A 72,089-nucleotide genomic window follows, 5' to 3' on the forward strand; every position below is an offset into this window, starting at 1 on the left:
TGCTAAAAATCCAGGCCCAGGGAAGCTTTGATTTTAGTGAGGCAGACAATAAAGGGAAATTTTTTAAGTAAATTATACAATATGTTAGACACTAAAAAGTTCTATGGGAAAAAATGAGAGCCGAGTACAGAAATCAAGAATTGGAGGTGAAGGTTTACAAATTCAGATAGACTAGTCAAGAAGGCCTCAGTGAAAAAGTGACTAGAACAGTCTCCAATCAATACAAAACCTCCTTTCTCTCTAGATCATAAGTCAATTCATATGTTGCTTCACCTTTTCCATCTGCATATTTCAATTTTTATTTCTACATGTTAATTCTGAAAAAGATCCATTTCAATTAAGATGAAGTTCCACATAGACATTGCAGTACACGGTTCCCGCTTTCCTCCCCCCAAAACTTTTCTGCATACTCACAAAAACAAATTAGAAATATGAGGGAGCAAGACAGAAGCAGAGCTGATACACATTTTTCTTTTAAATAAAGAAAAAAACAAGTAACACTGGCATAATCCTCATAAGAAATGTGCGGGATACGAACAAAGAAAAGGAGCAAAATTTTTGCTGAGAACTATAAAAGCAGCCATGGAACAATGGGAAATACATACTGTTAGCCAGTAAGAGAAGAATAAAGACTGCAAAAATGTTATTTCTCCCAAAATTAATTGCTAAGTTTAATGCAACTCCATTAAAACTATCAAGGTTGAGTAGAAGAATTCTAACGTCACTGAACAGTGCATCTTACATATGGACACGTATAAGAATCCACCACAGAGTTTTCTCGGAGTACACATGCTGTGTCCCTCCTTAGACTTACCAAATTGTAATTTGTAAAGACCATGCATATTCTACCACACCTTCCCAGATAATTCTGATACACAACACTGGGTAAGAATAGATGATCAGGAATAATAAATAAAAGGAAGCTAACTAGAAGAAAAAGGATATGAGTCTATTTTCAAGCTACAAAAATAAGATCAATGCAATAGCTAAAGTATAGATAAACGCATCAATGGGGAAGAATAAACTTCTAAACTTCCCAGGAATGCTTAGTACTCACATATGATAAAAGAGAAGTCATAAACTAACAGGGAAGAAATAGGCTGTTATCTAAATGGTTTTTTTTTCTTTTTCTTTTTAAAATTTATTTATTTTAATTGGAGGCTAATTACTTTACGCTATTGTATTGGTTTTGCCATACATTGACATGAATCCACCCCGGGGATGGATGTGTTCCCCATCTTGAACCCCCCTCCCACCTCCCTCCCCATCCCATCCCTCTGGGTCATCCCAGTACACTAGCCCCGAGCATCCTGTATCATGCATCGAACTTGGACTGGTGATTCATTTCACATATGATAATATACATGTTTCAATGCCATTCTCCCAAATCATCCCACCCTCGCCCTCCCACAGAGTCCCAAAGATTGTTCTATACATCTGTGTCTCTTTTGCTGTCTCATATACAGAGTTATTGTTACCAACTTTCTAAATTCCAAATATATGCACTAGTATACTGTATTGGTGTTTTTCTTTCTGGCTTACTTCACTCTGTATAATAGGCTTCAGTTTCATCCAGCTCATTAGAACTGATTCAAATGTGTTCTTTTTAATTGTTGAGTAATACTCCATTGTGTAAATGTATCACAGCTTTCTTATTCATTCGTCTGCTGATGGACATCTAGGTTGCTTCCATGTCCTGGCTATTATAAACAGTGCTGCAATGAACATTGGAGTACATGTGTCTCTTTCAATTCTGGTTTCCTCGGTGTGTATGCCCAGCAGTGTGATTGCTGGGTCGTATGGCAGTTCTATTTCCAGATTTTTAAGGAATCTCCACACTGTTCTCCATAGTGGCTGTACTAGTTTGCATTCCCACCAACAGTGTAAGAGGGTTCCCTTCTCTCCACATCCTCTCTGGCATTTATTGCATGTAGACTTTTGGATAGCAGCCATTCTGACTGGTGTGAAATGGTATCTCATTGTGGTTTTGATTTGCATCTCTCTGATTATGAGGGATGTTGAGCATCTTTTCATGTGTTTGTTAGCCATCTGTATGTCTTCTTTGGAGAAATGTCTGTTTAGTTCTTTGGCCCGTTTTTTGATTGGGTCATTTATTTTTCTGGAATTGAGCTGCAAGAGTTGCTTGTACATTTTTGAGATTAACCCTTTGTCAGTTGCTTCATTTGCTATTATTTTCTCCCATTCTGAAGGCTGTCTTTTCACCTTGCTTACAGTTTCCTTTGCTGTGCAGAAGCTTTTAATTTTAATCAGGTCCCATTTGTTTATTTTTGCTTTTATTTCCAATATTCTGGGAGGTGGGTCATGGAGGATCCTGCTGTGATTTATGTCAGAGAGTGTTTTGCCTATGTTCTCCTCTAGTTTTATAGTTTCTGGCCTTACATTTAGATCTTTAATCCATTTTGAGTTTATTTTTGTGTGTGGTGTTAGGGAGTGTTCTAGTTTCATTCTGTTACAAGTCGTTGACCAGTTTTCCCAGCACCACTTGTTAAAGAGATTGTCTTTTCTCTACTGAGTATTCTTTCCTCCTTTGTCAAAGGTAAGGTGTCCGTAGGTGCATGGATTTATCTCTGGGCTTTCTATTTTGTTCCATTGATCTGTATTTCTGTCTTTATGCCAGTACCATACTGTCTTGATGACTGTGGCTTTGTAGTAGAGCCTGAAGTCTGGCAGGTTGATTCCCCCAGTTCCATTCTTCTTTCTCAAGATTGATTTGGCTATTCGAGGTTTTTTGTATTTCCATACAAATTGTGAAATTATTTGTTCTAGCTCTGTGAAAAATACCATTGGTAGCTTGATAGGGATTGTACTGATCCTATAAATTACTTTGGGTAATATACTCATTTTCACAATATTTATTCTTCCAATCCACAAACACATTATATTTCTCCATCTATTAGTTTCCTCTCTGATTTCTTTCACCAGTGTTTTATAGTTTTCTATATATAGGTCTTTTGTTTCTTTAGGTAGATATATTCCTAAGTATTTTATTCTTTTTGTTGCAATGGTGAATGGAATTGTTTCCTTAATTTCTCTATTTTCTCATTATTAGTGTATAAGAATGCAAGGGATTTCTGTGTGTTGATTTTACATCCTGCAACTTTACTATATTCATTGATTAGCTCTAGTAATTTTCTGGTAGAATCTTTAGGGTTTTCTGTGTAGAGGATCATGTCATCTGCAAACAGTGAGAGTTTTACTTCTTCTTTTCCAATTTGGATTCCTTTTATGTCTTTTTCTGCTCTGATTGCTATAGCCAAAACTTCCAAAGCGATGTTGAATAGTAGTGGTGAGAGTGGGCACCCTTGTCTTGTTCCTGACTTTAGGGGAAACACTTTCAGTTTTTCACCATTGAGGATAATGTTTGCTGTGGGTTTGTCATACATAGCTTTTATTATGTTGAGGTATGTTCCTTCTAGTCCCACCTTCTGGAGGGTTTTGATCATAAATGGATGTTGAATTTGGTCAAAGGCTTTCTCTGCAGCTATTGAGATAATCACATGGTTTTTATTTTTCATTTTGTTAATGTGGTGTATTACGTTGATTGATTGGTGGATGTTGAAGAATCCTTGCATCCCTGGTGTAAAGCCCACTTGGTCATGATGTATGATCTTTATAATGTGCTGTTGGATTCTGATTGCTAGAATTTTGTTAAGGATTTTTGCATCTATGTTCATCAGTGATATTGGCCTATAGTTCTCTTTTTTTGTGGGATCTTTGTCAGGTTTTGGTATTAGGGTGATGGTGGCCTCACAGACTGAGTTTGGAAGTTTACCTTCCTCTGCAATTTTCTGGAAGAGTTTGAGTAGGATAGGTGTTAGCTCTTCTCTAAATTTTTGGTAGAATTCAGCTGTGAAGCCATCTGGACCTGGGCTTTTGTTTGCTGGAAGATTTCTGATTACAGCTTCTATTTCTGTGCTTGTGATGGGTCTGTTAAGATTTTCTAATTCTTCCTGGTTCAGTTTTGGAAAGTTGTACTTTTCTAAGAATTTGTCCATTTCTTCCAAGTTGTCCATTTTATTGCCATATAATTGCTCATAGTAGTCTCTTATGATCCTTTGTATTTCTGTGTTGTCTGTTGTGATCTCTCCATTTTCATTTCTAATTTTATTGATTTGGTTTTTCTCCTTTTGTTTCTTGATGAGTCTGGCTAGTGGTTTGTCAATTTTATTTACCCTCTCAAAGAACAAGCTTTTGGTTTTGTTGATTTTTGCTATGGTCTCTTTTGTTTCTTTTGCATTGATTTCTGCCCTAATTTTTAAGATTTCTTCCCTTCTACTAACCCCGGGCTTCTTCATTTCTTCCTTTTCTAGTTGCTGTAGGTGTAGAGTTAGGTTATTTTGTTGACTTTTTTCTTGTTTCTTGAGGTATGCCTGTATTGCTATGAACCTTCCCCTTAGCACTGCTTTTACAGTGTCCCACAGGTTTTGGGTTGTTGTGTTTTCATTTTCATTCGTTTCTATGCATATTTTGATTTCTTTTTTGATTTCTTCTATGATTTGTCCTTTATTCAGCAGTGTGTTTTTCAGCCTCCATATGTTGGAATTTTTAATAGTTTTTCTCCTGTAATTGAGATCTAGTCTTACTGCATTGTGGTCAGAAAAGATGCTTGGAATGATTTCAATTTTTTTGAATTTACCAAGGCTAAATTTATGGCCCAGGATGTGATCTATCCTGGAGAAGTTTCCATGTGCGCTTGAGAAGAAGGTGAAATTCATTGTTTTGGGGTGAAATGTCCTATAGATATCAAATAGGTCTAACTGGTCTATTGGATCATTTAACGTTTGTGTTTCCTTGTTAATTTTCTGTTTAGTTGATCTATCCGTAAGTGTGAGTGAGGTATTAAAGTCTCCCACTATTATTGTGTTATTGTTAATTTCCCCTTTCTTACTTGTTAGCATTTTTCTTACATATTGCGGTGCTCCTATGTTGGGTGCATGTATATTTATAATTGTTATATCTTCTTCTTGGATTGGTCCTTTGATATTATGTAGTGTCCTTCTTTGTCTCTTTTCACAGCCTTTGTTTTAAAGTCTATTTTATCTGATATGAGTATTGCTACTCCTGCTTTCTTTTGGTCTCTCTTTGCGTGGAATATCTTTTCCAGCCCTTCACTTTCAGTCTGTATGTGTCCCTCGTTTTGAGGTGGGTCTCTTGTAGACAACATATATGGGGGTCTTGTTTTTGTATCCATTCAGCCAGCCTTTGTCTTTTGGTTGGGGCATTAAACCCATTTACATTTAAGGTAATTATTGATAAGTATGATCCTGTTGCCATTTACTTTATTGTTTTTGGTTCGAGTTTATACACTCTTTCTGTGTTTTCTGTCTAGAGAAGGTCCTTTAGCATTTGTTGGAGAGCTGGTTTGGTGATGCTGAATTCTCTCAGCTTTTGCTTGTCTGTAAAGCTTTTGATTTCTCCTTCATATTTGAATGAGATCCTTGCTGGGTACAGTAATCTGGGCTGTAGGTTATTTTCTTTCAACACTTTAAGTATGTCCTGCCATTTCCTCCCGGCCTGAAGAGTTTCTATTGAAAGATCAGCTGTTATCCTTATGGGGACCCCCTTGTGTGTTATTTGTTGCTTTTCCCTTGCTGCTTTTAATATTTGTTCTTTGTGTTTGATCTTTGTTAATTTGATTAATATGTGTCTTGGGGTATTTCGCCTTGGGTTTATCCTGTTTGGGACTCTCTGGGATTCTTGGACTTGGGTGATTATTTCCTTCCCCATTTTAGGGAAATTTTCAACTATTATCTCCTCAAGTATTTCCTCATGGTCTTTCTTTTTGTCTTCTTCTTCTTGGACTCCTATGATTCGAATGTTGGGGTGTTTAACATTGTCCCAGAAGTCTCTGAGATTGTCCTCATTTCTTTTAATTCGTCTTTCTTCTTTCCTCTCTGTTTCATTTATTTCTACCATTCTAACTTCTAACTTACTTATCCTATCTTCTACCTCTGTTATTCTACTGTTGATTCCCTCGAGTGTTTTATCTATTGCATTATTCATTGTATACTGACTCTTTTTTATTTCTTCTAGATCCTTATTAAACCTTTCTTGCATCTTCTTGATCCTTGTCTCCAGGTTATTTATTTGTAACTCCAATTTGTTTTCAAGATTTTGGATCATTTTCACTATCATTATTTGGAATTCTTTATCAGGTTGGTTCCCTATCTCCTCCTCTTTTGTTTGGGTTGGTGGGCATTTATCCTGTTCCTTTATTTGCTGGGTATTTCTCTGCCTCTTCACTTGCTTATATTGCTGTGTTTGGGGTGGCCTTTCTGTCTTCTGGCAGTTTGTGGAGTTCTCTTTATTGTGGAGTTTCCTCGCTGTGTGTGAGGTTGGACGGGTGACTTGTCAAGGTTCCCTGGTTAGGGAAGCTTGTGTCGGTGTTCTGGTGGGTGGAGCTGGATTTCTTCTCTCTGGAGTGTAATGAAGTGTCCAATAATGAGTTATGAGATGTCAGTGGGTTTGGAGTGACTTTGGGCAGCCTGTATATTGAAGCTCAGGGCTATTTTCCTGTGTTGCTGGAGAATTTGCATGGTATGTCTTGCTATGGAACTTGTTGACCCTTGGGTGGTGCTTGCTTTCAGTGTAGGTATGGAGGCGTTTGATGAGTTCCTATTGATTAATGTTCCCTGGAGTCAGGAGTTCTCTGGTGTTCTCAGGATTTGGACTTAAGCCTCCTGCCTCTGGTTTTCAGTCTTATTCTTGCAGTAGCCTCTAGACTTCTCCATCTGTCACTTCCAAGGCGGTTCCCTCTGTTTTAGCTTCTGTTTGCTGGTCTCTTCAGTGTCTAATTTCTGCCCTGACACTAGGGGGCGGTGGTGGGCACTTTTTAAGGCTCATTTGTTCAGTCGTGCTGTGGGGAGGGAGGAACGCTGCAGACAAATATCTCTGGCGTCTGTGGGAAGTGCTTGCAGTGTCTCAGCCACACTGAGTTTGCCTCCGCTCATGGCGTGTGTGCTGTCCCAGTCTGCCCTGCACAGGCTCTAGGTCGCTCTGCCGGGAACTGTCTGAGGCTGGCGCTGGGTTGCATGCACATCCCAGGTCTAAGCCGCTCAGGTTCAGGTACTTGGGTACTCCACAAAGGCGCAGACTTGGTTGGGACTGCGTTTTGTGCCCTTCCCCGGTCTGAGCAGCTCAGATGACCAGGTGTTTGGCGAGCACGGTCGCTGTGACTTATCACCTCCCTGGTCCCTCCCGCTCGGTTTTCTGGGTGTACAGCCAGCGCACCTTCTCAGGAGGATGTTGACCTGTCAGAAACCCATGATGTCTTGGTTAGCAATGAAGCCTGCCTGCAGTTAGGTATCGGATGTCTCTCTGGGACCGTGGTTGCCCCCTTCTGGCTCTGGCTGCCCTCCCCTGCCTGTCTCCATGGGGGATGGACCATCTGCAGCCCGCTAGCTCTAGTCCCCCCTTTGTTCTGTGAGCAGGTCTGGCAGAGTCTTAGGTTAGGGCTTTTCACCTTTTTGCCAGGTAGCTATCCCACAGCCTGGTTTGCTATCTCAAGTTAGTTCCCTCAGATTGCCCTCGGGGCATTCAGGCCCGGTCCTGACTCTAAGCGATGCCGCCCATGCCTCCCTGCCCAGTCCCCGCTTGCTAGTGGGGGTGCGGGCATCTGCGCTGCTTCTCCACTCGGGAGTTACTGTTGGGTGCGTAATCTGTGTGTTTTGATTATTTATTTCTTTTTCCTCCCGGTTATGTGGCCCTCTGAGGTTCCAAGGCTCACCACAACTCGCCAGTGAGAGTGTTTCCTGGTGTTTCAAAACTTGTCTCTTTTTTAAGCCTCCCTTCCCAGGACAGAGCTCCGTCCCTACCTCTTTTGTCTCTCTTCTTATCTTTTATATTATTTCCTACCTCCTTTCGAAGACAATGTGCTGCTTTTCTGGGTGTCTGATGTCCTCTGCAGGCATTCAGAAGTTGTTTTGTGGGATTTACTCAACGTTCATGTTCTTTTGATGAATTTGTGTGGGAGAAAGTGGTCTCCCTGTCCTATTCCTCTGCCATCTTCCTCCCTCTCTCTCTCTAAATTGTTTTAAGAAAACAGAGGAGGAGCTTAAACTTCAGCTATACTTTGCACTACAACGACCTACACACACACACACACACACACACACACACAACCAGGTGTATTAAAAACTAAGTTAGGTGGAGGGTCAAAAAGATAAGAACTAAAGAAATTACTGAAAAAGAAAAAATAAGAAAGTTTAGTTATTTGTTACCAGATCACTTAAAGGGAAGAAAAAGGGAGAACAGACATGGACCCACAAATTAGATTAGAATACAGTGAATCAACAGATGACAGATTATAAAACAGTAAACAGAATATGATTCTATTCTATATTATCAGCTCACCTATTTGTTAGGATATGGACTCAAATGCTAACAGTAATTGACTCTGGTTATTTTTTTCCTTCTTAGTTTATGTTTAGTTTCTTAATGTTGTGCAGTAAATTTGTATCATATTTTAATTTTTTTAAATGATAACTTTTTCAAAGTTATTTAGTTAATTTGTTCACTGATTTTTTTTTCATATAATGGCAATTTTGGCATGTAATAGGGTAGGCTTAAACTCTTCATGTGTTTTTTAAGTATTTTGTTCATCTTAAAAAATGTTTTCTGGTAAATACTGCTTTGTTATTTCTTAAAATTTTCAGCCTGCAGAAAATCTCTGCTCTAATAGATTGCAGCTTTTTTAAACTGGAATAAATAACTGGTTTTTTTAAACTGGAATAAATAACTGTCTAACCATAGCAGTTGGAGAAGGAAATGGTAACCCACTCCAGTATTCTTGCCTGGAGAATCCCATGGACGGAGAAGCCCGGTAGGCTACCGTCCATGGGGTCGTAAAGAGTTGGACACGACTGAGTGACTGAACAGAATGGAACCATAGCAGTAAGTTATGGCAACTGAGTATTCAATAAAAAGGATATACTGGGGCAAACCAAATTTCTACAACAGAGGATAAACGAGTTTGGCAGAGAGAAAATGTAGTCGTTCAGTCATGTCTCTTTGCAATCCTATTGACTGTATATAGCTGCCAGGCTCCTCTGTCCATGGGACCTTCCAGGCAAGATTATTGGAGTGGGTTGTTGTTTCCTTCTCCAGGGAATCTTCCAGACCCAGGGAATCGAACTCAGGCCTCAGGGGACCTGGTAAATAACTGTTCAATAAATGAGTCAGAATAAGATTGTTCACCAGTTTAAGGGTCCTACCCTAAGATATCAGCAGGAGCAACCTCAATGTCCAACACAGAATTCTTTGCAGCACTGTTTTTTATTTTCTACAAAATGTATGCATGCTCTAAGATAAATCCAAAGGTACAAAACATAAAGAACATTCACAATCCCAACAGGTCAGACTAGATTTAAAACATTTCTATTTGATCCAGAATTAGCAAGACACGTAAAAAAGGAAAGCATGTCTGCAAAAAGTTCTAAGTGACATTATGTTAAGTGAAAGAAGCCACTTACGAAAAGACAAACAATGGCTAAGTCTATTTATATCAGGTGTGTAGTCAAATTCATAGAAACACAGAGTAGAATGGTGGTTACCCAGGCCAGGGGGAGGAGGAAGTGGGAACTGGTTGAGTGGGTAGAGTTTCTCAAGATAAAAAAGTTTTGGACATCTGTTATGACTACTGAACTTTACACTTGAAAATGGTTAAGATGGTAAACTTTGTGATGTGTGTTTTTTTTAACTACAATTAAAAAGTTGATAAAAATTCTTAAAGTAACATAAAATGCCTCACATTACACCAAATTACCAAGTCAAATGCCTGATGTTGCTTCTGTTCAGTTTTCAAGCTAAGAATGCATGGTTTTCATGTTTTTTAATTGTTGAAAAAAAATTTAGAGAGTGATATTTTGAGACACATGAAAACTGTATTAAGGTTAAATGTCAGCGTCCATCAGTAAAGTTTTATGTATTGCCTAAGAGTCGGACACGACTGAGTGCCTGAACTGAACTGAAGGCTGCTTTCCTGCTATTACAGCTGGGCTACATAGTTGCTTCAGAGACTCTATGTGTGCATGTGGTCAGCCAAACTTAAACTACTTACCCTAGTGGCGCTTCATGGGGAATGTTTTCTAATTCCTGATATGGGCTGTGGTAAACTGGGCTCTCTTCTGCACCCTGACTGTAAATGGCCATGAAATACAACACAAAGCAAGAACTTTGTTATCTTCATACTTTTTAACCCAGCAGTTTTAGTTTATCAGAAAGAAATGTAAAACTCACAGAAATGTTTATGTAAAACAAACTGCTGCAGCAAGATGAACCCCGGAAGTCTGATTCCAGACCCTAAGCTCAGAGCCAAGACTAAGGTGCAGTCTACACTTAAATTACTGACACCAAAGAGAATAAAACAGCTTCTCATGTTTTATCAAGTAACAACCATTAAAACTGGTATTCCTGAAGTTCTATTATTCTGAACTAACAAAGACTACCTTAAAGTGATTGCTGCTGCTGCTGCTAAGTCACTTCAGTTGTATCCGACTTTGTGTGACCCCATAGGCGGAAGCCCACCAGGCTCCCCCATCCCTGGGATTCTCCAGGCAAGAACACTGGAGTAGGTTGCCATTTCCTTCTCCAATGTGTGAAAGTGAAAAGTGAAAGTGAAGTCGCTCAGTCGTGTCCGACCCTTAGCGACCCCACGGACTACAGCCTACCAGGCTCCTCCATCCATGGGATTTTCCAGGCAAGAGTACTGGAGTGGCTTGCCATTGCCTTCTCCCCTTAAAGTGATTACTACCAAGTTATATATTTATTTTAAAAGACATTTTTTAGGTGGAACCATATGAAATTACAGATACTCAAAGGTTTACAATATGAGGAACAGCGCTTCCCTGGTGGCTCAGATGGTAAAGAATCTGCCTGTAATGTAGGCAACCTGGGTTGGATGCTTGGGTTGGGATGATCCCCTGGAGAAGGAAATGGAAGCCCACTCCAGTATTCTTTCCTGAGAAATCCCATGGACAGAGGAGCCTGGTGGGCTACTGTTCATAGGGTCACAAAGAGTCGGTCACCACTGAGTGACTAACACTTACTTAATATCATAAAATGAAAAGTAGACACAGATCAAACAAAATCCATCCTGAGAATGGATGAGCCCAAAATCAACAGCTTACTTTCAGCAAAACAGCACATCTGTCACATAAATTAATGTAATTACTTGAATTTTTATTGGTTGTATAGTTTTGTTGGCATTTAATTTGTAAATTTGTTTTCTCTTATAACTCCATAAGTGCTATAACCTGACATTTATTCTGCATTGGCATCAATGTATGTAGCATTATGACAGACACAGTTAAGTCAAACTAAGGATGTTTTCTTTGGAAAAGGAACTATTTCCAAAATTTGAGGACACTGTATGTATCACATGAACATCAAAAGCATCCTAGCACATAATTTTGAGAAAAAAAAAAAAAAAAACAGATCACAACCCACTTCCGCTGTTTCTCACAAACCAGATGTTAATGGCCAACAGCAGAGCACGAGCATCAGGGCGAGGGGGTGGCAACAGAAAGACCATTCTCACAAGCCTTCACCTTCAAAACAAAGCGGTCATCTCTGAGCCTCAATTTTCTCTTCTGTAAAACTGGGATAACGGTTTACACTGTGGGGTTATAGCAAGCATCAGAGGTACTCCAGGGAAAGTACATAACATATAATAAACACACCTAACAGTTACTGAGCTGCTGCTGCTGCTGCTAAGTCACTTCAGTCGTGTCCGACTCTGTGTGACCCCATAGACGGCAGCCCACCAGGCTCCCCCATCCCTGGGATTCTCCAGGCAAGAACACTGGAGTGGGTTGCCATTTCCTTCTCCAATGTGTGAAAGTGAAAAGTGAAAGTGAAGTCGCTCAGTTGTGTCGGACCCTTAGCGACCCCACGGACTGCAGCCTACCAGGCTCCTCCATCCATGGGATTTTCTAGGCAAGAGTACTGGAGTGGCTTGCCATTGCCTTCTCCAGTTACTGAGCAGTTAACCACAAACCAGACACGTACGCAATCTGTTGCAAGTTTGTATTCAGTTGCATACAGAATGGATGCATTTCTGATGCTGCTTTCATGCATCTTTAGGCATATAACATTGTGTAGACATCACTCAAAGAATAATTAGAGCCACCACACTCTCTGAAATAGGTCCCAGCATATCCCCAGTCTTAACGATGCTAAAGTTGAGGCCCTGGGATGCTCAGTCATTTGCCCAAAGGTCACGTAGCCAGTGATCGGCCAGGCCCAGACCTGCCCGTAATGTCTGACACTAGGAAGCTGTTTTTCTTCTCCACACGAAAGTACCTCAATCAATGGAAGCATTCATGATGATGTCGGTGACCCAGTTCACCAGAATGAGAACACACAAACGGTGCTTCTCTTAAATCCAGACACAGACCGTCCAGGGCACTGCAGCCTCTGAGGGGTCCTCCAGCCACTTGGATCAGAAATCTTTCTGGAATGTTATTTTTCAACGGGTGTGAGGCTTCTCTCTATAAAATTGGGGGCATACAGTGTACCTTTCTTTTCAAAACGCTTCAAAATCTAGCTGACAGCAGTGTCAACATCGATGTCCTCTTCTCGGGGTGCTAAATGGTCCCTCCCGAACCTCTCCTCCTCCGCGTCCCCCTGGGTGGAAACTCTAGACTAAGCCACGAGGCATCATGGGGCACACACACAGAGCTTGTGGAAGGAGACGGGGACATCGTCGCACCAAGCACGCCGCACGGAGGAAAACTGCTTGGCTAACTGGACACAGCTGGTGAGCCTCACCCCAGAAAGGCCACGCCTCAACAGTGAGCCTGCTCTCTCCTTTCCTTCTAGGTTCCTCCTGCTTGTGCGTGTTAGGTCTCTTCAGTCGTGTCCGACTCTTTGCAACCCCGTGGACTGTAGCCCGCCAGGCTCCTCTGTCCATGGGATTCTCCAGGCAAGAATACTGGAGTGGGTTGCCCTACCCTGCTCCAGGGGATCTTCCCGACCCCGGGATCAAACCTGAAATCTCTTAACGTCTCCTGCATTGGCAGGCTGGTTCTTTACCACTAGCACCACCTGGGAAGCCCTTCTCCTGCTCAGAATGGAGCAAAAATGACAAAGATTTTCAAGTTCATTCCCAACTGGCAAATCGGCTTATTTTCGTTTTTCAAATGAGTATTAGAATAATAAAAAAGATAATTTTCCAAAATGAGAAAAAATGTTATAAGGTGATAACAGTTCTCAACCACCCTCAAACCTTACACCCTAGAATCCATACAATGGACCAAAAATAAATGTTTTACATTGTAACAGGGCCTAACTTTCTTTGGAGAAAATCTAAATAGCTACCAGCAGTTTATAACTCCCCAAAAAGTATAACCAAAGCCCTACAATTTTGGTGCGTTTTTTTTTTTTGGCTCTGCATAGCTGCAACTTTGAAATGTTCCAAAATGCTTTATTATATGGCCCTACTAAAATGTTAGGTTTAAAAGCAAATATAAACCCCTTTGAGAACCAATATAAGCATGACTTCATTGGTAGAAAAAAACATGAGAGAGACACTATTAGTGCCATTTTTTCAGAGTCTGTAGAGAGTATTCAGGAAAATTATTAACTACTATTAAGACACGGTTAGGTATGAATCAGAGTAGACAATATTAAGAGCAGTAAATGATACAAATAAACGTACCTACAAAACAGAAATAGATTCACAGACACAGAAAACAAATTTACGGTTACCAAAGTGGAAAGGGAAAGGGGGGATAAATTAGGAGCTTGGGATTAACGTATACACACTAGTATATATAAAACAGACAAGGACCTACTGTACAGCACAGGGAACTACACTCAAGATCCTGTAAAACCCATAATGGAAAAGCGAAAGTGTCAGTCACTCAGTCATGTACGACTCTGCGACCCCATGGACTGCAGCCAGCCAAGCTCTGCTGTTCACGGAACTCTCCAGGCAAGAACACTGGCGTTGCCTTTCCCTTCTCCAGGGGATCTTCCCAACTCGAGGGGTCGAACCCAGGTCTCCTGCACGCCAGGCAGATTCTTTCTAGTCTGAGCCCCCAGGGAAGCTCAAGTGCAGGTCCGCTTGCCTCCACAGTGGCGAAGAATCTGAAAGAGAATCTATCGCCGTGCTGTACCCCTGAAACTAACATAACACTAACCAACTACGGGTGCTGTCCAGCCGCTCAGGCGGGCCCAGCTCTTGGCGACCCCGTGGACTGCACGGCAGTAAGAACAGGTGTGAGAGCAGCCATCCTAACAGGTGCAGCAGAGGTAGGGAAGGGTAGCTGTCCGAGTGCTTGCTCTGTGCCAGGCTCCGATCTAAGGGCATTACACGGTCATCTTGTCACTTTCCAGGTGACACAGGACCCTAAGGCAGAGTCTGCAGATTCTCTTGTCCCAGTACTCATCTCATTTTCCTTACTTGCAAGTGGAGATAACAGAAGTTACCTCACAGGGTTGCTGTGAGAATCGTCCATTAAGAATATGTGATATGCTTAGAACAGTGTCTGGTCCATAATAAACACCAAAGGGCCAGTTTACTGTTATTATGATGTGATTTCAGAGGTGACGACTTGAGGCGCAGACTGAGCCACTTCTCTAGAGCCACACAGCTGGTGACGCCACACCAGGGGCTTGGCCCCAAGGCTGACTCTTCAGTCCACACACTCAACCTCTTCCAAAAAGCCCCTGCAGCTTCCAAGTAGATTTTATCTGTAGATAGATATAGATACATACACTTATTTATAAGTATATAAGTAACTCAGTCCTGAGTGTTCACTGGAAGGACTGATGCTGAAGCTGAAACTCCAATACTCTGGTCACCTGATGCGGAGAACTGACTCATTAGAAAAGACCCTGATGCTGGGAAAGATTGAGGGGTCAACAGAGGATGAGATGGTTGGATGGCATCACCGACTCAATGGACATGAGTTTGAGTGAACCCCGGGAGTTGGTGATGGACAGGGAAGCCTGGCATGCTGCTGTCCATGGGGTCACAAAGAGTCGGACACGACTGAGTGACTGAACTGAACTGAACTGATATATATAAATATATGTATATATTTATATTTGTGTCTCAGGAAAATGTATAAGGAGTGCAGCAAGTAGGGTAAATGGTACCAGTGAGATGAATGACTGTGCTGAAGCCTACTGGCTAAGCATGCCCGGGTCAAACACTCCACTGGATGCTGAGATTACACAAAACACCAGATGGTTCCAGGTAAGGCCTGAAGGTCATGTTTTAGGGAGAAAGAACATACATATAAATATTTTAACTTGGAACAACTGTAAAACCAGAAACAGCAAAAAAAAAAAAAAAATTGAAACAGTCAGAAACAAGGTTTTTCCTGACTCCAGGAACAAATATACCTTTTAAAATATCCTGCCCTAACCCTCCCCACCCCCAGCACCACCATCTACCTCACTCCTCAAGCCATGAAATTTTCTGACACACTCTCTCTTCGTCATATTTTTGGTTGATCTTATCACTTCAGTAACTATTTTGACCTTCTGGCATTTACGTTTTCAAGGGAAAACATTTGTCAAAAACTTTATTCACTTACGAACAAGGAAGGGGGCTTCCCTGGTGGCTCTGGGGTAAAGAGTTGTCTGACCAGTGCAGGTGATACGGGCTTGACCCCTGATCCGGGAGGATCCCACACGCCTTGAAGCTACTAAGCCTGGGCACCACTGCTACTGAGCCTGTGCTCGAGAGACCGGGGGCCACACACACTGAGCCCAGGAACCTCAACTCCTGCAGCCGTGTGCCCGAGTACCCCTGCTCCACGCCAAGAAAAGCCACTGTGGTGACAAGGCTGTGCCCCGCAGCTAGAGAAGAGCCCACACAGCAAGGAAGACCCAGCACAGCCAAAAATACATGAACAGATAAAAGTACGTTTAAAAGAGGAACAGGGAAGAATCAAGATTTGCAGACAATGAAGACTAAGGTAGCGACAAATTTAATCTCCTTTTATTTTACCCTTTTCATATACTTTCACCCTTCTGTAGTTTCAGAAAGAAGGTATCCTCTTGCATGTGGAAGTGCAAGATCAAACTATCTTTTTCCTCCTACTTGATAATACACCAAGAGGGAATATATTTCTACATTCCATTGTCTTTGTCTTTAATTTTTTTTTCCATAAGCAGAATTAACAACTTATGGCTGTTTTTTCCTTTAGTGAAAATCTCAATGCAGCAATAAGAATGAAGCAAATTAATGGAAATGCAACAATTAAAAACTTTGCATGTCAGATTTTTTTTTAGAACATGGGAGCTATGTTCTTCCAGTTGACCAAAAAACAGCCACTTTTCTAGGTAAAAGTCAAGTATTCACCAAGGCTCACAGACTTACTAAGAAGCTTCTGCGCCAAACTGTTAGGAAATAAAAAATGGTTAAAGTTTTAAATTGGTCAGCCAAGTACAGGAAAATCCTACCACACCAGCTTCAGGAAGCTTCCTCAATGTTCCTAAGGTAAAGGCTGTCTTACATGCCAGAATAAGAAAGCCTATGAAGATGAACATGCTCACCAAATAAAATATAACACCGTAATGTCAAATCTGGTAAAACTCTAAGAGGGATGCACTTAAGTATCCTCCAATATCGACAGATAACAATGCATCAAACTGTCCCATGCACTATCAAAAAAAAAAAAAAAAACAGCAACGACAACAACAAAACTGATGATAAAAAATAATCCAAGGATATTTTTTAAGTCTAAGAGAGGAATGAGTTTTATCAACAAGGCTAGAGCACCTAATAAGAGAAAACCAGCAGACTCTTGTGGGTGTTTAGCAGAGGAGGGATCAGTTTGTCATAGGACCGCATGTGGCCTTCCAGAAAGTCAAAGAGAAGCAGGCTGAGCAAAAAAAAAAAAACAATCAACAGAAGCAATAAAATTTGCCACACAAAAAAGTTCACATAAAGATGATATGAATACACACAGGGACCCATAGTTTTTTCATGCACATCAGGACAACAGCTGATGTACTATTATAATTCAGAAGAAAAGTTACTGGGTTCTTTTGTTCCTTCTCTTGAACAAAAGAGAAGGGCCCTCTATGCTCTAAGTTGTACCAATTTGAAACGAACAGGACTTGCAGTACTCTAAAATAAGCATTTCACACCTGGTTTTTGCCAAGTATTTCATTTATTTCGCCCCGTATCATACAGGAAACGAGCTCTAACATACCTAATGCAGCTCCTCTATGAGTCATTCTAGTAATACAGAGCTAGCACAGCAAGTCTGTGACTTCCCTTTCTCATATGTGTATTGAATCATGTCAATGTGAATTGAATTGTAGCCCTAAAAAGATGTTCAAGTCTTAACATCTATTACCTGTGAACGTGACCTTATTTGGAAATAGGGTCTATGCGGGTGATCCAGCTACAATTAGGTCACAAGAGTGGGCTATCATCCAATGACTGTGTCCTTAATAAACACAGGAAACACAGACAGAATGATGCAGAAGAAAGGCCAGGAATGATGAAGAGAAAGGGAGAATTCTATCGACAAGCCAAGGGATGCCTGGACCTACCAGAGAGAAGAAGGTGGAGGGGTTCTCCCTCACACTCCTAGAGGAGAGCAGCCCTGCCAGTAGACTGATCTCAGAGCCTCTGGAACTCTGAGACAGTCAATTTCTGAGGTTTAAGCCATTAGTTGGTGGGGTTTTGTTAGAGCCGCCCCAGGAGATGAACACACAGGCCATGGACTGAGTTGTCCCCAGTTTGCAGGGTGTGGCTGGGCAGTCGAGACACCTTCCAGAACCCTTACAGCACACACGATTCCACCCTGGTGCGAACTGATGTGAAAAACGCTGAGACGAGGGTAGGAAATACGTCCTTCTGAAATGTTAAAGAGGTCCTGCATTTGTTTAAAACACATTTTCCATGTTTTCCTCCCCTTCCTCTGTATAGCCACGCTAGGGAAGAAATAGGTAAGCAGAGAAGGAAACTAAACCTCAGCCAGCTGAACGTTCTGGCCAGTGCTACATGAATACCAGAGCAGAGCCGGTGTTTGCGTCAATTTTTCTCTAGGGGGGAAGAACATAATCCTAAATATTTTCATTTGGAATGACGGTGGCACTTAAAAGAAGTGCCTTTTCAAGTGACCCCAGGAAGAAAAAGAATGACATCACACAGCCTGAGTAGGCTGAAGACCTCCGTGACCCAGGCCAGCTGGAGCAGATGAGAAGAAAATGGTAGAAAAGGTAACACATCACCTGTGAACTTGGCCTTGAAGGAGGAGATAGAGAGAGACTAATAGGAAAGAGGTACTGTGGGGGTTGCAAAGAGTCAGACGTGACTGAGTGACTACGTCCACGGTGCATGGGCTTCCCTGGTGGCTCAGCTGGTAAAGAACCTGCCTGCAATGCAGGAGACCTGGGTTCGATCCCTGAGTTGGGAAGATCCCCCGGAGGATGGCATGGGCACCCACTCCAGTATTCTTGCCTGGAGAATCCCATGGACAGAAGAGCCTGGCGGGCTACAGTCCATGGGGTCGCAAAGAGTTGGACATGACTGAGCGACTAAGCACAGCACAGCACCCTGGTGAACACACGAAACATCAAGGAGAAAAACAGTAAAGTGAGTGGAAAGTCTCAGCGAACACGAGGAAGGCCTGCAACTGATGAACTGAGAAGTCCAGGGAGAGCGGAAATGGGCTTAAGGTAAGAGACGGGCTCCTCCACTGAGCTCACAGACGGGTCACCACCGGGAGAATGGACATACAGACAGCACTGTCAGGTTTCTAGCAAGGTGTGAAGAAGGAAGCTGTCCCAGGAGCAGTGTTAAATTCAGGTGAGTGGCCAAGCAACCTGGGGTTGTGTGGTTTTGAAGAGCTGGTTATGACCAAAGAGAAGGTAATAAATCTACTTAGATGCTCTGCGTTTCAAGCATTGGCAAGGCATCCTTGACATCTTTCTTCTCTCTGCCTGTATTTCTACACACCCTGGCCTCCTTGGGTCCCCATGCCAACCTCAGGACCTTGTGCTTGCTCTTCCCTCTGCTTAGAAGAGGGTTTGTGCATCCTGAGTTCTCCCATTTCATCCGGGTCTTAGTTCAGAGGCCACATCTTCAAAGAGGTCCTTCTTGACTATCCTATATGAGGGGCCCTCCTCTGTCACTCTCAAGTTCCTTACACAGTTTCATTTTTCCTTACAGGACTTATCTGAAATTATACATAATAATGTATATATATATTTATATTTATAAAAAAGCAGAGACATTACTTTGCCAACAAAGGTCAGTCTAGTCAAAGCTATGGTTTTTCCAGTGGTCATGTATGGATGTGAGAGTTGGACTATAAAGAAAGCTGAGCGCCAAAGAATTGATGCTTTTGAACTGTGGTGTTGGAGAAGACTCTTGAGAGTCCCCTGGACTGCAAGGAGATCCAGCCAATCCATCCTAAAGGAGACCAGTCCTGAGTGTTCATTGGAAGGACTGATGTGAAGCTGAAACTCCAGTACTTGGAGCTTTGCCACCTGATGCGGAGAGCTGACTCATTTGAAAAGACCCTGATGCTGGGAAAGACTGAAGGCGGGAGGAGAAGGGGACGACAGGGGATGAGAGGGCTGGATGGCATCACTGACTTGATGGGATGAGTTTGAGTGAACTCTGGGAGTTGGTGATGGACAGGGAGGCCTGGCGTGCTGCGGTCCATGGGGTCGCAAAGAGTCGGACATGACTGAGCGACTGAACTGAACTGAATACTTACATATTTATTTTATTTATATATTTAATTTTATATTTATATATTTATTATATGTTATTTACATTTATATATATTTAAATTTACTGATTAGCCACCATGCCCATTAACATGCAAATGCCATGAGTACAGGGATCTTGTGTATCTTGGTCATAGTTATAGTCCCAGAGCTTGGCATAAAGTTTAAAACTCACGAAATACTTGTTGAATGAATAAAAGAACACCCCATCTTATTCCCAAGTATAGTTGATGCTATCCCCTGAAACACTTCTAATCCACCGTCACTGCCACTTCCCAGTACACACAGCAGGCTTAGCAACTCTTGTCAATGCACTGGGATTGGTGCAGAAGCCACCAACCACTCCCCACCGCCACCCTGGGCCCCCCTGCAACTCACTCCCCCACAGATGACCCTACCAAAACAAAAGTCTCACGGGGTCAGCAACCCCTGTTTCCACACTCTCCGTGGTCCTTGGGAAGAAGACCAAACTCTCAAGTGGCCCCAGCCTGAGTAGCCAGCCTCACCTCACTCCATCCTCCCACAAACCTAAGTCCTGCGTTCCTTGATGCCAGTCTGTCCCCTCCTGTTGCGGGGCCTCCGCGCTAACTTCCCTCTGCTGCGTGCAACACTTTCCCCCACTTTTCCTCACGCTGTCCTACTCACGCTTCTCTTATCACACAAGCATCACTTCCTCGGGTTCCTGTTATACGAACCCACAAAACCCACCGCTCTATTCAGAGCATTCACCTCTGTTTGCAGTCACGCTTGCTGTGCTTTTTAAAAAGTTAATTAATGACTGTCTTCATCTTGGACTCTACGCCCCACGACAGGCACGGATCATGAATGTTTTACTCCCTCTTGGATTTCTAGGGTCAAGAGTAGCCCTGGGAACGTGGCTGGCACAGAATAAGTGATGTTGAGTAAGTGATGTGTGCGTGTGTGCCAAATCGCTTCGGTCGGGTCCAACTCTTTGCAGCTCTAAGGACTGTAGCCCCACCAGGCTCCTCTGTCCGTGGGATTCTCCAGGCAAGAACACTGGAGTGGGCTGCCATGCCCTCCTCCGGGGATCTTCCCGACCCAGGGATGGACCCCGCGTCTCCTGCGGTTCCTGCATTGCAGGCAGGTTCTTTACCGCTGAGCCACTGGGGAAGCCTACCCTATCAGGAACAAAAAGCTAGAAGTTAAGATCGAATACACAGATGTAAGAACTTTCCACAAACACTGAGCAAAAGTCGAAGACAAAGAAATTAGTGGAAAACTCTAACAGGATGACAAGCTGCCGTTAAAACAGAAGGAAACAGGGCAAGCCCAGGGCAATGCAAACTTTGAAGTGGGGCTGACTGCAGACTAGAAAAGAATGGGAACAACACACTCTGTTTTATTAAGTAACTGGAACCAGTTCAAACAATTTGCTAAAACTACACAGTTATGACTTAGGTAATGGCAGTAACTAGGTGAAAGGTTACATTTCCATATCCTATTAACAGGCTCCTTGACTCATCAGTCTCTCTGGAGACATTTATCTTTGCAAAGAAACCCTTCAGACTCTCCTCCTCGGCACTTTCCCTTAGAAAAATTCTCCCCAAAGTCTTTAGTCCCCTGGAAAATGTTTTAAAGACATTTCACTGTGGTCGATTAGGCATGCAGTAATAGCTAAGTGAGGCAACTTGGCCATGGAGGAAATGGTTTATAATAGAACGAACCTACTTTGTTCCTGATTAAAATGACTGGTGTGCAACTTGACAAAATGCACACCCTCAAAAGTTCTGAGCATGACAGGAAGTCACGGTTAAAGGACGAAGCCGGATATGTGACCCTCAGGGTTACTGTTACAATCACCTAACGTCAGAACCCAGATCCCTCTAAATTCTCTGGAGGAAACGAAGAGCTGATCACTTTATTTTGATTTCCTTATTTCAGGCCGATTTTAAAATAAGATGTTAACAATGACGTGGGCAAAAACAATCTGGTATCATTTCCTTTCACGGGATCCCATCAGTGACTCATGCCATAAACAGCACGTCTCCTGGTTTGTTTCACTACTGGAGCTAGTTTTCCAAAGACAATTTACCACACCCGGCCTGAGAAAGGACAGCGTGAAACTGGTGAAATTCAGATCTTCAGAAATACAACAGACAACAATGCTTTCTAATGTCACGCTGTCTGTATGAAGAGAAGGGAGGCACGAGTCAGGGCAAGCCTGAAGCCTGGGTTAGGAACCCTGGCAAACAAGCCAGGAAGAGAACAATGAAAGCACACTGAACGACGGAGGTGGCCACATTTTGGGGGGCAGAGGAGGGGAGAACATGGCCGGGGAGTCACCAACCTTTCCCACTCCTACCAAAATAAAATTTTTTTAACTCACAATTAAAAAGAAAGAAAATAAAACATTTAGCAAGGTAGCATTAAAACGCTACATGGAGTAAAACCTCCCTAACTGAAACCTTTATGAAGGGACTCTACATTAGCACAAACCCTGATAGCGCCTGACCTTGACTCTCCCACAAGTTACTGAAACTGGAGAAGGATTATCTGTGGAAATTAGTAGGGCAAGCAAGAGGTAAATGTATAACTCATGTAAGTTTTCTTTAAACACTGTAGAAGCCTCCAGTTACATGTAAATGATCATCTTTCTACTTCAAAATTAACATTTCCTCTTTATGAAAGTTTTCTTCAAAACAGTTCTACAAGGGGGCATCCTTAGCAGATTCTGGGTCGTGAATAAAAGCACTCCATAAGCTCAATCTTTAAAACAGTCTAAAACTTCGATTTTTTAAAAACATGAGTTAGTCTTCGTATAAGTGAAATTTGACCGTGCTACAAATAACGACCATCGTGAAGCAAGTTTCTTCCAGCACAGGTATGTGAAATTCACAATATCTGAAGATTTTGAAAAGTCATTTTTACCCACAGAAATAGCAGATGGTAGCCTGATTCTTCCGTAAGGGTCTCCACCTGTACTCTTTAGATTCCGACCACTGTCCCTTGTTTTGCTTACGCTGTAACCACAGCGCCAGCAGTCAACGGCACCCTCAATACGGGTCAAAATGTGTCCCTAGTGGCTGCCACAGCTGTTCGCTAGACTGACAGAATTACAGAAAGACAAGAAGAAAGTTGTGCTCTCTTCCCAGCGCTTGTGGTCCGCGCCCTCCTCAACAAGAGCTGCCCGTATCTGATAGGAACGCGGATCTGCTGCTTTTCTTGGGTCCTGGCGTTCTCCCCCACCTCTGCTGTGTCATTTAAGGTTGTGATTTACACTTCTGTGTTTTTGTGGGTTGGGTTTTTTTTTTTTTTTTGGAGTCCAGTTTCTTCTTTTCCTGAGGCCATCCTCCTAAACTCCCTGGACAGGAGCCACGTGGAAATCTCCCCATCCCCCGATCCTCTACTTACCTGCAGGCGGCACAGCTGGGTGGCAGCAGGCGCTGTCTGGGTGCTGCTGGACCGGCTGGGTTCCGAAACCTCGCTGCCAATGTGCCACTCTTGTCCTTGCCCGTTAGGCACGGCTGGGAGATGGAGCTAAAGGCAGCATTCAGAGGCTCCAGCTCCTTTCAGCCCAGACCTCTAGCTCATGGTCACATGTGATTTTGAGGAATGCCACCTGTACGGAGAACTCACATAGCCACATGGCCACAATCTGCCCAGTCTCCAAGCTGACACTGAAGATAATTCTCTACGTTTTTCCCCCAGCAGGTATATACTAAATACTGTACTAATTATTCACACGGAAATATTTCCTTTGTACAAAGGAACCTCTATGAATCTAACACCATCTAACAGGCATCATTTGCATGCTGCCATAGTCAACAGCGTCTGCCTCTACTCATCCAAGAATACAGAAAGTCTGAAGCTTTAAACCAGCGACATCCAACAGACCTTTCTGCAACAATGGAAATGTTCTATTATCTGCTCTGCCTGCTACAGTAGCCACTCGCCAGGTGTGGCTATTAAGCATTTGCCATGTGGCTAGAGTGACTGAGGAAGTAACATTTTTTCATTTTAATTAATTGAAACAAGTCTAAACAATGTGGCCTGTGGCTAAGCTCCACGGCTAGTACTAACAAATAAGTGTGCCACCGTTTCATGGATGCTGGCACAAGGAATGAGATTACTAGGTCAGAGACAAAGGATTACATTACTCAAAAAACAAACCAACAAACAAACAAACCAGTAGCAGGAATATTAGCATAGTCATGCCAGTTCTATGAAACCCAATTCCCACACTATGACGGACAGAGGGCAGGCAATACCTATCTACCCAATGATTTGCACTAGAGAGGGGATTCGTGAGCTTAGAGTGTACCAAATCTTTTATAGCACACAGTAAACCAACCTATGCTTTGCTCCATAGAGAAAGACTACTTCTGTTTTTCATAGCTATATGCTGTACCAAAGTCCCTGAAAAGATAGTCTGGAATGAAAACAGTCAGTGCCTCTGCTCACAAGATGTGCGGACACCTGAGGGACTAAGGCAGAGCTATTTCCCAACAGTGGAAGTTCAAACACATCTCTGCAATCTACCCATCTCTCTCCAATCCTGCTTGAATATCTGCTTCTCGATGGATTTCTTAAATAACACCATGGTGACAGCTTTCGAAACAGTTATCACTACAGCCTCTTCCCAGGCATTTTTCCATTCAGTAGCTAGAATAGGGGTTTCCCAGGTGGCACAGCGATAAAAAAGAATCTGCCTGCCAATGCAGGAGACACAAGAGATGCAGGTTCGATCCCTCGGTCAGGAAAATTCCCTGGAGTAGGAAATGGCAACCCACTCCAGTCTTCTTGCTTAGGAAATCCCATGGACGGGCTATCGCTCGGGATTAAGCCAGCCCTCCTCAGCCAGCGCCACGAGGCCCTGAAGGAAGCAGGTCTGCCCCTACCTACGGGCTCTTCCATCACCTCTTCTTCTAAGATGCTTTCCTTTAGCTGCACTAAACTTCTCTCATTCCCTAAAAGGCAAGCCATACAGGGGTGGCCCCGCGTTGAATACCAACTACAAAATGTGTCTGTTTGGGCCCCCACGAGAAGTTCTAAAAACATTTGGGCCATTTCATGTTTATGAAATATCAATATTAAGCTCTTCTTTAAAAATCAGGGCATCTGGCAACACTTGACTGCTTCCCAACCTGACAACACTAGGCTGCAGTTGAGTTTCTACCGATCCCTTTAGATGAAGCCTGGGCTCTCCCGCTGCCACACCGCTCCAGCTCTCCCTTCTTTACACTTCCACATTATCCACCTGACTTCCATTCCAAGCATCAGGCTCCGTCCGCCTTGGTCTGGGATGCTCTTCAGTCCTCCAACTTCTTCAATCACGGACTATCATTCATTCTCCAGGTCGTAGTATGCTCACGGGAAGTCTTCCCTGACCACCACCAACCCCAGTTAGGATCAGGCAATCCACTGTATGACACCCACCCACTGAGGCCTCCACTATCATCCTGTCTGTTGTCTGTGGGTCTCTGCATTACTCCACAATCCAATCACCCAAGACTGTGATTTTCTGTTTACAATTCTGTACCCTGCCCCAGACTTTTAGGTCCTAAGAGAGTCACACTAACTGGCTTGTATCCCACTGCATGCCAGTGCCTACGAAGGCCCAACACATAGTAGGAGCTCAATAAACCCTCAATAAATAAATTTATTAAATTTATTTAATAAATAAATTAATAAAGCCATTGGGAATGGTTAATTCAAAATACTGAAGGTGGCGATGTATTCATATTTTTATGCGTTTATTTATTTTAAAACTTTGGACCTCTGAATTATCATTCTCCTCCCCCCAGAAAACGGAAATAACTACCTGTGTAATAGAGATGAAACAAGCAACAGACAATTGCTAATAAGCATTTCACATTGATCAGTTCATTTAACCCTTACAATAGCCCTTTGAGCTAAGTACTTCCTTTATTACTATTTGTCAGATGAGGAAACTGAGAACTTAGGAGATTAAGTAACTTACCCAGGGTTACAAGACTAGTAAATGCCTGGCGGGACTCAAACCCAGGCCCATCAAAACCCCAAAACCAAAATTCTTCAGTTCAGTTGCTCAGTTGTGTCCGACTCTTTGTGACCCCATGAATCACAGCACACCAGGCCTCCCTGTCCATCACCAACTCCTGGAGTTCACTCAAACTCACCTCCATCAAGTCGGTGATGCCACCCAGCCATCTCATTCTCTGTCTTCCCCTTCTCCTCCTGCCCCCAGTCCCTCCCAGCATCAGAGTCTTTTCCAGTGAGTCAACTCTTCGCATGAGGTGGCCAAAGTATTGGAGCTTCAACTTAAGCATCAGTCCTTCCAATGAACGCCTATGATTTATCTCCTTTAGAATGGACTAGAATGGACTGGTTGGATCTCCTTGCAGGCCAAAATTCTTAACCATACACAATTTATAAATGTGAGATTTCTGATGCGTCCTGGATGATAAGAGACCATGTGTGGTAAGGACAAACCAGAGAACTACCTTCAGGCAGTTGAAAGTATAGTTCTGCTCCTGCCATTAGCTGTTTAACCTTGGCTAAGAAGAAGATCTTATTCTCTACATCAGTACAGTAAACTGTAGATATAAGATGATGCCAACTCCTCTCTTGGAGGCAGGAGGAGAAGGGGACGACAGAGGATGAGATGGTTGGATGGCATCACCGACTCAATGGACACAAGTTTGGGTAAACTCCGGGAGTTGGTGATAGACAGGGAGGCCTGGTGTGCTCGGTCCATGGGGTCGCAAAGAGTCGGACACGACTAAGCGACTGAACTGAACTGAACTCTCAGGAGACTTGAGAGCACCGGCCACCAACTACCAACATAATGCAGAGAGCCCTTCTCTTCGGCTATTTGTATGTGCTTTTCACAATCAGCTTTTACTAGCTGAAGGAGTTAAAAGGCAAGAGAAAGTTCTTACATGCACAAGAAGCTTTCTGGCTCAACATTCATGACTATTACACCAAATCACACAGTTCCAGGGTAGTGACACAATCTTTAACCTCAGGTCACAAATAGGAAAACAAAGGTACTGAGCAAAAAGGCCAAGCAAAAAGTTAACTTCATATTCCTCAGGCTGCCCAGAAACCTGCCTTGCCTCCCTGTGTGAGCCTAATCCAAGCTCTCAAAGCCGAGTGGCAGTGGTGGTTTAGTCACTCAGTCACGTCCGACTCTGTGTGACCCCATGGACTGTAGCCCACCAGGCTCCTCTGTCCATAGGATTCTCCAGGCAAGAATATTGGAGTGGGTTGCCATTGCCTTCTCCACTCAAAGCCAAGTACTGGTAGGCCATGTCTATGAAATTCTACACATATCCTGCAGATGGATGAACTCTTCCAAGGAGCAGGAAAAGAATCAGAAATGTCACCAAGTCACACCAAATACAACCTGATGGTCCATCTGGTTTTTCCAAGTGGGATTCTTGCCCATTCTTTGCACCAAGTCAAACCTTTTTCAAATGGTTTCTTAAAAAATATCTCACTAAGAATCTTGCAACCTTTTTTTTCCCTAATCTTGTAAATGTTTAAGCCAAATTCCAGGGCCCACCAGGCCACAAAGTGTTCAAGTTTCAACTGATTTCAATCTCTGTCCTTTTTTCCTATGCATTATAATTTCCTTTCTCAAGGACTTGAGAAAAAATTGTATATGGACATCATAGATTCACTAACTGACTAAAGTTAGAACTGAAATGTCTTCAGTTTTTAATGGGCTTCCCCTGTAGCTCAGTGGGTAAAGAATCTGCCAGCATATGGGAGACCTGGGTTGGTAAGATCTCCTGGAGAAGGGAAAGGCTTTTTAAGAGTTTTTAACATTTATTACTATGTACACATACATGGATGCTTTTCTGAGTTTTCATTCTAAAAATATAGATTTCCAAGGATGGCTCCCATTTGATGATGTAGAGGCACTTGAAATTTTATTTCTGAAAACACCAGCTTAACTAAACTTATTGTTTCCAATCTATTGAGTATATTCACCAAAAAGTGGTCTTAAAGGGCCTTCAATAATGTGTTTTTGACTACACTGCCATATGTAGTTATTAGAATATATGATATTTATATAAAATATGAAATAAAAATATTAGTATTTAACTTAGATTGAATGTTTCTCTAGGGCAAGGAATATATTCTATCAGTTCAGTCACTAGCTGTGTACGACTCTTTGCGACCCCATGGACTGCAGCACGCCAGGCCTCCCTGTCCATCACCAACTCCCAAAGTTTACTCAGACTCATATCTATTGAGTCAGTGATGCCATCCAACCATCTCATCCTCTGTTGTCCCCTTCTCCTCCTGTCTTCGATCTTTCCCAGCATTAGGGTCTTTTCCAGTGAGTCAGTTCTTCGAATCAGGTGGCCAAAATATTGGAGTTTCAGCTTCAGCATCAGTCCTTCCAATGAACACCCAGGACTGGTCTCCTTTAGGATAGACTGGTTGGATCTCCTTGCAGTTCAAGGGACTCTCAAGAGTCTTCTCCAACACCACAGTTCAAAAGCATCAATTCTTCGGCACTCAGCTTTCTTTATAGTCCAACTCTCACATCTATATATGACTACTGGAAAAACCATAGCCTTGACTAGATGGACCTTTGATGGCAAAGTAATGTCTCTGCTTTTTAATATGCTGTCTAGGTTGGTCATAATTTTTCTTCCAAGAAGTAAGCATCTTTTAATTCCATGGCTACAGTCACCATGTGCAGTGATTTTGGAGCCTCCAAAAATAAAGTCAGCAACTGTTTCCACTGTTTCCCCATCTATTTGCCATGTAGCGATGGGACCAGATGCCAGGATCTTAGTTTTCTGAATGTTGAGCTTTAAGACAACTTTTTTACTCTCCTCTTTTACTTCCATCAAGAAGCTGTTCAGTTCTTCACTTTCTGCCATAAGGGTGGTGTCATCTGCGTATCTGAGGTTATTGATATTTCTCCCAGCAACCTTGATTCCAGCTTGTGCTTCATCCAGCCCAGCATTTTGCACGATGTACAATGCCTATAAGTTAAATAAGGAAGGTGACAATATACAGCCTTGACATACTCCATTTCCGATTTGGAACCAGTCTGTTGTTCCATGTCCAGCTCTAACTTTTGATTCTTGACCTGCATACAGATTTCTCAAGAGGCAGGTCAGGTGGTCTGATATTCCCATCTCTCTAAGAATTTTCCATAGTTTGTTATCATCCACACAATCAAAGGCTTTGGCATCAGTTCAGTTCAGTTCAGTCGCTCAGTAGTGTCCGACTCTCGGCGACCCCATGAATCACAGCATGCCAGGCCTCCCTGTCCATCACCAACTCCCGGAGTTCACTCAAACTCATGTCCACGGAGTCGGTGATGCCATCCAGCCATCTCATTCACTGTCGTCCCCTTCTCCTCCCACCCCCAACCTTTCCCAGCATCAGAGTCTTTTCCAGTGAGTCAACTCGTCGCACGAGGTGGCCAAAGTATTGTAGTTTCAGCTTCAGCGGCCTAGCTATACTTAAAAGCACAATGCACTGCACAATATAGGAACTCATAAAATGCCTATTAAATCAGGAATTCATGAACAACGGGCCATAGCTATTGAACCTCAAGTCTAAAGCTGACTTTTTAGGCCTTTTAACTGCTTTCTTCATAAATAAGAGTGGTGCTAACAATGCTTCCTGTGCCTGTGACTTTAAACTGAAAATTAAAAAAAAAAATTAAAAAAAAAACTGAAAATTTACAAATGATAGTGCACATGTAGTTTGTTTGAGCTAAATTCTTAACTTACTTTACTAAAATAAGTCTACTTCCTGAACTATTAAAAGCAAATTTAAATTTGCACCTAAACTGGAAAAAAAGAGGTTTTAAAGACATGAAACATCCTAAGCAAGCATACAGCTTATTTCCAAAGACGAGTACCAATAACGACCTTCTGCTATTTGAAATACTATGACCACAGAAGAAATATGTAAGATCCATAGCTCTGCACCTTTGGGTGAGGAAGAGATGATTTCAATTCGTAAACTAAATTTCAGACCCAGCTAAATATCAGACCCATAAACATGAGTTTTGACCCCAAAACGAGTTTTTACCCAAATCACTCAGGGACATAGAATCAATCATGTCTCAGCTGAAGGACCTGAACTCAGATGACTAGAACACAGGACGTTCAGAAGACCAGAGACCGTGGCTCAAAATCAAACACACCTAAATCATCCAACTGGATCCTCACACCGACCTCAGCGGTGGACAAAGCTGACCCACGTTTTACAGAGGAGAACACAGGAAGGAGACTTGGAAGCAGGCTTCACTGCCTAGTTTCCAAGTATCCGAGGGGTGGTTACTTTCCATCCCGCCTCTGCAATCGCCCTTCGCGGGCGTATTATCGGCTGGCAGAAAACGGGGCAGGAAGGCGTACGGAGCTGGGCAAGCACGCGAGACCAGAGCGCAGGGAATTTCCACCGCTTCCCGGCTCTCGCCGACACCCGGGCACCTCGGGCAGCCACTGGGCTGAGCCCCGCTCTTCCACCCGAAGCCAGTCCCGGGCCAGGGACGGGTGGGGGGCGGGTGGCGATCGGGGAACCGCGGAGCCTTTCTCACCCGCACGGAGAGCTCTCCAAGTTGGGCGGGCAGAAAAGGGCGAGAGAACAGTCCCACCCACGGAGGGGCGAGGGCGCCAGGCGAAGCGCGAAGGTGAGGAGCCCGGGACGGGAGGGTGACCCCTCGCCCACGGCCTCGGCTCCCAGGGGTGCCGAGGGCTGGTCGGAGAAGTAGGGGGGCTCGCGGGGGTTGCGAGGCGCGCTCGGTCCTCGAGACCCTCCCCGGGCGCGGCGCCAGGTCCCCCCCGCGACCCCCGGGAAGCCAGGGTGGAAACGCACGCCCGCGGGCAGCCGAGACAGCGGGCTCAGGGCGCCCGCGGGCATCCGCGCAACTTCCCGGGCCCCCTCCCGCGCCCCCTCCCGCGCCCGCGCCCCGCGCGCCCGGCGGCGGCCGCGGCACCCACCTGCGCGGCGGCGGGCGCAGCCCGGGACGGAAGCGCGCGCGGCGGGCGGAGCTCGTGGCGAGGCTCCGGCTCCCGGGGCGGGGACAGGCCGAGCGCGCGGCGGCGGCGGCGGGGGCCCCGGGTGACTCCGCCCGCCGCGCGCACTCCGCTCCGGGGAGCGGCTCCCGGGCCCGCCCGCGCCCCGTCCTCCCGCGCGCCAGGGGGTGCGGGGCGCGGTCCCGCGTTCCCGGGGCTCCTGCCCGGGGTTCGCACTCGCGCGCGGCCCGGAGGCGGCGGCCAGCCGGGGCTCCCGCCCGGGGCGGGGAGAGGGGTCGAGGCCGCGACCGAGAGGCCCGCGGAGCCGCCCGGCGAGCGGCCCGGAGCGAGGCCGCGGAAAATGTCCGGCTGGCTCCCTCCGCCCGGCGCCGGGCTGGGACGACTGTTCCGAGAGAGTCCGGGACCCACACACTCACACACCCTCCCTCCTGCTCCCGCCCGGGGTTCAGGGACTCCCGCCAGGAAAGTGCGCGGAACCGGCCAGCCGGGGCCACCGGGGGACCCTGCGGGAAAAGTGCAGCGTGCTTTCCCGTGCACGTGCCTGGCCCCTGGTTCGCGCTGCTCCCTCCCCGCACCCCTGGCCTTAGCGGGGAAGCCCTTGCGGAGCTTGGCTTCCCGCTTCTGTTCATCCTTGTGTGTGTTTTTTTTCCCCCAAAACCCTTTCCATCCCGCACGACGCCCAGCGTGCACTCACTCTATGACCACGTTCGCCCCTAAACTGCAGACACGGAACCCAGGAATCAACCCCTCCCCCCGCTCCAAAGCAGGACAAAACTGGGCCCCAGGGATCTGGAATGTTCCAGTCGGAAGGGTTTATACCCAAGTAGCCAGACGCTGAGCATTACTGACTTCCCACCCGCTAGACACACACACAAATTAATAGACGCCTGTAACTCAAGGGCCGTACTTTGCCAGTGCTTTACCTCCCGGGACTGTAAAGAAAGCTGAGCGCCGGAGAATCGATGCTTTTGAACTGTGGTGTTGGAGAAGACTCTTGAGAGTCCCTTGGACTGCAGGGAGATCCAACCAGTCCATCCCAAAGGAAATCATTCCTGAATATTCATTGGAGGGACTGATGCTGAAGCTCCAATACTTTGGCCAGCTGATTCGAAGAACTGACTCCTTGGAAAAGACCCTGATGCTGGGAAAGATTAAAGACAGGAGGAGAAGGGGACGACAGAGGATGAGATGGTTGGATGGCATCACCCACTCGATGGACATGAGTTTGAGTAAACTCTGGGAGTTGGTGATGGACAGGGAGGTCTGGCGTGCTGCAGTCCATGGGGTCGCAAAGAGTCAGACACTACTGAGCGACTGAACTGAACTGAAGACACTTATTCGTCTCGTCTGCCCTGGGTTATTAACTGAAGCAAGCAGTTGGGATCCCCCGCCCTTAAATAAGTCACTGTAGGTGAGAAAAGAAGGAAATGGGGAAGGACTGGAGTCCTAAGATTGTAGTGGTTGTTATTCTTAAGTTCAATTCAGTGCATTTGTAATGTCAAGGTCAATTTCCGGTCAATTTCCATTTTACCTTAAAATGTAGGAGGACGCTTGGGACAACACCAGCAATGTTACCTCTGGGCAGCCTTCTCTGACACCCTTGAGGTCCTGCTAGACCCTGCCACGGCTTCAGCTGCGCTCACAGGGAGCCAGTGTGCCCGAGGAAGCCACCAGCAAGTCTGGATGCCAGCGGGTTACAGCCTCAGGGCGTTGCTGGTTGTACACAGTCCAGCCACTGATCTCTGAAGCCTGGCATGTACTTAGTGAGCCAACCACCACCCCTACTTCGCAAGTGAGGAGAAGACTCCTTTGTCCCGGCCTCCGGGAACTGCTCGCCTGAGATCCGCTTCTGCACCCTAGAAGCATCATCGCAAAATCGGTCCTTAGTGTCTCAGTTTCTCTTTTGGAAAGACTGATTTCTACTTAATTGTAAAGTCTCCTTTCCTTCTCTTGTCTCCTGTAGTGCCCATTAGGCTAAGCTTTTGAAAGGTCAAGAGGCTCGAAGAGACCTGCTTCAAGTTGTTCTTTCTCTTCTCAGTAGAAGAAATATCACCTCTGAAATGGAACCTTATGCAACATACATCCTTTCTGAATATGGTAATCCCCCTGTATCTAGTAGTTATCTTAATTTTATATAAAGAATACATACAATCTTGTGAAAAATGTCCAGGCAGCTAGTGGGGATAAAGAATCCTGTTTTCCCCTGGGGAATATTCTGGTAGGGAAAGAAAAAAAAAAAAAAAAAGAAGCTGGGTGAGTCCATTTGTCTGAAGCAGAATTGGTCTCAGGCTGTGTTAAAGGTTGGTGCAGATGGACCTTTGTCCATAAACCTCCCGCTTCTTCACAGCAGTGTTGCCCACCGAACCCTGCCGGTCCTCCAAGGCAGACCACCTCACACCAAAGTGTCAGGGTCTTCAGATGCTGGTGCCTACAAGTGCTGGTCTTGGAAAAGACAGTGTCTTGGAATTTTGAGCATAAGTGACAGAGCAAATGATGATCCATGGAGAATCTTTCTCATACTCCTTATTTTTAGACTTTTCCGGGGGTCATTTCATTGTAAAGTTGGGTCCAATGGTCAACACTCAACCTGGGCAGTTGCAGAAATGTGCTGGCCTGTAGGGTTTCCTGAAAAGAAATAAAAATGCACCCTTCCTCATTACATAGCGCTTCCAATAAAATCTAAGAGTTTCCAACCTTTATTGAGAAAAGAAAGGTATATCCAAATGGTATAACAAGCTTCAAATTGGCTGTATCAAGCAGTCAACTTTGCTTTTGCACATTCAGAATGATAAGAGAAAAAATATTTATTTCAATTTGCAAATCGTCAAAAAGCACCTTGTGGGCCACATAATGAATAGCCCCATGTTAAATTAGTAATACATGTTTGTTCTTTCACAAATAAATTTTCCTCTAAAATACAGACATCTGTCATGGAGTCAATTATCTTGCACAGCATGTGCTATAAAAGCACATAAAAGAAATAATATACTGCGTTGCTTATTTGAAAGTAATCAGGCAATGGCAAGCCACTCCAGTACTCTTGCCTAGAAAATCCCATGGATGGAGGAGCCTGGTAGGCTGCAGTCTGTGGGGTCGCTAAGGGTCAGACGCGACTGACTGACCTCACTTTCACTTTTCACTTTCACACATTGGAGAAGGAAATGGCAACCCACTCCAGTGTTCTTGCCTGGAGAATCCCAGAGACGGGGGAGCCTGTTGGGCTTCCGTCTATAGGGTCACACAGAGTCGGACACGACTGAAGTGACTTAGCAGCAGCAGCAGCAGCAGCAGCAGCAGCAGGAATACCATGAACACTGGCATGTCTTTAATTTCATGGTGTTAAGAAAAAACTACAGGAGTATGAAGTAGCAAACCCTTTCCTCTCTGTGTACTAATTAAATTACCTATTGTGATCTATATAGGAGGAAACATTTTTTTCCCCCATTAACTGCCAGAAATACCAGGGGACTGTTTTCTTGTCTTCCTCTACTAACCCCTGTAGAGGGAATGTGAATATGTAGTTTCCTTCGAAAACGAAGGAGTCACCACACTGACCAGCTGTGAAGTATGCAGAGAAGACCAAGGCTAGAAATGGCAGTCTAAGCACATAAATTATGATTTGAATGAGGCTAGACTTTTAAGGGGCTTCCCTGGTGGCTCAGCAGTAAAAGAACTGACCTGAAATGCAGGAGACATAGGGTCCAGAAAATCCCTTGGAGGAGGGCATGGCAACCCACTCCAGTATTCTTACCAGGAGATTCCTGGACCGAGGAGCCTGCTGGACTACATACGTTTCATGGGGTCACAAAGAGTCAGACACAACGGAAGCAACTGACCACCACACACAGACTTTTAAGAAATTTATGCATCAAACAGATCTCAAGATGTAAAAAGTGCAAAAGAAGTAGTTTGTTGTTGTTTAGTCCCTAAATCATGTCTGACTCTTTGTGACCCCATGACCTGTGGCATGCCAGACATCCCTGTCCTTTACTATCTCAAGGAGTTTGCTCAAACTCGTGTCCATTGAGTAAGTGATGCCATCCAACCATCTCATCCTCTGTTGTCCCCTTCTCCTCCTGCCTTCAATCTTTCCCAGCATCAGGGTCTTTTCCAGTGAGTTAGCTCTTCGCATCAGGTGGCCAAAGTATTGGAGTTTCAGCTTCAGAATCAGTCCTTCCGGAAAATGAATATTCAGGATTGATTTCCTTTAGGATGGATTGGTTGGATCTCCTTGCAGTCCAAGGGACTCTCAAGAGTCTTCTCCAGCACCACAGTGCAAAAGCATGAATTCTTTGGCTCTCAGCCTTCTTTACAGTCCAACTTTTACATGCAACATTACACCTGGAAAAACCATGGCTTTGACTATCTGGGCCTTTGTCAGCAAAATGATGTCTCTGCTTTATAATACCCTGTGTAGGTTTGCCGTAGCTTTCCTTCCAAGGAGCAAGTGTCTTTTGATTTCATGGCTGCAGTCACTGTCTGCAGTGATTTTGGAGCCCAAGAAAATGTAAGGTTCTAACTGTTGCTTCTTGACCTGCATGAAGATTTCTCAGGAGACAAGCAAGGTGGTCTGGTATTCCAGTCTCAAAGAATTTTCCACAGTTTATTGTGATCCACACAGTCAAAGGCTTTGGCATAGTCAATGAAGCAGAAGGAGATGTTTTTCTGGGATTCTCTTGCTTTAGCTATAATCCAACGGATGTTGGCAATTTGATCTCTGGTTCCTCTGCCTTTTCTAAATCCAGCTTGAACATCTGGAAGTTCTCAGTTCACGTACTGCTGAAGTCTAGCTTGAAGGATTTTGAGCATAACCTTACTAGCCTGTGAAATGAGTGCAGTTGTGTAGTAGTTTGAATGTTCTTTGGCATTGCCCTTCTTTGGGATTGGAATGAAAACTGGCTTTTTCCAGGCCTGTGGCCACTGCTGAATTTTCCAAATTTGCTGACATATTGAGTGCAGCACTTTAACAGCATCACGTTTTAGAATTTGAAATGGCTCGGCTGGAATTCCATCACCTCCAGTAGCATAGTTTTTCGAAAAAATTAGTTATGGAATGCATATGTGAAACCCTTCTTGGTTTTTTCAGCCAAACTCCCACTCTGCCTTCTTTCACTGCCTTCTGCTGCTGCTGCTGCTAAGTCACTTCAGTCGTGTCCGACTCTGTGTGACCCCATAGACGGCAGCCCACCAGGCTCCCCCGTCCCTGGGATTCTTCAGGCAAGAACACTGGAGTGGGTTGCCATTTCCTTCTCCAATGTGTGCAAGTGAAAGCTGAAAGTGAAGTCGCTTAGTCATGTCTGACTCGTAGCGACCCCACGGACTGCAGCCTACCAGGCTCCTCCGTCCATGGGATTTTCTAGGCTGCACACATAAATAAAATGCCAAAATATTTTGCAGCAACTCTGCCAGGTTAGGTACACAGAGCCTTCTTGAATATCTCCCTCTATCTTGTGGCACTTTAAAATAGACTTGAAAAAAATTTTAAGAAGAATATTTTGATAGCTTCCCAGGGAGTAGAATGGATTATCATTATGGTATAAAGGGGCATCATTCATTTTTAATTCTTGACTCTACAGGTGTTCCCTGCCCAGGCTGTGGTTGACACTTAAAGGGCCTAATTATGATTCATATATGTACCACGTTCCCTAGGAACTGATCTGTCTAATTTCACACAATCCCTTTATTCATAGGACAAAAATAAATCTCATTGTCAGTGGCTAAGTATAGTGATTCCTTTTTGCTTTGGTTTGTTTTTGATTAATTTTTATTATAGCCTCTTTAAAATGTTGCATTAGTTTCTACTGTACAACAAGTGAACCCGCCACATGTATGCATATATCTCCCCTCTTTTGGATTTTCTTCCCATTTCGGTCACCCCAGAGCACTGAATAGCAGTCCCTGAGCCATAGAGTAGGTTCTCATTTTGTACAGGGTAGTGTTTGTTTATCAACCCCAATCTCCCCACTTGAATAAGCACAGTGATTCTTGATCCTGACTGCACAATGAAATTATCTGGGAAGCTTCAAATTCCGCTCAACTTTGCTTCAGACCAAATAATCAAGACTCTCTGGGAGTGGGGTGTGAGGATACGTGTTCACTTATTGCCCTAAGTAGTTTTGTGTGTAGTCAGGGCAGCCATTGGTAGAATGTAAACACCTTGCAAATAAAAATAAAGCATCCTTGTTTTATATGTTTAATGTGCTTTTTAGTATGAGCTCATCTACCTATTAGGTGCAGTTCTGGTTTTTGTTTTATTTTACTGCTTTTGAATAAAGAAAACTGTTCGTTTGTTTTGACATGCTAAGTTTTTCATACCAGATTATGTTCTCTTTCCCCAGCTTTCTGGCTAAGATAGCACGGCTGGCTCACAATGAAAACCCACGGCCTACTCTCATTTTAGTGGGTTTGTTACTAAAATCAAAGCCATCGATCACTGCAGAAAAACAAGACTTGTGGGAAATTGAATCGTATATGTCTTAAATTCCTACAAGTAATACCCTTAGCTATTAAACCATTATCCAATTTAGTAGTTAAAAAGCAGATATATGTTATAATTAATTCTCTCTGTAAAGTCCAAGGTTTAGAAACAAAATAATTACAAAGACAACCAGGATCATCAGTTTTATGTAGAGTCAGCGCTAATGAAGAACCAAATATTTGATTCTAAAAAGAGTGTTGAAATGCTACCAGCAATATCACGTAAGTAGTTAATACTTTGAGTATGCTTGTGAAATGAAAATAAATCTGACCCCAAAGAGAACATGTAATAGATTTGATATATAATATTATGATGTAAGCTATAAAAACTTCCCCCATACACAATTTAGTATGGTGGAGGAAGGTAGATGGGGGGATATAAGAAGGAAATCAATTAATAGGAAATGGATTTACTGGGAAAGTTGAAGAGGCTAACAGTATTTGACTGGACAGTAGAGTTTACAAGGTCAACCAAGTCACAAAGTCTAAGTGAATACTGCTGTTCTCCACTGCCTTTTTTGGAAAGTTACTAGCAGGATGAGAAGTTGATATGGCAGAGACAGGGGCTGCAGTAGCCATTGAATCACTAGAAATTTCTGGAAATCAATGTCTCCAATACTGCTCTATAGACTTTGATTTTTTAAAAAACAAGAAATTATTTTAGGGAATTCCTCACCAGATAGAGTAATTTAATTTCTTAATTAAAAAGTGGATATCCCATGTATTTTTTTAAGTGAAAAATATACAAAGAGTTATTAGTACATGTAGATGAAGTTAGTAGGCCTAAAAGACTCTTCAAAAACACTTAAGTGTGTGATCTCAATTTTGTTGAATAAGAAAAAAAATTATATCGTACTTTTCTGGACTTTCCAAAATAAGTATGTAATACATTTATTGTTAGAAAAATGTTCAGTGTTATTTTTAAAAGGCATAATCTGTGCCCTTTGTCATAGCATTCTGGTTCTTTTCAGTTACTTGAAAACTGAAAATGAAACACATTGGCTATACAAATAGCTTTCTTTCCCATCGTATTTGTATTTTATTTTCATTTTGCAGCTGTAGATTTGCATCTCTGTTTAAGTTCTTAGTGGGATAGAATTGGAGATTTGGTTTCAATAAGAAAAGCCTCGGATGTGTGAAAAATGACACAGACTTTTCAGTCATATTTAGAAGCAAAAGAAAACTTCATAACATGGAAAAGTTTTGTTTTTTAGCATAAACAGAAAAAAAAAATTTTTTTCAAAGGAGCACACAGGAAGTCAGAACACCTGACTCTCAGTATCCTGCATATGTTGCTAACGAATTACCTGACACCCACATCTCTTCTCCCCTCGAGGTCTCAGTTTTTCCAAAACAGAGTGAGGGGCTGGCCTTGAGACTGAAAACTTCATTCAAGAATAACATGAGATTGTTTGGTGAAAGAAGCACAAGCATTTACACGAAGAGCTGCTTTGAGCTTAGACCCCTGTGTCTCTGAAATACTGATGGCTACAACAAGCAACTCTAAATGCCGGCGTTTTCTTGATACTTGAGAAGCCAGGTACTAAACTCTGGCCCTTGTGGGAGGAGGCTGCAGTGCTGGGAGGATGCTCTGGTGGGACTATCCTCCTGAGATAAAGGCAGGAACCTCCAGAAAGGACACCCGAAGCAGGTCTGGGGGGATTGGTCAGTGGCAGCCGTGCCTGAATGCCTGAGGCAGGCCTGGGGGGATTGGTCCGTGGCAGCCGTGTTGGTCCCACCAGCAGAGCGGTCAGAGGGAGGTGGTCAGCGGTGGGGGGATAAGGGGTGGCGGTGACACTGTGTTGGGGTACAGGGAGTAGACTCTGTGAATCGTAATAGCAAACATTCACGTTTATGTTTCCTGTCTATGTTGTATCCGGTGTCTCATCCCCATGTCTTAGCTTTGCTGAGTTTTAGTGAATGAAGGGAAAGGCATGGGCCACTGATCAGGTCGGAGCGGGCAGAGACGTGTGTAAACGGCTACAGCAAAGGGGAGGCGGCGCTGGTGTGGCCTGCAGGGCCACCGGGGTCGCAGTGCAGACGAGCGGCAAGGGGACCCCCAGCAGTGGTCTGCGGGCCACGGAGTGGTCCTCGAATCGCCCGAGAAGGGGAACACGGCCAAAGGCAGCCCTTCCTGTCGATCCACGCAAGTGGAGGACTGGACTATCGTTTGACTACTTAAGAGAAGGCGTCGGAAGGTGGGATTATTGATCACTATGGAATTTGGGCTACAAGAGATAGCCTATTTGTGGAATGCTTTGTCTGTGTCAGGCACTGTGCTGTGTCCCTCACTCACTGCATTTTGCTGTCCTTCCAGAAAAGAAAATTAGAAAAATATATTCTCTCAAAGGATAGTTCTCATCCTTTCTTACCATGGCTGCTCCATGAGTCACCAATCCATACAAAGCACAAAGTGAAGTCGCTCAGTCGTGTCTGACTCTTTGCGACCCCATGAACTCTAGCCCACCAGGCTCCTCCATTCATGGAATTTTCCAGGCAAGGTTACTGGAGTGGGTTGCCATTTCCTTCTCCTGGGGATGTTCCCAACCCAGGGATTGAACCCAGGTCTCCTGCATTGCAGACAGATGCTTTACTATCTGAGCTACCTAATAGAATATGGATCAATCCATGGTATATATTAAGAAGTATGTGACTCTTATTTTTTCAGTTTTTAAAAATTCCATTATGGTTGGCAGAACAATGGCTTTCAAAGATGTTTACATGCTAATCCCTGGAGCTATGAGTATGTTACATTATGTGGCAAAAGGGATGTTGCAGATGTGATTAAGGTTAATGACTTAGGGAGATTTTCCTGGATTGTCAGGGTGCGCCCAACCTAATCATGTGAGTCCTTCAAAGTGGAAGGCAGGAAGGTTGGTCAGAAAGATTCAATGAGGGAAGAAGACACAGGAGAGACGAGACAGGGGAATGACTCAACTGTTCCTTCGGACTTGAAGCCACAGAATGCAGGTGGGTCTGGAGGCTGAGAATGACTCCTGGCCGTCAGCCAGCAAGGAAGCTGGCTCTAGGGTGCTCATTCCTACAACCCCAAGAGACTGCAGTCTGCCAGCAACATCAATACTCAAGAATACGAAGGCTTCCTGAGAGCCTCCAGAAAGGAACACAGCGCTCCAGCACCTTGGGTTTCGGCCTGGTGAGACTCGCTTTGGACTTCTGACCTACAGATGAAACATTTGTGTCTTCCAAGGTGCTGAGTTTGCAGCAATTTTTTACATCAGCAATAGAAAAGTAGTACACCCACTAGATGTTTTTTACACAACTAAAAGAATTAATTGAAGTATAATTAATTTACAATGTGTTAATTGCTCTTGTACAGCAAAGCGATTCAGTTATATATAATGTTTTTTTTATTACTAGTATTCTTTTCTGTTACGGTCTGTCATAGGATATTGAATACAGTCCCCTGTGCTGTAGAGTAGGACCTTGTTGCTTATGCATTCTATGTATAAAAGCTTACATCTGCTAACCCCACCTCCATCCCTCCCCCAGGCCCCTCCTGGTTGGCAACCACCAGTCTGTTTTCTATGTCCATGATTCTCTTTCTGCTTCATAGATAGGTTCATTCATGTCATATTTTAAATTCCACATATATCCATTTTTCTCTTTCTCTTTCTCACTTACTTCATACAATAATCTCTAGTTGCATCCATGTTGCTGAAACTGGCATTATTTCATTCTTTCTTGTGGCTGCCTAGCACCCCGTTGTATGGATGAATCACATCTTTCTCTGGTCGTCTGTTGATGGGCAATTAGCTGTTTCCGCGTCTTGGCTTTTGTGAATAGCGCTGTTACTGATTTGCATCGTTTGTCTTCTGCACTAGCAGTGCAAGTTGAATATTAACTGATGTTATGTAATCGTGCCGAAATGGATCATGAATTTCACATCACCTGTGTATTTCCTCATAGGCCCAGTATGACCATCTTAGATCAAGTCCTTATTTGTTTTCAAATTTTCAGCTTGTGAAATGTATCACAGCTTACCAAAGTGTGTATAAAATGGACCTATACAGTTAAATATTGACAAAATAAACATCTCTATTTTGAAAGAAAATCAAAATGGAGTTGGTATTGCTAAGAGAGTCCTCTAAAATGGAGCTGGGAGGCCTCTAAGGAAGTGAGATTTATGTGTGTCTCAGCCTGGATGGAACTTTACCTTCTGCCTGAGTCATCAGAACACCTCCAGAAACTCACAATACTTGTTGAACTCTTACCCTAAAATAACTGATGACCATTGATCTACTTATCAGACTTCTCTGCTAAAACAACCTGTGATTTTTTTAAGCTGTTTTAAATACTTTCTGACTCAAGTCAGAGTCTATTAACAGTTCTTGCCAGGCAACATTCAACAACCTCACAGCTTTCTGTCTTTATAAGCCCTTGACTCTTTTTCTTCCTGGGAAGATTCTTTCTGGGTTGCCCAAATCTGTCTCCTGAATTGCAATTCTTAAGACCCCAATTAAACCCTTTTCTTATGTGCAAACTTCTGCTTTATTTTTTGTTTAATACCACACATGCCCAATTTAAGAAGTGGGATTTTGCAAAATTCTCAGAAAGCCCCTGTGTGGTCCTCAGTCTCACCTGGCTGCCTTCCCCAGGGGTGAATAATACCCTGAATTTTATGCTATTCCCTTACCATTCCTTGTAGGTTTTCCACATTTGTATGTATTCCTCAATGAAAGTATAGTTGTTCATATGTCTTTGAAATTTATAAAACTAAAACATGCTAGTAAAATAATTCACAAGACAATTTATATATGTATACACACATAAATGTATAAATCTGTAACTGTATAATTAACAAAGTAATATATACAATTCTTATGAGAATTTTTATATGCATACACACATAAATATATAAATACATGTAAGTGCGCATGATATAATTAGCAAGATTATATATAAAATTCTCTTGTGATGTCTTTTTTTCCAGTCAACATTATGATCTGGTGGTTCTAACTTGGTGATGGAACTGTGTGTGTGTGTGTGTGTGTGTGTGTGCACGCGCGTGTGCACGTGCATGCGTGCTCAGTCACTTCACTTGCGTCCCACTCTATGCGACCCTATGGACTGTAGCCCCCCAGGCTCCTCTGTTCATGGGATTCTCCAGGTAAGAATACTGGAGTGGGTTGCCAAGCCCTCCTCCAGGGGATCTTCCCGACCCTGAGATTGAGCCTGCAGCTCCTGCGGCTCCTGCATTGGCAGGATCTGAGCCACTGATGGAACTATAGTTCACTCATTTGCTTTGCTTTGGGTTAATATGTTACAATGCATTGATTCAACTCTTAAGGAATGAATGATTGCCAAGATTTTACTGATACGAATAATATGGCAGCACACATTCACATCCAGGTTTTCTAACGCATATGTGAAGAGTTTCTTTAGGGACTACATCAAGAAGCAGAATAGCTGTTCCTGTGCTGCTGTACCAGGCAGTGCCAAATTTTTTCCAAAGTGGTTGCACTAATTCATTCTTATTACTTTTCTAAGACTCTTAAGGGGCTTCCCTGGTGGCTCGGGAGGTAAAGAATTTGCCTTAGTGTGGAAGTCCTGGGTTCAATCCCTGGGTTGGGAAGATTCCCTGGAGAAGGGAATGGCTACCCACTCCAGTGTTCTTGGGGTTTCCCTGGTGGCTCAGATGGTAAAGAATCTGCCTGCAAAGTGGGAGATCTAGGCTTGATCCCTGGGTTGGAAAGATCCCCGAGAGAAGAGAATGGCTACCCACTCCAAAATTCTTGCCTGGAAAATTCCATGGATGGAGGAGCCTGGCAGGCTACAGTCCATGGGGTCGCAAAGAGTTGGACACGACTGAATGACTAACACTTTCACATTCTTTAAAGACATTTAACTGATATTCCTGCCTTCAGTTTTGCTCTCAATCCATCTACCATCAGTCAGGTTTACCTGAAATACTACTTTCAGCTTATGGTCCTCACACCAAGATGCTGATTTCACCATAGAACTTCATGTTTAACCAACAAATCCAAACTCTTTTGACATCTTTACAAGGTCCTTTGACTTAGTGAAAATTCTTTGTGCTGAATAGGCTGATCTTTGTAGTTTTTTCCCCTTAGTGCGTGTTCTTTTTCACTTTTGCCACTAAAACTCCCTGCCCAGAATCCATCCCTTTCCTCTCTGCCTCCTAAATACTGCCCGTTCTTCAAAACCCATTGATACAATTTGACGATCCATTGACTTTATTCAATGTTGCATGAGTTGGGCAGCCTCCCATCTACTAATAAATCAAAGGCACTTGGAGGAGTTACACAAAATGGAAGGTTTTTATGGAAGGGTGGTGGGGCAGTGATGTCATTAGCAAAAGAAAAGAATGAATTTTTTCCAGCCAGGTCACCTTCTCTGGATGGAAAGTCCAGTTCTGTCATGCAGATTACCTCTTCTGCCTCTGAGGGGTTCAGTTCAGTCGCTCAGTCGTGTCCGACTCTTTGCGACCCCATGAATCACAGCATGCCAGGCCTCCCTGTCCATCACCAACTCCCGGAGTTCACTCAAACTCACCTCCATCCAGCTGGTGATGCCATCCAGCCATCTCATTCTGTCATTCCCTTCTCCTCCTGCCCCCAATCCCTCCCAGCATCAGAGTCTTTTCCAGTGAGTCAACTCTTCACATGAGGTGGCCAAAGTATTGGAGTTTCAGCTTTGGCATCAGTCCTTCCAATGAACACCCAGGACTGAACTCCTTTAGGATGGACTGGTTGGATCTCCTTGCAGTCCAAGGGACTCTCAAGAGTCTTCTCCAGCACCACAGTTCAAAAGCATCAATTCTTTGGCGATCAGCCTTCTTCACAGTCCAACTCTCACATCCATACATGACCACTGGAAAAACCATAGCCTTGACTAGACAGACCTTTGTTGGCAAAGTAATGTCTCTGCTTTTTAATATACTATCTATATTGGTCATAACTTTCCTTCCAAGGAGTAAGCGTCTTTTAATTTCGTGACTGCAATCAGCATCTGCAGTGATTGGGGTAGAGGCTGACATAATTATCTCACTGATGCTGACCAGAAAATTCTAGACTGCTGGTTTAAGAGTATAGTTCAGGGAAGGTTGAAACTGCCATTAGGTCAGATATTCAATCTGGATTGGATATCATGGGTTTTTGGCACAAGTGATTTTAGGCTTGTGGTTTTTTCTTTAATGACTGCTTTTCTGTGATATGTTCCCTGAAAATTTCCATCTGTATTCCCTGAAGTGTGGCATTGGTAATTTGTATAATATAATATGCCAAGTTTAACACAATTTGGGGGATCATATTATACGAATTCATGACATATACAAAGAGAAAAATCAAGAACCTAAACAAATTAAGGATCTTGTTTTCAGAACAATATGCCCATCAGTTATGCATCATTCTTAAAGCAGAAGCTAGGTGGTCATTTGTCATGGAGTCTTAAAGAAGGAACCCAGGGTTATGTGGTAAGTTGGACCTGATCATCACCACTGTTCCCTTCACTGTGTGAGTCTATAGCTCTTTGACTGGCTCTGAGAGACCTGGCAGGGAGCCCTCTGCATTCTGATCTCAACCCTCCTTTCCTTCTTCGTCTGTCAGCAGGCCCTGACAGGACCGTGTGCTCCCATCCCAATTGGTCTTCTTCCTGTTGTTAGGGGAAGCACACTGACTGAAACGCCTGCCCTGGCCAGGCGCCATCGTAACCATGTGCATGAGTTGTTTACACAGGAGGTCCTGGAGAGGAACACGGAACTAATAAGCCACCCCCAACCAGAAGCGTTCAGGAAAGGTCAAAAGGAGACACCACGTGTCCGACCACCTCCCAGAATCCTTCTCTCTGGCGTCCATCTTGGCTAAATGAGGCGGGCACCACCAGGAAGGACCCTGAGTCAGGACGATTGGCCAAAGACCACCCAGAAACTAATCCCGTCACCGTAAAATCCGAGACTGCGAGCCACGTGGCAGAGCTGTTCTCCTGGGTTCCCTCAGCCTTCGGCTCTTCACCCGGGCGTCCTTTCCCAATAAGATCTCTTGCTTTGTCAGTGCATGTGTCTGCTCGGACAATTCATTTCCGAGTGTTAGACAAGAGCCCAGTTTCAGGGCTCCTCCTGAAACACTATTGAAGAAGGAATTCATAGGGCCTGGGCTCCATCTTAGGCCTGTTCATGCTGATCATGCTCAGCCACCTTTCCAATGGACTCTGAACTCTGTGCTTAGTGCCTATGGAAACTACAACAGAAGGATAAGACCCCCTCCAGATGGGAACCTTGAAGATCGTATCTAGGTTACTCATCGCCTAAGAGAAAACATACACTAATCACCCTTCCTCCAGACAGGCCGTAAATTTTTCTGTATCTATCAGAGTGTAACCTCGGGCTTCTTGATTATGGCTAACTGTTTGACTGTTTGAGCACATGAGCACATAGCACGTGAATGATGGGGTTACTGGGGTTGTATCTTCCTTGGTTTATGTAAGTCTCAAGGAATTTGGAGTGGTGGGTTCAGACACGAAACATGGGGTATAAAAGATTTTCACAAATGTTGGTTGGGGTCCTTGGCTAAGAGGAGACTCTGCCTTGGGCCCGCGGGTGTAATAAGCTGCACTTCACTATCTGCATTGTCCTTCTGAGTGAGTTTGTTTCCCAGACGCGTGGCTGCAACACTATCTTTTAAGCTCTTTCTTCTGGTTTGTGTCTAAGGCTCTGCTCGGGTGTCTCCCTCTACAAAAAGGATCTCAACATTCCACCCTGCCCAGCTAAGCGCTCTCCACCATGTAAGAACTGTCTAGGAAGCCTCTCCAGGCCATGATCCTCTTCTCTCAAAGAATTTTTGGTGCTCAGCATATATTGCCTTGCATAGTTAGCTGTCTTTTTAGGTATAAATGTCAAAATCAAAAACCATGACTTAAACTCAGCTGAACACAGAGTCTTGAACAGTGGTATTATTCAAAGAGACTAACTCTTGATTGACAGATGATGGATACTGTGGAAATGACTCTGATTCTGATTTCTATTTCGGTTTTATAGATGGCAGATACATTTTATATTCAAAGAAGATTATATTTCCTGCATTGGATTTACTCACATCAGCAAGATTTATGCTTGAATTCTTAGCTGGAATATTATTTTGTGATGGTTATTTTTGTTCTGTTTTTTTACTGTACCAATCTGCTAGTATTAAATACATAGTGAAAATCAGGATATAGGGCACATACAATCCATGGATGTTGCCAGACTTCTATTATATCCACAGTAGGAATACTTGGCATCTGTGCTGTTTTGATTTTTCCCTATTGCTAACCTAATCATTAAGTTTTTTTGAATATTTCCTACTGTGATTTCCTTGGTGTTAGACTAGCTTCTGATACAAGATGGTTTCACCTAGGATTGCTGAAAACTTGTATCTTAGTTTTCAAATCTTGGCATTTTTTGACGCATACATTTTCTTTTAAGCCTAGCCTCATTTAAATGCTAGTGTCTGCTTTCATGCAGCCAGTTTCTTGTTCTCCTCTGTGTATCCTCAGAACTGATCTGAGTGTGGAGATTCCATTCACTTCAAAGGAAACTTCACGCTTGGATCCTCTCCACAGGGGTGCTCAGGCTAAGACAAGAAACAATCCCCATAGCTTCCCCCCCATCCTGCATTTGGGAGGAAAACAAAATAAAAAGAAAGATTATCCATCGCATTTAACATTCTAAGTCATTGAATCAGTACGATATACTGGAGCATTCACACACTCTTGCTAGTTCACAGTCTTAAAGACATTAACACTGGGACATTAACAGTGTTTCGATAAGGTAGAATATTCTAGTGTACCTATTACTTTCAAACAAACCGAATACTCTGTTATTACTCTCATGTGCCTATGTTGGGAATGGTTTCATGCTGTGGGAGATAATTGACTGTGTGATAGATAGACATACTTCACATGCAAAAAATATTTTAAAAGGAGGACAAAGTACGTGATCTTAATGTGGTCACAGATAGTTGTTAGCTGTTAAATGTCCAGTAAGTGTTTTTATCAGAGGTTTGTAAATTGCTATTAATCCGTTATTTAGCTTGACAACTTAAATCTTAAAATTCTCCTCTACTGTTTTTATTGGGAGCGTTAGAACATGCATGATTTAGAGCTCATCAGTTTAGAGATAGGAAATGACTACTTAAACTGCAGGTACTTTTTATTCTCAAAGATACAGTGGTAAAGAAATTTCAACCAAGTGTCTGCAGGGGTAATCCATTCATTCTTTATCCAACAAATATTTATGGAGTACCTACTGTGTGGTACTGTCCTACTAATTGGGAAATTCTAGTTGAACTAAAGAAGCAAAAGATTTGTTCTAACAGAGCAATAACTATCAAAAATGTAGTCCCTGGAACCCTGGGGGTCTTGTGCCCCTTTCAGGGAGGGTCTATGAAGTCAACATTTGAAAGATTTGCATAACTCAGTGAGACAATATTTTTCAGATGACTACCTGTGATGTTACTGAAGGATCTGGGGTTAAAAGATGCATTTAGCATGAAGACAGACTAGCTGATTTTAGTGTAAAGAATTGCTGTGTGGAGTGTTTTATAAATGTCTCAGACCTGAAGAGTGTGCTTTAAATTCAGTTTTGTTTTTTTTTCTGCTTTCTCCTTTTTTCTCCTTTGTATCTAAATGTTCTATCAACTGTTAAAAGAGGGATGTTGAAATCTCTATCTCGTGGCTTTATCTGTTTCTCCTACAACATTTCTTTTTTTTCTTTTCTTTTCTTCCTGAAAACTCCACATCCTTCCCAAATCTGTGAACCAATGAATTGTCTTATTGTTATTCTAGTTTCAGTTGCATTTCTACCACTTACAGTAAATTTGACTTAAGTCCTGGACAGAAGCAGAGCTTCATCAGTCATTTCCTGGTAACATTATTGTGGTGATCCAAGGACGAAAGAGCAGATAAAGCCAAGGAGGGTCTGGGAACGCAGGAACAGAAAAACCAGACCCTGATCATCCTTCCCTGTCCCATGTTGTAACTATTAATGGAACAGTATAACCTGTCTCCCCTCCTACCCCGTAGGGAGAAGGTGTTTGCCCTACTCTCCCCAGCCCAGTATACAACATCATCCAATCAGCAAATTACCCGCAAGACCCCTATCCCATTCCTTGTACCCTGGGTATAAAAGTGGACTAAGGACCCCGTTCAACGTCGGTTCTCCCTTGAACTGGCTTGCTGTTCTAACAGCGTCTCCCACTCTAATAAACTTTATTTTCCCTGTCATTCTGTCTCATGTCTGGAAATTCTTTTCCAACCCATGACCAGACCACGACAATTATTTCTCAGACTAATGTCTACAAAAAAAAAAGATGCAAAAGTATTTCTCAAACTAATGTCTACAAGAAAAAGAAATTCAAAAAGGCAAAATGGTTGTCTGAGGAGTCCTTACAAATAGCTGTGAAAAGAAGAGAAGTGAAAGGCGAAGGAGAAAATGAAAGATATACCCATTTGAATGAAGAGTTCCAAAGAATAGCAAGGAGAGATAAGAAAGACTTCCTCAGTGATCAATGCAAAGAAATAGAGGAAAACAATAGAATGGGAAAGACTAGAGATTTCTTCAAGAAAATTAGAGATACCAAGTGAAAATTTCATGCAAAGATGGGCTCAATAAAGGACAGAAATGGCTGGAATCAAGATTGCTAGCAGAAATATCAATAACCTCAGATATGCAGATGACACCACCCTTATGGCAGAAAGTGAAGAAGAACTAAAGAGCTTCTTGATGAAAGTGAAAGAGGAGAGTGAAAAAGTTGGCTTAAAGCTCAACATTCAGAAAACTAAGATGATGATATCCGGTCCCATCACTTCATGGCAAATAGATGGGGAAACAGTGGATGACTTTATTTTTGGAGGCTCCAAAATCACTGCAGATGCTGACTGCAGCCATGAAATTAAAAGATGCTTACTTCTTGGAAGAAAAGTTATGACCAACCTAGACAGCATATTAAAAAGCAGAGACATTACTTTGCCATCAAAAGTCCGTCTAGTCAAGGCTATGTTTTTTCCAGTGATCATGTATGGATATGAGAGTTGGACTATAAAGAAAGCTGAGCACTGAAGAGTTGATACTTTTGAACTACGGTGTTGGAGAAGACTCTTGAGAGTCCCTTGGACTGCAAGGAGATTCAACCAGTCCATCCTAAAGGAGATCAGTCCTGAAGATTCATTGGAAGGACTGATGCTGAAGCTGAAACTCCAGTACTTTGGCCACCTGATGCGAACTGACTCATTTGAAAAGACCCTGATGCTGGGAAAGGTTGAAGGCAGGAGGAGAAGGGGACAACAGAGGATGAGATGGTTGGATGGCATCACTGACTCAATGGACATGAACCTGAGTAAACTCTTGGAGTTGGTGATGGACAGGAAGGCTTGGCGTGCTGCAGTCCATGGGGTCTCAAAGAGCCGGACACAACTGAGCAACTGAACTGAACTGAATGTCTACAGACACATTTTTAGAATGTCCAGAAAACTATAGAAATATCAAAATGCTCATTTTTATTTCAATTCTAACTTAAAACAATTAATATAAGAATGATCAGGTATAATTGAGGACTAACATTAATTTCTTTGCTTTTGTTTGTTGCAAGTCATTTTTGTAAACCAAGGAGAAATATTTATGGTTTAATTAGATATCCAGCTCTGGAACTGGACTGCCTGGGCTTGAATCCAAACAGTATCTTTTTTATAATTTACTCTACCCTTTTATTGTTAGTATCCTTGTCTGTAAAATGCAGAGAATGATAGTACTAGTCGGATGAGATTGGTGTGAATTTTAATGGAGCCGATACGTGTAGCGATCTTGAAATATTGTCTGCCACTTAGTAAATGGGCTTCTGTAGTGGCTCAGATGGTAAACAATCTGCCTGCAATGTGGGAGACCCAGGTTTGATCCCTGGGCTGTGAAGGTACCCTGGAGAAGGAAATGGCTACCCACTCCAGTATTCTTGCTTAGAGAATTCCATGGACCTGGGAGCCTTGTGGGCTACAGTCTGTGGGATTGCAGGGTCGGACACGACTGAGAGACGAACAACACACAGAGTCAATGCTCCATAAAGTTCTGTTATTAGACATTTTTGACTCAAGAGAAGAACGTGTAACATCAGATATGCTATGAGTTTTGCCATAGTTTGAATAGAGAAAAAGGGTAAAAAAAAATGACTTATTTTATACATATTCATTTAATGGAATATTATATGGTAGTTAAAATGGATAAAGCGAAGTATCACAGAGTAATATCATATGGATGGATACTGCAATCTAATAATAAAGGAAATATTAAAATATTATATTTCTCGAAATATTAAAATATCATATTTCTCCTTCTATGAAGTTATAAACTATAAAATTAAAATAAGTACGTTTTAGAAATACATAGACCTTTTAAAAGCATACATAGAACTGTGTATTGAAATAAAATTATGTTTTGAAAAGCAAAAAGGATGACAAGTGTAGCATTTAGGAAGGTTGCCATGGATAGGAGGAGCCTAGGGGATAGAATGAGAGGACTGTATTGTTAGAGAAAATTATTGTCAAGATCTTAAGGTTTATGTTGAGTTGTGCATTTATTGTGTCTTATAACATGTAAAGGCTTCCTTGGTGGCTCAGTTGGTAAAGAATCTATGTGCAGTGTGGGAGACCTGAGTTCGATCCCTGGGTTGGGAAGATCCCCTGGAGATCTTCCTGCGGATCTCCTGGAGATCTTGCCTGCATGGCAACCCACTCCAGTATTCTTGCCTGGAGAATTCCATGGACAGAGGAACCTGATGGGCTATTGAGCAACTAAGCAAACATATAAAACTGTACAAATTAACTAGACAGCTAAATGAAAGGGGAGCATGAAGAGATCGATGGTGAGAATGTGTCCTGAGCTAGAGATGATAATTCATCTAATTTTGTGTATCTGAGTTCCAGTGAAAAAGAGAGAGAGAAATGTGTTACACATGGCACATGTTAGTACATACATGCTGAAGAACAGTGCTACCAGATCAATATTGTATTCTTGTTAGATGTGGTGATTTTGTTTCAGCAAAAATCATCTGTCACATTAAGTCAGTATTAAGAATTTAATGAAAATTCCCTGGCAGTCCAGTGGTTAGCACTCTGACCTTCCACCTCAGGGGATACAGGCCCGATCCTGGGTCAGGAAATCCCACAAGTCGTGTGACTTGCCCCCCACCAAAAAAAAAAAAAATAGAGGTTTTTTTGGTTACATTTACTTATACCTTTAAATTTTAATATAATTGTTGCCCAAGTGGTTGTGCAATGGGATTTCCACCTAGTTTTTAGTTTACATTATGATGGAAATAACTTAAGGAATCACTGGAGAGTCCTTGCAATTACTTTTGCTTCCAGAGGATTCTATTCTCTGTTCACCTTTAGCAGACACAGCACTGTACTCTCAGTGGTTCCATTCTTAAGTTCCTTATTCCAGGGTTTCTCAAAATAAGATCCAGGGTCACCTGAGGGATGCCACGCAAAGTATAAGACTCCACAGTTGTGAGGTTAAAGCTACAACAAGACAGTTATTTGATTAAGAGAAGTCAGTACTTTCATATAATTCCGGCCATTCTGTTAGACGTGAAAGAGATTTGCCAAAATGTAAATAATGACCTTTTTCTCACTGCATTTCTTTCACTGTGGAAATACAGGATATATTTTCATAAATACATTATTAGTGTTACCCTGTAATGGGTTTACTATGGTTATTTTTGAGATGAATAAACAAATAAATTTTTTTTAATGTCTGCTTTCCTTTCTAATACAATATAGACCTTGTCAACAGAAACAAAATCTCCTTGGAGTCCTCAATGGTTTTTAAGAGCCCAAACATTTTGAGAATTTCTGCTGTGACCTATCTCCTCTTATTTTTATATTCTAACTAGAAACACACTGAAATGCATAAACTACGACATCCTGTCCTGTCTCATAGTATACTGAGCAGCCGGGAATTTATCCATCCCTGAGAAGGAACAGGGGAAGCACAGAAGGTTGTCAAGGTGACAGGCTCATGAGAACGCTTGGAGGCAGACTCTTGGTTAACAGAAAGCAGGTGGGCAGGTATGCACTATCGGATAGCTAGACAGCTAAAGCCAGTGGAATTTCTGGAAGAATATTCACATGAACGGCATTAAAGAACCCCAAAGGCAGCAGGGGAGAGGGAAACAGAGGATGTGGTCCTGGATGTCTGCTCTTTATTTGGCAACTCATTATGTTTTTCACGGCCTGAGATGGCTTGCTAAGTAACGTGTCTGTCAGTTTGCCTGGAGGACAGAACACTGAGAGCAGGACAGTGATGTTGTTTTAAACTATGTATAAGTGTGTACACACACACACACACACACACACACACACACACTGAAAAATGCCCAGATCTCTGTCAGATATATACAAATCACTTTCACATAAGCTCCTGGAAAAAAACTGCATTTGCTAGATAATCTCTATTTCTATTTGATGGAAAATGCAATGTCTGGTTTTTGTTTTGTTTTTTTTGTTTTGACGTTCATGTCACTGGAGGGAGATGAGCCATATTTTAGGCATTAATAAAGGTTTCTCAGTTTTTGCCTAAACCACACAGGGATAAAAATCTGAATTAAAAAAACTCAAGAAACAGATTTTTAAACAAAAGTGTGCCATTTTTGGAAGGTTTAATAATACCATCTGTGGAAATGTGTATGTTTTAAAATCTAATACTAGCTCAAAATCTTCCATTTCATGAAACTAATTAGCAACAGCATTTCATGCCCTGTTTTTCGGTCCCTCAGCTTTGTTGTTTCCTCAGGGGAAACAAACAAACAAACAGGCATTTTTGGTTTTATTAAGATTCAGAATATTTTTAGACCCATGCACCATTCTTCATGTAATAGACAAATTGCTTCTCAGACATAAAAAAAAAAAAAATACTTCTGCTCTGCAAGTACTTCACCAATAAACTCTGATCACGTTTATCATGTTTTATGTAATTGGCTCACACAAGCATATCGATAGCACCCACATAACTAAATTTATGAGAGGACATCTGAGGCCATGCCATGCACAAAGCGTGCCACTTTTCTCTACCCTTAAGTCGGCTGTCATTCTGTCCGGTTTGGTGTCTTAGGAAGAAATATGCTAATGTCTCTGTTTTTTTCTATTGCTCTTCTGAGGTTTAAAAACACAGGAATTTGTCGTATTTCAGCAGAAGATCCTGCTGACAACAAGAAAGCAGGGAGAATCTTCAAAGATCTCTTTTGAGGATGGAAATTATCCCATCAATTCCTGCAGGCTTATGAATCCTTCCTATTTTCTCTGCAGGCCCTCACCTTTGTCTTCCATCCTCCTCCACCCCACCCTGCATCCTAATAGCTCATCCTGAATTTCCCTGCTTCCAGTAGAAGGAGAACCTGCTGAGATCCAGACTCTATCTATCAGGGCCCAGTTCTCCTTAACGGATGTGCTGAGCCACTGATACTAAGGAGGGAAACATTGATTTTAAAAAGTCAATAAGATGCACATTTTGTGAATTTAAGAACAGTGTTTAGGGCTTCTATAGGATTTCTATATTCCTATTTTGTTTTTGGTATCTGCACTGGTAAGGCCCTGCAGAAAAAGTGGAGCAGATATTGGAAAAGAGGAGGGTGAAATACGTATCTCATATATCTATCATAAACAACTGGAAAACAATTTTTTTTAATGTATAGCAGCTAAGGTAGTTTTCACTGTTCTAGTTTTGCTTTAAAATGCACTCAAAGGAAAACAGAAGCAATTATATGCAAATTAATTTGACAAATGAGATATTTATTTAAAAATATTTGATACAGGATTTCCCTGGTGGCTCAGTGGTAAAGAATCTGCCTGCCAGTGCAGGGCCATTGGTTCGATCCTTGGCCTGGGGAGAGCCCACCTGTTGTGCTGAGTGCCACAGCTACTGAGGCTTGCGTGCCCTGGAGCCTGTGCTCCATAGAAGAGAAGCCACCACGGTGAAGAAGTGATGCTTTTGAACTGTGGTGCTGGAAAAGACTCTTGAGTGTCCCCTGGAGATCCAACCAGTCCATCCTAAAGGAGATCAGTCCTGAATTCCTGGAAGGACTGATGCTGAAGCTGAAACTCCAATATTTTGGCCATCTGATGCGAAGAACTGACTCATTTGAAAAGACCCTGATGCTGGAAAAGATTGACGGCGGGAGGAGAAGGGGACGACAGAGGGTGAGATGATTGGATGGCATCACCGACTCAATGGACAGGAGTTTGAGTGAACTCCAGGAGTTGGTGATGGACAGGGAGGCCTGGCGTGCTGTAGTCCATGGGGTCGCAAAGAGTCAGACACGACTGAGCGACTGAACTGAACGGAGTTGCACTACTGTTTACTGATAAGGTTAAATAACATGACAATTTGGTAACACACTCTGCTAAGTCAGAGACTTGTTAACATAATTTAGTTGTGCATGAATGTGTCTGTGTGTCTCATGAAAATATGTCCTCTGTGTTTATTATTTTCATAAAAACTTTAAATTCCAAGCCGATAACCCTTATGTTGACATCCTAAATGAACCCAAACCATGCTTTTTCTTGTAAATTGTATTGGTTGAAGTCCTGGATTTGCAGTGGGGTTTTTGATATCTTTTGTTTTTAAAGTCCAGTCTTCCCTTTCTTTTAAAATACAGTTGAGAGATAAAGCTTATCTTGTTTTCAATGGAAAGGCTAATTCACTTCTAATGCTAATCAGTGTTATGGAGTGCTTGTAAATGAAAGAGGTTACTGTAGAAGACATGAACACTGGAGTGCGATGCTTACACGTAAATCCTTGCTTCTGTCCTTGCCTGTACTTGCGTGCATGCTCAGTCTTGTCCGACTCCACAACCCCAGGGACTGTAGCCCACCAGGTTCCACTGTCCATGGGATTTTCCTGACAAGAATGCTGGAGTGGGTTACCATTTCCTTCCCCAGGGGATCTTCGGGGCTAGGGATTGAACCCAAACCTTCTGCATTTGATACGTTGGCAGGCAGATTTTCTACCACTGTGCCACCTGGGAAGCCCAAGAAATAGGAAAAAGGCTGCACTGAGATTTGAACCCCAATTGCTGAATTCCGCGTCTAGTGCTAACTGTGATGCCATGGAAACTCTCTTGTTGCCTCTATCCTTACATTCTGTATTTGGACAAGTTGCTAAACCTCTCTCCCTGTTTCTTCATTCGCTCTTAATGGTTTCTGGCACAGCGGGAACTTTTTCTTCTTTTTTGCACCTTCCAAGGTTGCAGCTGGGAAAGAGGTAAGTGAATTTTTGAAATAGGATAATCTAAAATAAACTGGCAAAATCCATCGAACAAGTAATTAAGTTACTTAATGGTCTGTGGCTTTGTTTAATTGGCTAATTTCTGAAAATACTCTACTGTAGGTTACAGGCAATTTTAAGAGGATAATAGGTAATATGGAATGAGTAGTAGGAATGTGAAAAAATTTAAATACGATTAACCAGTTGACATATAAGCCTGATAATTAAAATCAGTCCTTGAATTTAAAGGTGGGATAAAGGTTTTGCACATTATTGTTCCTATTAATTGTGTTTTGCTTTCCCTAAACTTTCAGATGCAGTGCTGTGGACCGTGGACATAGTGGGAATCAGAAGACATGGAAATGATCAGGAAACGATCGCCGCCTTCACACTTTCTACATGATATCACTCATTAGCCAGACAGCAGGAACTGCTGACCTTGTCCAGCCTTCAGTTCCAACCTCACGGCCTGATTTTGGAAACTAGCCTGGCTTCTTGTTTCAGAAATTCAGAGAACCCGTGTGGCAGATTGTAGGACCTGGAACTCATTCGTATAGGCACTGAAAGCACTAAAAAGTTTGAGAGAAGCCGGTTAGAAGAAAACCATCTTGCTAAAGAGCAACCTGGACTGAGGAAGAGATACATGTTCTTTTTCCAGCCGAGACACAGAGCAAATCCTTCTGTAGAGAGAGAAGAGAGCGAAGTCAAGAGAGTGGGTACTGGTGGGGACACGGAAGAGAATCAAAGGCATCTTTCTACTTCACATTTTTCTCTAGGACTAGGAAACACTAAGGTTGTTTTCTAATTCTTTTGCTAACATAAGAATGCAAGCAAGCATATCCCTCTGTCCATATTGTTATGTTTTCCATGTGATTTATTTTACCATCCTAAAAGTTCTTCCTTAGTTAAAAAAAAACTTTTTAATGAAAAAACTCACATTTTGGTTTTCTACTTTATATATTAAAAAATCCATAAATGAAAATGAGCACTAATACAAAAGTTGCAATTTAATCCAATTGCATGGTACTAGCCATGCAGAAACTCATTTTGGAGTCACTTGGCTAAAGGTTTTTTTAAACAGAATGACATCAGCTCTATTTCAAGGTTGTCAAATATGCATCATTTCCCCCTTCCAATAAAATTTTAGAAACATTAAAAGAAAAGATGTACAATAAGCAACCATATATGTACTTTCCAGATTCTGAACTTCAGTTCAGTTCAGTCGCTTAGTCGTGTCTGACTCTTTGCCACCCCATGAATCACAGCACGCCAGGCCTCCCTGTCCATCACCAACTCCCGGAGTTCACTCAAACTCATGTCCATTGAGTCGGTGATGCCATCCAGCCATCTCATTCTCTGTCGTCCCCTTCTCCTCCCGCCCCCAATCCCTCCTAGCATCAGACTCTTTTCCAGTGAGTCAACTCGTCGTATGAGGTGGGCAAAGTATTGGAGTTTCAAGCTTTAGCATCAGTCCTTCCAATGAACACCCAGGATTGAGCTCCTTTAGAATGGACTGGTTGGATCTCCTCACAGTCCAAGGGACTCTCAAGAGTCTTCTCCAGCACCACGGTTCAAAAGCATCAATTCTTCGACGATCAGCTTTCTTCACAGTCCAACTCTCACATCCATACATGACCACAGGAAAAACCATAGCCTTGACTAGACGGACCTTTGTTGGCAAAGTAATGTCTCTGCTTTTTAATATGCTATCTAGGTTGGTCATAACTTTCCTTCCAAGGAGTGTCTTTTAATTTCCTGGCTGCAATCAGCATCTGCAGTGATTTTGGAGTCCAAAAAAAGTCTGACACTGTTTCCACTGTTTCCCCATCTACTTCCCATGAAGTGATGGGCCCAGATGCCATGATCTTTGTTTTCTGAATGTTGAGCTTCAAGCCAACCTTTTCACTCTCCTCTTTCACCCTCATCAAAAGGCCTTTGAGTTCCTCTTCACTTTCTGCCATAAGGGTGGTATCATCTGCGTATCTGAGGTTATTGATATTTCTCCCAGCAATCTTGATTCCAGCTTGTGCTTCTTCCAGCCCAGCGTTCCTCATGATGTACTCTGCATATAAGTTAAATAAACAGGATGACAATATACAACCTTGACGTGGGTAATAGTGGGGACACGGAAGAGAATTAAAGGCATATTTCTACTTTACATTTTTCTCTAGGACTAGGAAACACTAAGGTTGTTTTCTAATTCTTTTGCTAACATAAGAATGCAATGCAAGCAAGCATATCCCTCTGTCCATATTGTTATGTTTTCCATGTGATTTATTTTACCATCCTAAAAGTTCTTCCTCTTTCCTATAGAGGCTTAAAAACAACACAAATTTATTTCTCTTACAGTTCTGGAGGTCAGAGATCTGAAATGAATCTAACAGGATATAATCAAAGTGTCAGTAGAGCTATGTTCCTTCTGAAAACTCAAGAGGACAATCTGTTCTCTTGTCCTTTCCAACCTGTAAAGGATTGCCTCATTCTTTGGCTTATGGGCCCTTCATCCAGTTTCAAGGTACATCCCTCTAACCTTTTCTTTAAAAAAAATTTTTTTTAATTGGAAGATAATTGCTTTACAATATTGAGCTGGTTTCCCCTCTAACCTTTTCTTCCACCCTTTAAGCGTGTGTCTCTATTAATGATTAATCCTCCAGTCTCCCTGTTACAAAGACGCTTATGATCACACTGGACCCACCCAGATGGTCTGAGATAATCTCTCTGTTGTGATATGTGATTAGTTGCTCAGTCATGTCCAATTCTTAATGACCCTATGGACTATAGACCACCAGCTTCCTCTGTTCATGGAATTTTCCAGGGAAGAATACTGGAGTGGGTAGCTGTTCCTTCTCCAGGGGATCTTTCTGATACAGGGATGGAACCCTGTCTTCTGTATTGCAGGCAGATTCTGTACCATCTGAGCCATCAGAGAAGCTCAATCTTCCCATAGTACATCCTTAATTTAATCACACCTGCAAAGCTCCTTTTGATAGGTAAAATACATAGTGCAAATTCTGGGGGGGGGGGTCCGAATGTGGACATCTTTAGGAAGCCAGTATTCAGCTTGCCACAGAATACTGTGTTGTGGTCTCTACTGTGTGGTTTGTCGTTAGTATCCTTAAATACTAGGAGAAAACATATGCTGAGTTTAATTCTTTATCTGTTCGGTCCATCCCATGAAATACGTAATGCTCTCTTATGAATGGTTCTTACCATATGAGACAGCAAAATCATTAATAACCTACCATTCATCCTGACCATGAAAATGTAGCATTATTTTATGCTGAGAGAAAAGAATTCAACACTGCCTAATAAATGGATTCACTCCCTAAGATGCATTTCGATTTTGATACATCTTAAAGTGTGATAAAATGTATCTTAAAATGGATGAAATATTTGACATGCGGTTTTAGTGGACTGTATGGCACAGAGATGGCTCAAGAACTTCCTTTCTTATCTATTAACAGGATGACTATTATACAGTTCCCATTTATGGTAGGAAACTCTGGTTCTGTTAAGAGGTAACATTAAAAGAAGTACCCTAAATGATTTAGTGCTTGCGATGACTAAATGTATACACATTTCTACAGCCAGTTGTCTTTAGCAATTTCCTTTACTCCAATACTATGGACACTAAAATTAAAAATACTAGTTCTGTTAAGGCCACATCTCTTAAAAATGGACTTATTATTTTGTGCCTCCCAGTCATAAAATGACAGCGCAATCATCTATAGCATGCATTAGACACCTAAAAGGGACTGAAGTAATTAAGTTTACATTATTTAACTTGAGCTTCCAGATCTCTGGGTTGACAGTTTGTTTCATAGCCAGGATGGATAGGAATGGAACGGAAACACAATTTTCTTTAAATAAAAAAGCAAATAGGCTGCATCCTGACGTTCCTTATCTGCATTTCACCTTTATCGTCTCAGGAGCAGTTCTTCCAGTACTCAGCACAGCCCTTGTGTTTTCATTATTTTCTGCCAACAATCTCTTTCTCTTCCTGCGAAAAACATCTGAAGTTAATAAAGAGATAAAAACCTATTTTCTTCCAGCTGTGCTTTTTCAGATTTTTCAATATTCAATTAAGGAAAGGCAAAAGTTGCAGACCACTATGGAGGAACACTGCCAGACGACTCTGATGTTTTTCCCCTCATAATGGTATTTTTCAACTTGGGCTGTGAAAAGAAACCTAATAAACAATGATAATGCTTCTGAAGTCCAGAAAACCTTGGAACAAATAGAAGATTCTCATTTCTCAGAGCTCTGCCTTGTGAAGGGCTCCCCTACATTCAAAAATAGGCTTCTGAAGATTCTTCTTGGCATGAAGGCTTAAACCTTATGCTTTCTTGTCTACTGCAGGAAATAGCTTGACTTGAGATGCAGGTCTCAAGCTTGACTTGAGATGCAGGAGTTAGGATCACCTGCAGCTTTGTTACCTAGCTCAACCAAGAGGAAAAGTATTTAAACTCAGAATGTTTAAACTCATGAGAACTACAGCCTTAATCTAGTCCAAATCCTTCTTTTCACAGTTTAAGGACCCATATCTGATCTGATGCTATAGATCAATTTTTCCATTTGGGGGGGTGGTAAATTCTCAGTTATTTACTATTCAGTTTCTTTCAGGCTTTTGGTCTACAGAGGGAAGTTAATTTTCAACTCTAAATTAAGGCTACTGCCTCGAATTCAAGCCTTCGGACATACTGAGATGGGTTTTTTTGTTTGTTTCATTTTTTTGCACTTTCTGGAGGAAAATGTCTGCTGCAGAAATCCTGCTAACTGATAGTATTATGCAGCAGGGTTGAAAGCACTTATTCTTTGGGACTGCTATGCAAATAACTTCTATGAAAAGTGATTCCTTTTGTCTCCCTCAGAATTACCTGGCTGTAAGACTAAAACCATTATTTGGTCTGTGGAACTTTATGCTTCCAAGAGTGAATATAGAGGTCTCCTCTCATCTGCAGCTTTGCTTTCTGTGCTTCCAGGTACCCACAATGAACCACAATGAAAATACTACATAGACAATGTCAGAAGTAAGCGATTTCTTAGTTTCAGATTGCGCAGCTGTGCTAAGTAGCATGCTCAGGTAACTTCTACTTACTTAGAAATGGCCCCAAAGTGCAAGAGTAGCCATGCAGGCAATTCAGATATGCCAAAGAGAAGTGCTAAAGTGCTTTCTTTAAGGGAAAAGTGGACATTCTCAGCCTAATGAAGAGAGGAAAGAAAATATATGCTCAGAAGACTAAGATCTAAGGTAAGAAGGAACCTTCTGTCTGTGAAATTGTGCAGAAGGAAAAAGGAGTTCGTCCTGACTGCTTTTGCACCTCAGACTGTAAACGTCACTGCCATGGCTGCATGGTAAGTGCTTAGTTAAGGTGGAAAAACCGTTACACCGGTACAATATTTTGAAAGCAAGAGACCACACTGGTCTAACTTTTCTTTATTATAGTATGTTGTTATAATTATTCTTTATTATTATTGTTGTTCTTAATCTCTTACTGTGCTTAATTTATAAATTAGAATTTATTATGCATATGTGTAGGACTTCTAGGTGGTTCAATGGGTAAAAAAATCTGCCTGCAATGCAGGAGACACGAGTTCAACCCCTGGGTCAGGAAGATCCCCTGGAGAAAAAAATGGCAACCCACTCCAGCGTTCTTGCCTGGAGAATTCCATAGACAGAGGAGCCTGGCGGGCTGCAGTCCTTGGGGTCAGGAAGAGTCAGACACCAGTGAAGTGACGAAGCACACATGCGCAGGTGTGTGTGGGTGGGAAAGATCATCGTATACGTAGGGCTCAGTACTAGCTAAGCTTTAACACTTGTATTTCCTGTCTTGATGGTAGAAATTGCTAAGCATTGTCTCTCACATTGTAAGAGTCTGATACCAAAAATTTGAGATTTGCAGATTAAATATCTTTTTTTTTTGGTTCATTCAAGCAGCATTTGCTAAATTTGTTGCCATTCTACAGTCAATGTGACTGTAATATTTACATGTGAGTCACATTCCCAACTGTACATCCAGTTTACAGACCACCCTGTAGCCATTAATTTAATTTTAATTTTTTGGCCACACCACATGGCATGTGGGTTCTTAGTTCCTGGGCCAGGGATTGAACCCGTGCCCCTGCAGTAGAAGCATAGAGTCTTAGTCACTGGACTGCAGGGAAGCCCAGCCCTGCAGACCGTTAGAGACCAAAGGAGCATCACTTCCAAATTCTAGCAAGCTGGTGCCTTCCCTCTCCTTTCTCTCCTGCTCCGGAAAGCTCACAGGACATCAAGTGCCTGAGCGTATTGGAGAAAACAGTGGCTCTACTGTAGTTTATTTTTTTGTTAATAATTCCTAAGCTTTGATATTATTTCCTTATACAGAATATTTCATATCTAATAGGGACAAAATATTTTGGAGCATTATGCTTGAGAACAGCTTTGGTGCTGCATTCACTAATTAGATCTTGAAAAAGGTCAGGAGTGCTGACAATAGATTTTGTTTCATTTTTCTTTCAGCATTTCTTACATTTTAATAAATAACATGGTTATATTATTAAAAAAATCAGCTTGATGTAAAAATCTATATGCTGAGAAGTTGAATTCTCACATCCATTCCCTTTAATCATGTTCCCTTTATTGCTCCCTTGGTAACCTTTTTAAAGATTTTTGCCTGTGTTTTTTGGGCTTCCCTGGTGGCTCAGATGGTGAAGAATCTGCCTGCAATTCAGGGGACCTGGGATTGATCCCTGGGTCAGGAAGATCCCCTCGAGAAGGGAATGGTTACCCTCTCCAGCATTCTTGCCTGGAGAATTCCATGGAGAATTGCCTGGAGAATTCCTGGAGAATTGCCTGGAGAATTCCTGGCAGGCTCTAGTCAATGGATTGCAAAGAGTTGGGCAGGACTGAAGGACTTTCGTTTTCACTTTATGTTTCTTCAGCTATTGGGTTCATCTAAAGTTTCATTTGGGATTTTCTAAGATGTTACAGAAAAAAAAAATTTTTTTAAATAGTCTAACAAAGGTCCGTCTAGTCAAGGCTATGGTTTTTCCCGTGGTCATGTATGGATGTGAGAGTTGGACTGTGAAGAAAGCTGATCGCCGAAGAATTGATGCTTTTGAACTGTGGTGCTGGAGAAGACTCTTGGGAGTCCCTTGAACTGCAAGAAGATCCAACCAGTCCATTCTAAAGGAGATCAATCCTGGGTATTCGTTGGAAGGACTGATGCTAAAGCTGAAACTGCAATACGTTGGCCACCTCATGCTAAGAGTTGACTCACTTGAAAAGACTCTGATGCTAGGAAAGGTTGGGGGCGGGAGGAGAAGGGGATGACAGAGAATGAGATGGCTGGATGGCATCACCGATTATGTGGACATGAGTTTGAGTGAACTCCAGGAGTTGGTGATGGACAGGGAGGCCTGGCATGCTGTGATTCATGGGGTCGCGGAGAGTCGGACACGACTGAGCGACTGAACTGAACTGAACTGAACCTATAATATGCATGTATAATAAATTACATGTATATAATTTCCTTTTTACAGCTACACAGTCTATATCATAAGCTATTTAATCAGTTCAATATTGATGGACACAGGAAAATTCTACTCTTTTACTATTATAAATAATGTTGCAACAAATAACCCTGTAGGTGTGTTATTTTGTAAGCAAGTGATATGGATATCTTCTTGTTAAAAAACAAGAAGTGTTTCAAATAACATGGGTTTTGGGTTCCAAGAAGTTCCAGAATGTGAAAAATGAGAAGTATCCTGACAGTCCAGTTCCTTTTTTATAGTTCAGTATAGGAATCTGCCTGTAATGCAGAAGACCTGAGTTTGATTCCTAGGTTCGATTCCTGGGTTGGGAAGATCCCCTGGAGAAGCAAATGGCAATCCACTCCAGTATTCTTGCCTGGAAAATCCCATGGACAGAGGAGCCCAGCAGGCTATAGTCCATGGGGTTACAAGAGTCAGACACGACTTAGTGACTAAACCACTATAGGATAAACTATCAGAAGTGGAATTGCTGATAAAGGAAAGATGAATTTGTAGTTTTTATATAGTGCAAAATTCCCTTTCTTAAGATTTTGACAGTAACACAGGAGTTCGAAGTTGTCAAACTTTTGCATTTTTGCCAGTCTTGTGGGTAAAAAGCAGTTTCTTGGTATACTTCACATTTCTCTTGCTGTAAGTGAGGTTAAGTATCTTTTTGCATATTGGTGTAAAAGCCAGTTATATTTGCTTTCCTGTGAACTGTCTGCTCACATATCTATTTTTTTGATTGTTGATCATATTTGTATGGAGTTCCAGAAGCCCTGTATATATAAAGAGATTGTGTAAACTGTGCTAAGTCTCTTCAGTTGTATCCAACTCTTTGCGACCCTATGGACTATAGCCTTCCAGGCTCCTCTGTCCATGAGATTCTCCAGGCAAGAACACTGGAGTGGGTTGCTATGCCCTCCTCCAGGGGATCTTCCCCACATAGGGATCGAACGCAGGTCTCTTAAGCCTCCTCATTGGTGGGCAAGTTCTTTACCACTAGTGCCACCTGGGAAGCCCATTAGGAGATTAGCTATTTCTAAAAGTAGCTCAGTCAGTAAAGAATCTGTCTACAATGCGGGAGACCTGGGTTCAATTCCTGAGTTGGGAAGATCCCCTGTTGAAGGAAATGGCAACCCACTCCAGTATTCTTTTCTGGAGAATCTCATGGACAGAGGAGCCTGGAAGGCTACAGTCCATGGGGTTCAAGAGTCGGACACGACTTAGTGACTAAACCACCACTGTCATTTATAACATGAAGAGTGTACAGTCTTCCAATATGTGTGTTTGATTATTTAGCTTTGGCATAACTCATCCACATTTATGTCAGAGGCTTCTCTTTGCAGGGGCTTCAGCTCTTTCTAATTTCTCCCCTTTTGCTCTGGATCCCACGACCCACAGCGGCCTGTATTAGTCACCCCCTTTCTCCATCTCGTATCTCCCCCTTGCTGCTGGAAGTTGCTGAATTACTCTCAGTGCATAGGCATAGTTACACACCTCCTATCTCAAGCACACAAAATGTCTGTATCTTACACTGCCCTTCCTTCTCCACTCTTTGCTTTGTTTCCAAGTTTCTCGAGAGAAAAGTTTTCATTCCATGTCTCCACTGTTTTTCCCCAGAGCTCTCAGCTTAACAAGTCACTTCCATGACTTACAAATAGACCTCTAGATCTCGAATGATACTGTCCTTTCCCCTCTCACCCTACTTCATCTCTCTTGCAGAATCTGACACTTCAATCAGTCTTTCTTGACATCATTTCCTTCTTTGGTGGTTTTCATGATGCAGTCCCGTCTGTATTCTTTAACTGTTCTGTTCACCCTACGTATTCTTCCTTGTCCTTGTTATGCATGTTAAAGGATGTGACCATTGCATGTGAGTGAAGGACTCTTTAACTCGTATCTGCATTGCGGACCCTGGCCTCGGAAGCCTGGGGTGTTCATGTTCAAATGCCCGTGATGGACGGGCCACCGACACCAATCCCCTGCCTCTGCCTCTCTCCACTCAGTCACTTCTGCTTCTCAGATGACTTTGATCAAGTGACCTCACACTTTGCATCTTGATTTACTAACAAGTTAAATGAGGCCTGTAATGTTACCTACCTCTCAGAGTTAGGATAAGGATTAAACAGGAAAAGAAACACTGGCAGTTAGGAATCCCTTCAGACTTCCCCTTCTCCTTTCCATCCTCTCTGTTAATATTGTAATTATCATTAATAGTGTAATTACCATTAGTGAATTTCAAAATTTTGTTCAGATATCTCCTCCTTTGGGAAGTTGTTACTGGCAAGGACTGTGCCGACAGTGATTTTGCTTTTAAGCCCTAAGAAATGTAAATCTACTTGAAAAGGCAGGTAAGAGAATGAATCATTCTTGTAATACACGAAAAGTGCTAGGGTAGAGGTAAACCAAGCGTTGCTGAGGCTACCAGTATGTCTGGTACATAGTAGATGTTCAATAAATGTTTGGAAGGAGTGTTTGTAAGCTGGTTTAACAATACCTGTCCAAAGAATATACTTAAAATTACATGTAGTGGTTTAGAAATCTATCTGATTTCCATCATAGTAAGATGTGCTAGGATTGGGCTCTGTGATTCTGCTTCATGCTAGTATTTGTATTTGTAGGGGATGTATTAGAGGCAATTTAAACTGTTAATTCTCTATTTTTGAAGAGTAAAATTTTTGTCCACTGCAATTAGAACCTTGAGGACAAGTGAAAGAACCAGAATATTTTTTCTATCAGCCCTTAAAGAATTTCTTTGGTCCTGGAATTATTGTCAAAAAATCATTCATCCTATAATTTGTTAGAGCAAGAAATTCTATATTATCTCAAATGAATGGTATTTTTCTCCCTCTCAGCGTATCCTCTATAATTCGTCTCATTTTCATGTCACTCGATCGAGAAAACTAAAGGCACTCTACAGAAAAGGCTCTCAGGATATCTCACAAACAGGATTTTACGGAAACCAAACAAACTGGGACAGAAGAAAGAGCCACAGATACAGAAGGCTCTGAAGCCTTCTGAAGTTTTCCTGGAGTCCCGGGGTTTGTTTTGATATCCATAACATAACGTACGCAGAGAAAGGCAACTTTGTGACCGCTGCCTCATTGTTATTTCACAACACTAGGAAGCATAATCTATGTGTTGATAATTTATCTTTGAAGTATAAATTATTCAATATTTTCAGGGTGAAAGTCATATGGTTTAGAGTCACAAGAAAATGCATCCGCATTCTATCTTTATAATGAACGACTAGGGTTTATTATTCCATTGACCTATGGAGACACGTTAGAGAATTAATGTACTGTACTGTATGTGTTATATACGAGGCTTGACACGTATAAATATTCTGAAAAATTACTCATTTAGTTGGCTGGATCATTTAACAGATTTAGCAGAAATAACAATCCTTTGAGCAAATATTTGTTAATATTGCCTAACTATTGGTTTGAATCTGTGTTAAATATGTATGCAATTTGTGTACAGTGGCATTTGGAGGAAAGATGAAAGCAATCACATTTCTGTAACAAGTTACTGCATCTCTGGTTTCTGGTGTACATGAATCAATTTCTGTCTTCCTTAATCTCTAAGATTCCATTAAATCATGTGACTCAGACCAAAATCAAATATGATGCCCAGCACTGTCATATTTAATGCTGGACTGCAGTTCAGAAACAAATTAGACACTTGTTCTGAAGTTCAAATGACAGTTTCGTTTCTGAGACTTAACATGAGGAATCATATAATCTGCCCAACATGAGGACCCAGATATTCCAAGGAAAATAGAGCTCTCCTTTTTATTTGCTTTTCAAGCAGCCTTAATTATTTTAATGTTGTTAAAGAATATGGATGTGAGAATTGGACTGTAAAGAAAGCTGAGCGCCAAAGAACTGATGCTTTTGAACTGTGGTGTTAGAGAAGACTCTTGAGAGTCCCTTGGACTGCAAGGACAGTCCTGAATATTCATTGGAAGGACTGATGTTGAAGCTGAAACTCCAATATTTTGGCCACCTGATGCGAAGAGCTGACTCATTTGAAAAGACCCTGATGCTGGGAGAGATTGAAGGTGGGAGGAGAAGGGGACGACAGAGGATGAGATGGTTGGATGGCATCACCAACTCAATGGACATGAGTTTGAGTAAACTTTGGGAGTTGGTGATGGACAGGGAGGCCTGGCGTGCTGTAGTCCATGGGGTCACAAAGAGTCAGACACGACTGAGTGACTGAACTGAAAGAATATTCAAGATTAAAAATAAAATAGAACTATGTTTTTTCCCTTCTACTTCTAAATAAGAAAAAGAAATCAAATCTCCCTATTACTTTTCAGTTCTTAAGTGCTGAAGTTAGGCAATAGAAATATATATAACTTAAAAACTTGAGCATCAGAGTTGCTGCTAAGTCACTTCAGTCGTGTCCGACTCTGTGTGACCCCATAGAAGGAAGCCCACCAGGCTCCCCCGTCCCTGGGATTCTCCAGGCAAGAACACCGGAGTGGGCTGCCATTTCCTTCTCCAATGTGTGAAAGTGAAAAGTGAAAGTGAAGTTGCTCAGTCGTGTCCGACCCTTAGCGACCCCACGGACTGCAGCCTACCAGGCTCCTCCATCCATGGGATTTTCTAGGCAAGAGTACTGGAGTGGCTTGCCATTGCCATCTCCGAATTAGCCTTATAAGTTACTTAACCTATAAGCCTCTGTTTGTTTATGCAGCGTGGGTAACAATATCTATTTTATAAGCTGGTAGTGAAGAATATGAAAATACATGTAAAAACACCCACAGAAGACCAGTACACAGTGGACACTAATTGTTTCCTTACCGCCTGTCCTACAATTAAGTAGAAATGCTCATTTTACTTCATATAAATTTTAAAAGTAGCTAAATTTCTAACGTCAAGATTTTCATACTGGTTTATGGAGTAACTTTTTAAACTGTGTGCCCTGCTCAGACAGGACTTGATCAAGTATGCGTTGTTCTCAGTTCCACATTTAAGAATCTTAAGACTTTGTTTTAAGCATTACATGGTTACATATACTTTCACCACTAAGATCAACTGACAAGATTGCCCTTGGGTACTGATATGTTGTATTTTTCTCCATAAACATGCTTCACAGAGCCAGAGAACTCCCAGAAGATCGAGTTAGTGGAGAAGAGCACCTTTCCAAAAATTCTAGGGAACTGTCTTCATAGCCTGAATAGTCATGCTGCTTAGTAGAGAGTAGTAATTTGTGTTTTAAGCTGTATGTTGAAAAATGGCAATAATGCTAGGTACGTGTGTGAGTGCACCAAAGCGTGTGTGGTTCCAAACCCACTAGCTCCTGAAGGCCAAGCCACTGTCACTTAACGACTCTTGCTCTGGTTGGTTGTTCTGATGATAATTTGTGTTTTGAACGTCTCTGTTTCCACGTGTGTGAGTGACCCTTCATGGGCCTGTGTTTCTGGAGTCTTATATGTAAGGTAGTTCTGGTCTCACTCATCTTCACAAGGCTGCCCAGGCGGCTCAGTCTAGACATAGGTAAAGAAAGAGAGCCCCCCGGTGAAAATGTGTTTCACCTTTACTGTGTACAGTTAGAAGACACCATTCCTTCTTTATACGAGTTAGGATTGAAAGCAAAGCTCTGCACAATGACTTGCACATTAAAAAATGACTGATAAACCAACACTTTTGTTTTTGTACTTTTATTATTAATATGCTGAGAAACTGTCCATTCTCTTCACTTGGGAAATTCTGGCCTATCACCACATTTGGCAATCATTTGGAATAGCAGCGGTGTATTCGTCCTGTGTCCTTTGGCCGACCTAAGAATATTTAAGTGCTCTAGCCAGCTGATTCATTAATGAAGTCATGTTGTCTTTCCTATTCCCAGTGACAAATAGAAGGTGGAGGAGTTCCCACTAAGAACATGACACATGGAGTTTTCCTTCTAGAGCCATAGTAGTTTTATTATAAATTCACTGGATTTAAGAGCAGAGACTTAAGCTTTCTGGGGGTATCTTCTCATTTCTTAGGCTTCTTAAGATGGCCTTGTACCTACTGTCGATAATCCAAACTCAGCAACAGCTTCTAGTGTTTTGTTTCTTCATTTTTTTTAAATTGGCTGAACCTGGAATATAATAAGGGCTCAAGAAATATTTGTTAGTGCATGAATGAATGATTGAATATCCTGTGCTTTTCTGTCTGAGACATTTGATTTAAAACCAAAGAACTTTTGTAACAACTTAATTGTAGATGGGATATTTTATCATTCAGTTGTTAAGTCAGAGCATTTAAAGGAGGTTAGAGTCCAAGGGGTCGCTAAGAGTTGGACACGACTGAGCAACTTCACTTTCACTTTTCCCTTTCATGCATTGGAGAAGGACATGGCAACCCACTCCAGTGTTCTTGCCTGGAGAATCCCAGGGACGGGGGAGCCTGGTGGACTGCCGTCTATGGGGTCGCACAGAGTCGGAGACGACTGAAGTAACTTAGCAGCAGCAGCTGCAGGGTGCCAAAGGCAGGTTGGAAAAATTCATGTTCATAGGCTTTGTTTGACTTCATTTCCTTTTTGCTTCCATTCACTTCCTCTATCAGCCATTGTTGCTGGTGGGCTGGGGGATGGGGTAACTTCTGGATTGAGTTATTGTTAGTTTGTTTCCCAGTACAGGGGAAAGCAACTTTGCCACAAATCTTTACTGAGTGGTCGCAACAACTTAATCTTTCTAAAGGAATAATGAAAGTGTAAAAGAAGTTCACTACTAGTCACTCAATATGTAAAAGCATATGGGACTATGCTTCAGAAGAAAGAATACCACTTCATATGGAAAAGAAGTATGCATTTACACTTCATCTAGGAAAGTATATATATTTCTCTTATATCTTATTCCTTGAGCTAAGTCAAATGCCAAAATATGTGTATGTTTATGTATATGAATGTGTGTGTGTATTCTAGGATTTTTTTCCATCTAAATTTCTAGTGTTCTTCTTTAAATCTCTGCCACCAGCTAAGCTGAATAGATGTGAAAGAACGTAGTGAGAGGGTCTACTAACAGCTATCCCACGAAATTGTCATAAGGATTAAATAAGATTTTTTTGTTTTTTGTTGTGTTGTTTTTGATTTTGTTTTTTAGTAAAGCACATAGCACAAAGTCTGGCATGTTTTATGAGTTTGGCAAATATTAATAGTGTGTCAATTATAACACTGCCCTTTCACTCTGAATATGCCTCCTCCATGGTTTTGAGTTTTCTGCAGAGAGAATATTAAAAACAAATCCAAGGCATTTTCTTGAGGTTTGACTCTTTTTGCATGGGTAAGTGAGAAGCACGGTTTTAGGAACTTGTACTCTCCCCTGGCTTTTAAATCCTTTTCCTGTTGTCATCCAAACCTTCATTATGTCCATTGGAATCTAGGAACAAGAAGACAAAAAGAATCTACTTTTAACGAAGTGTATTTCTATCTTATTGCATTGGACATTCAAACAGAAAAAGTGATAACGGGAAAGTTCGGACACAGGGCGAACACCCAGGATGCTCGCAGGCAGGCCTCAGGGCCTCCAGTGCTGGTTGTTGCTGGCGCTTCCTGAATCCAGGTGTGACTCCCCACTTCAACTTGAGAGACTACTCTACTCTGTCCTCTTCGCTAGGGATGGCTCACACACTTCAGGAGTGTAGACACAGTGGGAGTTAAAAACAAGAGCCATTTCCTTTCCTGCATTTTTCCTACTGCTGCTAAGAACTTTTCTGTAAAGTGAATTTCTTGCATAGCTTTCCATGCTCCTTTTCTAAACTTTGGTCGTGCTTTCTAGTTTTTATTCCCCTTCTGGTCAACCACACACGACACAACAAGGCCAGGGCCGAGACCTGGCTGATCTGACACGGATTTGACAGCAAGCCACTGGTAGATTTAGAGAATTTATTCCTTACATGCAGAGTGGAAGGAAGAGTGGCACAGATGCCAGTTGCCAGGGCCTATTCCTCCACCCTGAGGAGGAGGTCGTAGGCAGCCCCGTCTGGACGGCAGCTAATGACAGGATGGGCTATATTATAACCTGAAGAAAGCGAGGCCGAGACCCTCACACCTCATCAGGAGCATCGATGCCCTGTGTCTTGACAACCTTCTGGGGGAGACAGAAGGTGCGATGGAAGATGCCTGAAGTAACGCGTCATCAGCTCCCCCCATTCACACCCTTCTGGGTGAATCGCAAATCCTCCTTCTAGGATTCTGAAGCCTCCTGTGGATCTTTGCAAAGCTGCCAGGGTGCCGTGGAGAAGGCATTCCCCTACATTTCTTTTTTAAAAAAAATTAATTTATTTATTTCAATTGGAGGCTAATTACTTCACACAGGACTTCCCTGGTGCCTCAGAGATGAAGTGTCTGCTTACAGTGGGGGAGACCTAGGTTCGATCCCTGGGTTGGGAAGATCCTCTGGAGAAGGAAATGGCAACTCACTCCAGTACTCTTGCCTGGAGAGTACTCCCATGGACAGAGGAGCATGGTGGGCTGCAGTCCATGGGGTCGCAAAGAGTCGGACATGACTGAGCGACTTCACTTTCACTTACTTTACAATATTGTGGTGGTTTTGCCAAACATCAGCATGAATCAGCCATGGGCGCACATGTGTCCCCCATCCTGAACCCCCCTCCCACCTCCCTCCCCATCCCATCCCTCTGGGTCATCCCAGTGCACCAGCCCCGAGCATCCTGTATCATGCATCGAACCTGGACTGGCAATTCCTTTCACATATGATAATATACATGTTTCAATGCCATTCCCCCAAACCATCCCACCCTCGCCCTCCTCCACAGAGTCCAAAAGACTGTTCTATACACCTGTGTCTCTTTTGCTGTCTTGTATACAGGGTTATCGTTACCATCTTTCTAAATTCAATGTATATGTGTTAGTATATCATGTTTGTGTTTTTCTTTCTGGCTTACTTCACTCTGTGTAATAGGCTCCAGTTTTATCCACCTCATTAGAACTGATTTAAATGCATTATTTTTAATGGCTGAGTAATATTCTACACCCTACATTTCTTAATTCTTTTCCTCCAGGTCTTTGACCTGCCTTTCAGGATAGTTTATTTGTGTCCTTATACACACACAAAGTTGGAAGATATTTTTAGTCTATAACATGGGCAGTGGGTATAAATCTTTAGTTCAGTTCAGTTCAGTCGC

General features: G+C 42.5%; 1 protein-coding gene across 1 annotated transcript; it reads left to right on the forward strand.

Annotated features, from left to right (window-relative positions):
- The first annotated feature begins 24,287 nt into the window (after positions 1-24,287).
- LOC129558985 (uncharacterized) lies at positions 24,288-56,645 on the forward strand. The gene is made up of 3 exons (XM_088839284.1): positions 24,288-24,347; positions 30,044-30,340; positions 55,743-56,645. The coding sequence occupies exons 1-3, from the start codon at positions 24,288-24,290 to the stop codon at positions 55,767-55,769; spliced, it is 384 nt and encodes a 127-aa protein (XP_088695410.1). The 3' UTR covers positions 55,770-56,645.
- Positions 56,646-72,089: the final 15,444 nt, after the last annotated feature.

This window comes from Moschus berezovskii, chromosome 8 (genome assembly GCF_049115385.1).
Source record: "Moschus berezovskii isolate FMDL1 chromosome 8, NW_MosBer_1.0, whole genome shotgun sequence".
In the NCBI taxonomy this organism is placed as follows: Eukaryota; Metazoa; Chordata; class Mammalia; order Artiodactyla; family Moschidae; genus Moschus; species Moschus berezovskii.

What these genes read in the sequence shown, in the direction of transcription:
- LOC129558985 (XM_088839284.1), top strand. Translation starts at nt 24,288, where the DNA reads ATGGTGACAGCTTTCGAAACAGTTATCACTACAGCCTCTTCCCAGGCA. An exon ending in CCCAGGCATTTTTCCATTCA is followed by an intron (nt 24,348 to 30,043) that starts GTAGCTAGAATA and finishes ATCGGCTGGCAG; the next exon opens with AAAACGGGGCAGGAAGGCGT. An exon ending in GCGCCAGGCGAAGCGCGAAG is followed by an intron (nt 30,341 to 55,742) that starts GTGAGGAGCCCG and finishes CTAAACTTTCAG; the next exon opens with ATGCAGTGCTGTGGACCGTG.